This window comes from Xyrauchen texanus, chromosome 14 (assembly GCF_025860055.1).
Source record: "Xyrauchen texanus isolate HMW12.3.18 chromosome 14, RBS_HiC_50CHRs, whole genome shotgun sequence".
Lineage (NCBI taxonomy): Eukaryota > Metazoa > Chordata > Actinopteri > Cypriniformes > Catostomidae > Xyrauchen > Xyrauchen texanus.
The window spans coordinates 17,245,277-17,317,365 of record NC_068289.1 but is presented as its reverse complement, the minus strand read 5'-3'; the positions used below and the strand labels follow the sequence as shown (position 1 = coordinate 17,317,365).

The 72,089-nt window shown below is 41.3% G+C and overlaps 1 protein-coding gene across 1 annotated transcript; it reads left to right on the top strand.

Moving 5' to 3' along the window:
- The first annotated feature begins 17,817 nt into the window (after positions 1 to 17,817).
- On the top strand, positions 17,818 to 49,562 carry LOC127654901 (macrophage receptor MARCO-like). The gene is made up of 17 exons (XM_052142448.1): positions 17,818 to 17,993; positions 18,580 to 18,681; positions 19,124 to 19,248; positions 19,461 to 19,551; positions 19,710 to 19,772; positions 20,608 to 20,661; positions 20,758 to 20,856; positions 20,949 to 20,993; positions 21,208 to 21,288; positions 23,613 to 23,675; positions 36,261 to 36,356; positions 36,447 to 36,482; positions 36,574 to 36,627; positions 37,481 to 37,516; positions 37,630 to 37,665; positions 48,746 to 48,910; positions 49,051 to 49,562. The coding sequence occupies exons 1-17, from the start codon at positions 17,876 to 17,878 to the stop codon at positions 49,179 to 49,181; spliced, it is 1,395 nt and encodes a 464-aa protein (XP_051998408.1). The 5' UTR covers positions 17,818 to 17,875; the 3' UTR covers positions 49,182 to 49,562.
- The last annotated feature ends 22,527 nt before the right edge of the window (positions 49,563 to 72,089 follow it).

Sequence of the window (72,089 nt, the reverse complement as noted above, 5' to 3'; positions counted from 1 at the left end):
GCAGGAACATATTGTGGCACTTCCTTAGTGGTCATTCCAGGAACAGGTCTGACATACTGTATCCTGGGCAGCTGAAGAGCAATGTGCAGACTCCCCATTGACTGAGTGGGCTACAGTAAGAGAAGACTTGTGTCACAGATTGTAACATTGTTGACCCTATCAAGAATTTTCATAATTCACACCCTGCTGTACCCAGGATGGAATCTGAATAGGAGAGGATGGAGTACTCTCAGGCTTGAGACATCAAGCTCTCTTTGGCAGACCACTGCTCATGAAGAACAAGAAACTGCAACTATTAGCATTATCATGGCCAACAATGATGTTTGTTTTAAAGAATTTAGGACCAGAATATTTTCATTGAGAATGAGACTATATTTCAAGGAATTTAAAACATTAGAAATAGTGGTCGACCGATATATCGACTTCTTAAATTATCGCATCAGGCAAAAATTGTTCCTGTTTGGCCAATTTGTTTCTTGAGGGCGCTGAAAATGGCCTGCTTGCATGTGAAGTGCAAGAGACATGTAAACGACTTTTTTTAATTTTGTTTTTACCTGCCATTGTGTAATTACAATAATGGACCAGTGTGCAACACAGTGTCATTTAAATGGTCTACATATCCTGCATATCAGAGACACGAAAGACATGTTTGAGCTCATAATGTTAAAGTGCTCACCTGTTATATTCTCCCTCAATCTCCTCAACAGTTCTTTGTAACTTTGAACTGTCTTGCCTAATGATAAGAAGGCAAATATCAATAAAACTTCAAAAGCCATCTGCTAAAATGCACATATCTTGTTTAAACAGATTAAATAAGCCAACATCACACAACTTCAGCAGATCCAGCATCCTGTGGAACACTCATAAATCTTCCTCTGAAGCACATATTCTACCTGTCTCTCCTCAACAATTCCCTGTATCTTTTCTAATAACAAAAGGCAGTATCAATAAAACTTTGCAAATGTGCAGATATCTCATTTAAAAAGATGTAATTCACGAACCTGAATTAACCCTTACCAGCCGGAGCGTTAAAATTTGGGAACAATTATTCCCATGGTTCCTGTCTCAATATCTTCACCTATTTTATTCAGGGCGTGTCTAGGAGGAGGCTGGGGGAGGCAGTGCCTCCCCTAGGATAAGGTCTGCCTCCCCTGAGAATTTGAGAAATAATCTGTCCATCTGTTGTTTTGAGTGTAGCCCCGAATATATTTTGAATAGTTGACTGACAAATATGAAACCGGACAAAAGCCTATGTAAACCTCCGAAATCATAAGTTGCCTTATTTCATTGTGCTTTGGCTTTGCACATACTGCATACAGCCTGTAAAAATAGACATAGGCATAATCTAGCCTATAGAATAAGTTCCTTTGCTGTCGGTAGCCTATGGGCGACTCCGTTTCTTCCTCTCTGTTGAATATGCAGCAGGTAGAGGAGGAGCTTGCACAGTCTTGACATCAACTAACCTTACTTAGTGGCGAGTTAACAGCAGTTAGCAGGAAAGACAGCAAAAATTAAGCAAATGAGGCTTTGGAGATTTTTCCGAAAGAAGTCAGTGGGTAAGAATTCACATGTGTTTTTGTCCTTAAAGTCTTAAGATCATCATCTAGCTGGCTTTCACCCACAGTAGGCTAAAGCTCAAGTGTTGTAGCCTCTAACCTCCATACTTAGATTGACACAGCTTGGTTGCTCCGAGTTAACGCAGACGTCTCTCATGCCGGAGACTGCGGTTCGAGCCCCGTTTGAAGTGTACTTCTCTTGTTCAGTGTTGTTTTCGCTAAGGATAAGCATTAACATAAAATGTATGTGTGACTTGTTTTGTGATATTAGTTTGTAGGAAATATACACTTTGATTTGATTAAATGGTTTTGTAGAGTGTAGCAAAGATGAGCAACAGACTGAGGAGCAGCAGCAGCAGCTGTACCAGAATCAGGCATGGAAACTGGTAACAATTAATAAGTCACTTTACTTTAGAGAAAGTTAAAAGTGAAACATTGTTTATCTCAATGATCCTAATGAAAGGATTTTGACAGATGAATTATTCTCATAGAGATGATGAGAATTATATACAGTTCGATGCCATAGTGTGTCAATGAACTTAGACTAAAGTCATTCATGTATTGCTTTAACTTAGGATCTTATACATTATTTTGACTATTTATGTCAAAAAATATAAATTATTTATATTCAATATTTTTTTTACCTCGCTTTACTCACTATAATATAACTCTTTTGTGATGACTTTATGTTAATGTACATGAAAATTCAAGAATCATAATAGATATTAGGGCAATCCCACTGATCTGCTCTTCCCAATACATTTTCTTCAATGGTATTGGTCTACAATTTGAAATATGTAGCACTTGACGAATTAGTTGTTTGAAGCTGATTTGCAATAAGTTATGTGCTGTATCTGTTCTTTTGCATCACAGATGATTCAGGGAGGAGAGAGGATGTTGAGGATAGTGGAAGATTTAGGAACTCTAGAAACAGGCCCAGCCAGAGCAAAACTCAAAGAATACCCTCTCACCAGCTTTGGACTACAGGGAAGTGGTTGCTAGTGTGAAAATAAAATTGTCTGGGCTAAGCCCCGGATGTCCTTCAATGCTGGAAACACCTCTGCATCTGATGATAAATTACAATTTAAAAGTGGATTGTTTTGTGCATATTTTTCCATCGCTAGCAGATGAGTGAGGTCTGACACAACAAAAATCCAGTTTAAGCCCTATAGTCTAATAGGGGCCTTGTGCCTATCTCTGGGTTCCTGGCTTAGAAAAAGATATACACTAAAACAGATTGTGTGTAGTATAGCTTAATTTTGAAAAAATGACATGACTGCCGGTGTTCATCGGACAGGCCTCTATTTTTAAACAAATTTCTGTGAAACATGTTAAATAAACATTAGCTAGCAATACTATGTACATTTTTAGCAAAATATCAATAACTTTTTTGGCCAGTTTTGTTGCTTGTGGAAGATAGTGAAATCTTTTTATTTACGAAAAATATATTTGTAGTAGTGCTAGCTATTTTTTTTCTGGAAAAAAATCTGACCGTCATCGGAGAGCCTATTCTTTTTATGTAAACTTTTTTTTGGCAGTTTCTGTGAAACTTCCTAAATAAACATTAGCCAGCAATAATATGTACATTTTTAACTAAATATCAATAACCTTTTTGCCAATTTTGTAGCGAAAAAGTAATGTGTATTTTTGTGAGGCAAAGCGCAGATGCTGTTCAGACCTTTTTTTTTTTGTGACATTGTTCAGACCTGCCTAAAAACTGGCCTTCTAGTGGGATAAGTGACCTAGCTTGTTGATTTTCCCATGTAATAAAAAAATGGTAGATATCATTCTATATTTTGGCATATAGCCTTAACCCAGTGGGATAAAGCACATAACTGTTAATCAGAAGGTCGCTGGTTCAATCCCCACGGCCACCACCATTGTGTCCTTGAGCAAGGCACTTAACTCCAGGTTGCTCCGGGGGGATTGTCCCTGTAATAATTACAATGTAAGTCGCTTTGGATAAAAGCGTCTGCCAAATGCATAAATGTAAATGTAAAGTGTGAAAGGGCTGTTTGTAGTTGGACATTCTGGTTAGACTATTCAGTGTGTGGATTTTTGAAGAACACTAATTGTGTACTTTTTTCTGTTGTAGAGATGGATAGAGACTATGGCTCCCTCAAGAGGAGGCTGCTGATGAGCTTATTTTCATAGCAGAGAAGGATATGTCTTGAGGGCATGAGCACACAGGAGGAAGATCTGCTGGACCAAGAAGGACTGCAAGAAAACCGGGACTACGATGAGATGGAACCTGATCCCCAGCCAAGACCATCAACTGTGGGAGGGTTTTAAATTATAGGTAATTGCAACATCAGACTCGGAGTATACTCTCGACTTTAATGTTTATACGGGTAGTCGTGATGGGTGTGTCACTGACTTGGCCACCAAAGTAGTTGAATTGTTACTGCAGCCATTCAAAGACCAGGGCCTCAATGTTTGGTTTGACAACATTTACATGTCCCCAGCTCTTATGGTTAAGTTGTTAGAAATAGGAACTAATGCCTGTGGGACATGCAGTATCAATCGTAAACTGTTTCCTGCAGAATTTAAAGACATCAAAAGATGGGGATCGTGGGGATATGACAGATTGTGGGGATATGAGGTGGTGTAGGATTGAGGGGAATATACTTGTAATTCAGTGGAAGGACACGCATGCAGTTACATGCCTCTCCAATTTTCACAATGCGAATGGCTCAACCAAAATTACTAGGTTTGTAAAAAATTATGGTGACTGGACAAAAGAAGTAGCCCTCCAGCCCACTGCCATAAGCGATTATAACAGAAACATGGGCGGTGTTGATAGGTCAGACCAAATGATAAAATCATACGACGTCCTAGTGTTGGACAACTCTTTTTTTTCCACTTCACAGACATTGCCGTTATCAATAGTTTAATATTGTTTAAGGAATGGCAACTTGATGTAGCAGGCATGAGCGCTGGACCGTGGAGTGGAGGCGGGCCTGGACCATGGAGCAGAGGCGAGCCTGGACCGGTGAGCAAAAGACCTGAGTCTTCTCCCATCTACCAGTGATGATTGATTCAACTTCCCGCATATACTACCTGGGCAAATATCAACAGTGCAAATGGGTTGTAAGTTGCCAGGTTGAGGTCACAAAAGGGTTGAAATTTGTATGATGTGTCGATTGTGTGAGTAGAATGCGTTTCATACTAGATCTGGCAACTGGACAACCTTGGAATAATATATTGATGTGATTATTCAAAACGAGGTTTGGGCCATACAAATTACGGGAATTTCCCGGGAGAAATAACAAAACAGGAGGGGGGTGGGAGATGGGTGTGAAATACGGGAGACTCCCATGAAAAACAGGAGTGTTGACAGGTATGGCGTGAGTACAACTTCAAGGCTACGTCTGAAACCAGGAAAATGCTGCCTCCGGAGGCTGTATACAGAGGTAAGATGAAAATAAGGTGCTTTTCAAACTATTCAGAGACCAATGTCCTTAAGAGTTCCATTCATTCAAAACAGCTGTCAGTTAAGCCATTAACTGATTAGGCAGTAAGGTAGCAAGTCAGCTGCCTATATTTTTGTATGCAGCCCAAGGTAAAGCTGAGCTATGAGTAAATGTCTTATTCAACATGCACTGTATTTACAATATTTTTTGAGAAAATGTTATTGCTAATGTGGACATTCCATCCATGGTTGCTGGACTACTGTGTGTACTGCTATTTCATTCTTCCTACTATATTAACAATTTCTTGATGTGCAAATTAATTACAAAAATTTGATGACTAAACAGAAATCTGAATAAACTTATATCTACTATTTAAAATAAATATAATTGTTTTTTTTTTTTTTGTGTGATATTAAGTAAATGTAGTGCTATATAAGAGTTTATTATTATATTTGTTATTTACTATATTATATGGTGTAATATATCTGCATTGTATCAGCCAATCAGCCACCCTGCTCTCTGGATATCAGCATTGGCCATTAAAAAACCCATATTGCACTAATTAGAATACACTATATGCCCCCATGAGATCCTCCACCTCTGCTGGCTTTGCTAAGTGATCTTCAGGAACTCTGTTTCAAAACAGAGGGAGTCAAAGCAAGCTTTTTCTAAAGCTTGAATGCAGAGTGGTTAAAATGCAGAGTGGTGATAAAGGATTGTGTTGTAATGAGCAGGAGTTTCCATTTCATTCATTTGTTATAAGTGGCAACACCCCCAGTTTTTGATGGTGCTATTTGAGCTATTCAAAAATATTATTAACATGTTATATTAAGATTTTATGACATTTATTATAATTTTAATAACCAAGAACAAAGAACACAGAGAATACAAATTTCAAAATTTCTAATAGTCCATCTGCATCTTAACATGATCACAAGGGAAGTTGAGGACATATTTAATCAATGCAATCCATCGTTATTACATTGCTCAACAAGATTGTCAGAGACAACATCTAAACTTAAGACGACTGTAATTACATTATATTGTGTGAACTATGGCTTAACTTGTTAAGTTCTGTAAACTGTTACTGTGGAATCATTATCAACACTGGTATAGCAGATGGTTGTATTTGGGTTTTTGCTATAGCATATAATATTATTGATTGAGAATCACACCGTTTTACTTAACAGATAGCTGCGATCTTCCAAACTTAGTAAGTAGCTGGTCAAAAATCCCCTTACAGTACAAAACAATGCACAAAATAAGATTACAACAGTTTAAGAATAGCTAACAAAGTTGGCAAATGTAACAACTTACTGAGATCAGCTGCAGAGGACATTGGCGATTCACTGTTAATGAGTGTTACTGGCTGAATTCAATGCCCCGGTCAGTTAGCAGGCTGGTCGGTGTCTGAGTCCAAAACATTGTTGCTCCGTTCACTATTGCTTTTGCTTATGTCTTTCTTATGGTCCCTGTACACCCTTAAGTGTTTTTTCATTTGTTTATGATTTGGTCAATTGTCCATTGAAGGTGGCGTGCATCATTTCTTGCTGTATCTTCATTCTCGTAGAGTATTTTTGTTCTTTGCAATCTCTCTAGTATATCTTGGATATTTGATATTTGATCGTGTTACCTGAACACGTTTAATATCTGAAAATTTTGTGTTTTTTTATTGTTGTTAAAGAGCGAAGAAGTACTCCTTGCTGCAGATGCTGTAGCTACTGGTGTTGTTTGGGAAAACTTTACCATGGTGACGAAATATTATCCCGCCCTCCTTCCTCTGATGTAATAGGTTCCTGCGTAGAGACCAGGATGCTTTTTGGGCCAGTGTCAAACCAGGTTTTTGGCCTCAGAACACCCTTTTCTGTGATGGAAATGCATGGAACAGTTTGAGAATTTGCCCAGGAACCCGCACCCGAACCATGTCGGTGGAAAAGGGCTATCTGTGGTCTAGGACCCGGAGCCCTGGAGTGGTCGATTTATTTAAAATAACAGTTCAGTGAGGCAGTCCATAAGAGGAGTTAATGAATTATTTGCTGTGTGATTTTCTTTTTTCTTTTTTTTTTTTACTTTTGTATTTCACGAAAGAAAGAAAGTAATATGGGTTTGGAGCAACATCAGGGTAAGTAAATAATTACATAATTTAAATTTTTGGGTGAACTATCCCTTTGGTACCTCTTAAAGTTTTTACAGAGAATACCCAGAATCAAAGTTTTGATTTGAATAACTTTTTGTTTTGTTTTTTTCACAACATAATTTATTGTATTTCATAGTTTTGATGACTTTACCATTATTTCCAAATGTGAAAGCATATCAAATTAAAGAAATAATTAAATTATTTAAGAGTAAATTAATTCAAGGTATATCAGTGGTGTAACTTGGATCTTATGGGCCCCAGTGCAAAGAACCTGTCGTGCCCCCTACTTGGGGGGGCCTCAGTATTTTTTCATTGCCCATCAGGCCCGCATTTATTTTTATGGTTCTTTTTGGTCGACCTTCATGGGCCGCCTCTCACACCGGGCCAGATTACTTCTGGCCCCTCCCTGTAGTTATGCCCCTGGTCTATATGTCATGCTGTTCAGGTACAATACCGTAAACATTCATTGGGAATGTCAAAATCCTTCAGAATCCCTTCAAGTTGGATCTATTGTAAAATTACCTCAAGAAGGTTATCTTGCAGTTATTGGAGGACACCAGTTGCTTTCACTCTTCAAAGACAAGTGCAGCTCTCCATGCACAAAAGCCTCAAACACATCCTAAAATTTTTACCTCTTACCATTTTAGCATTTAAGACTATTTCTATGTCTCTTCCCCTCTATGTTCCTGTGGGCTCACTCTCTCTCTCTCTTCTCTCTTTATTTTTCCTTCTCTCTCCTGTCCTTTCCCTCTCTTCTTCATTATTAATCATGGTGTGCCATTGTGTTTAAGATGATCAGCAGGAGAAGATCTTGACAGAGGACAAGGTCAGAAAGAGAAACTGAATCCCAGCTAAGCAGAATGTATAGACACCATCAGTCTCTGTGAATACACACATTCACTTGCAAAGTCATTTTCAGTGGGTTGTGTAGAGAGAGATCAGATTTATTTGAGCTGTTTGGTCAACAGGAAGCTGCAGAGATTTTAAAGCAGAAGCAAGTGGACAATATTATGATCAGGATTGTGCGCCATTCAGAACTGGAATTTGAATGTAGTTTAAATTTCATTTAAATTCCTGAATTTGAATTTAGGGGGCAAACAGGATGCAGAATTGTTATTCAAATTTGAATTTAGCAAAATAGAATTCAAATGAAATTTAAAGAAAAACGTTTGACATTATGTGAAGTTTTTATGGTTATTTGCTTTGACCGTACTGTAACTTAGATAGAAATATGTCTAAAAATTTGTATTCTATTGGGAAATAAATAGCCATTATTTGTCAAAATGTATGTTTTTATGTTGTTACAAAGCTTATGTTGGACAAATTCTTGATTATTTTAATTGATCATCCAGTCATTCCCATTCAACATCCTGAGTGGCCTGACCAAGTTATTTAAAATTCTAATTCATTAATTGAAAGGGAGACAATTTTCAATTGTGAATTTTGCCCGACCCTGATTATGATAAAATTCTCTCCATATCCTACATTTTCTGTAATCTCACATCTCTCCATAACCATTATTTACTGCTCTACGAATGAGAAAGATGGAGAGACAATGAGAAGCAGCATAGTGTTTCCTGTGTGGATGATGAAGGTGTGTGTGCGTGACAGAATAATTTGTGTTTTATAGCTTTGATTGAAGTCTGGCCGCTGTCTGGGACAGATACTACATTCCGCTCCTGTCACAGCCAATAAAACAATGTCACATGCTCCCTTTCGCCCCGGTAACACTGACACCTGAACAACCTGATCTGAAGAGACCAAACAAAATGGTTTGCAAATGGGTCTCTTCACTTCAAAAATGGGAAAACAAAAGGAGATAGAAACTCACTCCTCTTTGGTTTTGATTTTCGGATTTTCAACCACACTCTTCCCTGATGTTTTATTTGTTTTTCAGGAGGGAAATAGGTCATTCTAATTATCTTGACAAACAGAACAGGGTATTAAGCTCTCGCTCTCTCTCTCTCTCTCTCTCTCTCTCTCTCTCTCTCTCTCTCTCTCTCTCTCTCTCTCTCTCCAATCATCCCATGAGAAGTGGAATTCTCAGGTTATTCTGAAATTAAAAGGAATCATATATGCTCATTTCAAAGGCCACTGCAAATGGCATAGGGAACAATTGTAATGTACAAGTACATATCACTTAATAGCAAGTCAGGTCAGATTGTAAAACTAGATTCTTGTGGTCCTAGAGGTCACTAGAGGACACCATTCAAAATAACCCACAGTTTGCCCTCATGTCACACTGTTTTTCTGACAGAGGAACAGAAATACAATTTTGTAACAACAAAACACAAATTAATTACCCAGCAACTTGAACTTCCTGTATAATTTAGCAAAATCAGCAATGTGCTTACAGTTATTGACCTTTATTGTTTTTACTTCCTGAATTACAGAGACAAATTCAAGAATAATCAAACTGCAAAGATCCAAATTTATCACCCATGTAAAGCAATCATTTTGTGCAATTTGCTTGAGTGTTGTGTAGGTAGCGTTTTAGGAGTACTCGTGTGGAAGACACTGTTGCTGGAACCTATAAAGTATAATGTGTATTTAGGCGTGATTGAACTTGAGCTATAATCTTCAGGGCAATTATTATTTTTCCCAGGTGTTGTGATGGTTATTTACCCAGTTCATATTTACAGACAAATACTTGCCTAATTAATAATTAAAACCTGCTGTTTTAGTTTATTGGATGTGATTTTTGTCCCTCATCCTCTCAGTTTATTTCCTGGTGATTACCTAATGCTTTATCTTGTTATGTTAGGACATACCATGTTTTCCCAATTAAATTTCAAATGTATGTCTAAAATAACACTCCAGTCTTAGAGGCAAATATATATTGTTGTGGATTTCAGTTGTCTGGAAGTACACAAAATGTTCTACTGATGATGTATGTGTTACTGAAACTGCAGTTTTATTTACCTTAAACAATAGCTTAAGCACACATTTTCTGAAATTGCAAAATTTGGAAATTATGATATTTATAACATAGCCCAACCCAAACCCCTTTGAGAGATCTAAATTATGTTTTTGCATTAATATATCATCACTTAAAAACAGTATTCAAACCCCTTGCCAATTCTTCCATTTTATTGATAAATCCTATATGTAATTTGTATTCTTTGTGATATTATATTTTCACTTCAACAATATAAGTATATATATATATATATATATATATATATATATATATATATATATATATATATATATATATATATGCAGCATATTTCACAAACATTTTCTGAAGGGTATTCACAATAGCATGCAATATAGTATAGTATAGTATAGTATAGTATAGTGTTGCTACCCCCACAGCCCCATCAGGAGACTCAAGTACCCCTAGGGGGTCCGCAGTGGTGCCGCAGGGGGTCTGCAAATTACTGTTTGATCCACCGCCGACACTCCTGATAATCACTTGCAGGCTGCGTAGGGCACCAACTCCCTAGGGGGGCAACAGAAAATTCCCTAGCTGCCCTTACTCACATGTCATATGTTATTTAAGGACCCGGTAGTAGTCTCGGAACACTGACGATCGCCACACGCTTGCATTTTTCCTCGCACGTCCCTGGCAAGAGAGGAGTATGTATTTTAGTCCATGCACATTCTGAAGTCCCTTGAACCTGCATACCAAATCTTCCACTTGCAGTAATCCTTCCTCATATTCATGCATCCCATTTTATTTTGTTATGAACTAAATGGAGCACTGAATATTGTTAAAGTTTTATGAAGTTAGCCCTGTCATGTGATACAAACTTTTTGCGTTAATGCCAATTTTCTCAACAAAGTGTTTCCAAACCAGTTTTTCGCAGCATTAGTAGAATCGACTTATAGTATTTGTGCCAGATTTAAACAGATAAATATAATGTGGACACAACATAATTTACGATAATTTATGTTTCCATCAGCTATATCGGCAAACTTATTGATGCACTACACCCTTTGTCACAAAAACCCTTGGATAGAAATGTAGTTAAACGAAAAACCATTGATAATGTAGGCACCTTATGCTTATGAGACACCAATGCTTTTTTGTGTTTCACGTTTTTACATTTCTGGGGGCAATTGAATGCCGTTGCGTTGTTGTGAGAGAAGGTAGATGAGTACAGAGCACTGCTATAGAAACCTCTGTTTATAATATTGTTTTCTTTGTTAATTTGATGCATTAATGAAAAATATGTATTATTTTTCATCATTATTTGGTTCCACTTTAGGTGTCTTTAACTGCTTTGTACTTACATAATAATAAGCATTTGATGTACACTCTAGAACACCTGTAGACCTGTAACTACTTATTCATGCGATTCTCTAATGAGCCGATCTGGTGGCAGCAGTGCAATGCATAAAATTATGCAGAAATGGGTCAGGAGCTTAAGTTAAACATCAACCATCAGAATGGGGAAAAAAAATATGATCTCAGTGATTTCGACCGTGGCATGTTTGTTTGTGCCAGACAGGCTGGTTTGATTATTTCTGTATCAGCTGATCTCCTGTGATTTTCACGCAAAACAGTCTCTAGCGTTTACTCGGAATGGTGCTAAAAAACTAAAAAACATCCAGTGAGTGGCAGTTCTCCAGATGGAAACACCTTGTTAAAAAAAAAAAGGTTTGCCAAAACTCTAGGTTTTTCGTAAGGAATAATACAGTATAGTATACAGTAGTAGAGTGTAGTGTAGTGTAGTGTAGTGTAGTGTAGTGTAGTGTAGTAGAGTACAGTAAAGTTAAGTATAGTAAAGAATGTCATACTTTGTCCATACTTTGTGTGTATTATTGGCACAGTTCTTTTGCACAAAGGTTTTCTTACCCAGATAGCACAGGCAATTCTATGAGATGTCTGTTTTAGATCTTTAATCTGGAAAGCATCACAGTCTAATTAACATCTGATATGTTTATCAGATGTTAAAAAGATCTGATTTACAAACATTTAAATTCATAAATGTTTCAAAGACACTGGCTGAATGTCTTATTGACTTCCTAGTGGAAACCTCTTATAGACGTATTGCAGATGAGCAAACAACATAAAATATGTCTTCCAGATGTAAACACAAACAGCAAATAAACATCTGAGTGATGTGCGTGTGCTATCAGGGTATATTATGTTGCAGCTTTTATAACTGGTTCATGCAAATATAGTCTCTTTTTCTCTCACAAGATTCAAGGTTTAATAAGCATTGTTGGAGTCGTAAACAAAGATTTGCATTGCAAATACATTAATCTATGCATATTTACGTAAATTCGTACACAAATAAACACTATAAAGGAATCCGGTTCAGGTTATACTTATGGTGTTTAACACAAAGAGATAATATTTTACTGTTAAGGGAAAAAGAAAGGTTCATGTCAGTTTATGGGATTTGTCTGTATAAGAGATGCTTAAATTAAATTGGTCAATTAATTTTTTGAAGCCTGTGATTGGCTATTGAATGCAGGAGACCCGGCTACCTATGGAGTTATATATGTGCCAAAATTCTGTGCATACAAAATAATATTTTAAGAGTGCAAAATTATATTTTGAGCGCAGAAAATTATTTTGCGTGCACAAGATGATATTTTGAGCACACAAATTTTTTTTGCACGCACAAAAAATTATTTTGTAGGTGCTTGAACTCAGTTTTGTAAAGCAAAGTATCTTCTTGCAAAATGTATACATTTGTGCCTGTGAGAGATCACACTCGTTCTCTCCCTTCATATGCCCTCTGCATGCGCAGAGACTGCTCGTTTGCTTTTCCAACCGTATTCCGACAGGTCCCGCCTTCTATGTCAGGATTGGCTATTAGAAACTACAAGTGCTCCACAATTGGACAGTTGAGGTAGCTATAGCAACCATGAACATCTCAGAGTAAACGTAGCAGAAGAACCAACAGGCACAATGTTCAGTACACACTAAAAATATACTGTATGCAGTTATCATTACAAAAGATATTTGCCCCATGTTTTATAGACATATCAGGAATACTGTAAGGCTTAACATTTTTCAAAATATAATAGCCTGGGATTGTGCAATGCTAAGGATTTCTTTCTATTTTTTAAACCATTTTGCAGTGAATGAATGAATGAGCGTTACATTTACATAGAGCCTTTTTTTGACACTACACTCAAAGCACTTTACACAGTGAACAGGGGACTTTCCTCAACCTCCACCAGTGTGCAGCATCCACCTGGATGATGCGACGGCAGCCATAGTGCACCAGTACACTCACCAGCTATTGGTGGAGAGGAGAGAGTGGATTGATAGTGCCAATTAATCAAATCAAATCACTTTATTGTCACTTTATTGTCACACTACCATGTACACAAGTGCAACAGTAGGTGAAATTCTTGTGTGCCGTTCCGAGCAACATAGCAGTCATGACAGTGACGAGACATATACCAATTACAGTAAACAACATACTTACACAAAACAATTTACAAATCAAATGTACACATACTTACACAACACAATAATTATATACAATGTACAGTAACTGGATGTGGATTATTAGGAAGTAATGATTGATAAGGCCCAATTGGGGGAATTTGGCCAGGACACCGGGGTTACACCCCTACTCTCAGGGCTGGGAGAGTTACTTTTCAAATGTATTCCACAACAGATTAGAGAATACATGCTGTAAAATTTAATTTGTAACGTATTCCATTAGATTGCTCAAGGTCAGTAACGTATTCTAAATACTTTGGATTACTTCTTCAGCACTGGTAGATTTTTTTAAACTTGTTTTGACTATAAAAACTCTGCTAAAAATACATACTCTGAAAAACCTTAATATTTTATGCAGTGTTGTTTCTAAAACAAGATTAATAAAATGTATCTTGTTTTAAGGATTTTTAGATATTTTAACAGGAAAACAATACAAAAATTATCATCAAGAAAATTATGTCTTACTAGAAAAAAATTTATTATGATCCAACGTAAATTTTCTTGATAAAAAAATATGATTGTGCCTGGGAAAGTGCATGTAAAATGGCTAGAAATAGCATTTTAACTTAGCGTAATGCTGAAAATTTACACAAGGTTTATTTCTATTTCTTCTGCTCCAAACTTACTTCAATGTTACTTCTCTGTCTGCTCGTATGAATGTATTCTGCCAAAATTCTGCACATGCAAAATTATATTTTAAGAGTGCAAAATTATATTTTGAGCGTGCAAAATTATATTTTGAGCGCAGAAAATTATTTTGCGTGCACAAGATGATATTTTGAGCAGTAATTTATCATCATCAGAAAGTGTTTCACCGCTGTTCAAATGCACTTTGTATTGCATCATTTATACGTATAAATGTTTTCCATCTGAAATAACTAATTTTAAATGAACAAAATGACAATAAAATGCAAAGTAATCTCATCAGTAATCAAAATACTTTTTGAATGTAACTTTATTGTAAAAAACAATTATTTAAATTGTAACTGCATTGGAATACAGTTACTCATATTTTTTATTTTAAATAAGTAATCCCGTTACATGTATTTCATTACTCCCCAACCCTGCTTACTTTTTCGAGAAGTTTTGGGGTATTTTTAATGACCACAGAGAGTCAGAACCTCGGTTTAACGTCTCATCCGAAGGACATGGCTTTTTTTTTTTTACAGTATAGTGTCCAACTCACTATAATGTGGCATTAGGATCCATGCAGTCCACATGGTGAGCACCCCCTGCTGGACTCCCTAATACCTCTTCCTGTCTTAAACAATTGAGGTACAATATACTGTACATTTAATTTACCCCAAACTATGGCAGGAGACATAATTAGCCTCTTTTCCTTTTCTTCAGTTTCTTCGATTGTGGTAGAATGCATAAACGTAAACAAAAAACAGCATACTGAACATTTCGAGATACCCCACAGCTTTTGTAAACATAAACAGCTTTTATCATTTATTATCAAGAATAGAATGTTAATTTAGGCAATATTTACAATATTCATAATATTTATAATATACAAGGCTGTCGAAAAAATAATAGAGGACACACTAAAGAAGGTGGACAAAATTACATGTTTGTTAAAGAAAATAATATTTAATATAATAATAACAAAAAGAAGTAGGTTCAGTGGTTGCTGATCCACGGTAGACTGTAATCTGGTCACTTTTATTTTAATAAACTGAGCTCTCAGAATATCCTGTGTGAAAGATAGAAGTCAAATTAAGTTATCCCAAAACTACACTATTACATTAGTCTTAAAGAATTTTACACATGGGAGAAATCAATTTAATATATTTTCAGATGAAAGTGGTAGCTAACATGTCCAAGCTAGTAGCAATGTAAGCGTAATTTGGTAATCTAGATAACCAAATACTAGCCAAGAGAACCATACTAAGATATCAAGCCATATAGTTAGCTTGCTAGTAAACCTTTTGGCAGTGTACAGACTAAAAAATATATTTTATAAAGGTTAAATAAAATCAGTTAAGTCAACAAAAGAGCTGCTTTCATGTGGTCAAAGTGTGTTACACATTTCCTTTCTTGAAAACAACCTATCGCCTTCTCCTCTTCCTCTTGTTTTTATTAGCAGTATGATCTGGGGTCTAGCCAGCCAATCAAAATGTACCACCTCATCGCTGATTGACAGAAATTCTGACACATTATAATGCTGTGACCTTGTTGAGCAAACAAGCAGGCAAAGCTATGAGCGTACGCAGAGTGGGTAGGTGGAGACAGCGAGTGTGATCTTACGTAAAAAACAGTGGAGTTATGTAAATTTAAGGATTATGTGCAAATTCACATTCAAATGAACTCAAATTGCACTTATCAAGTGCAAAATAGATTTTGTTTTTTTCAAAGTGAATTCATCTTTCAAAGAATATAAATTGCTTTACAAAACTGAGTTCAAAATATATTTTTGTGCACTCAAAATATCATCTTCCATGTGCAGAACATTTGTGTGCTCTCAAAATATAATATTGCGTGCTCAAAATATTATTTTGTGCACGCAGAAATGTGGCACACATATATAATTCCATTCCTGCCTGTGCGTGGTGCAGCGAGACATTTTGAGAAGATGTGACACCAGCTGCTGTTTATTAATAAACTAATTTCATTTTGTATTAAATATGTTCCAGTGCTGTGTTTCAGTAAAACCTCTCAAAGAACAGCGGATACCACAATACTGTATACATAAACGTTGACTAAATAATAAAGGATGTGGTATATACAGTTGTTTTTATATAGAGATACTGTATACTCCCTTAATATTGTGATTGACAGAAATATATAAACATGTTTGTCCAATATGGAACTCACAACGCACATGCAAATGAAGAGACTGCAAATAATATCTGAACATATTTACTGTAATTTATAGTGATGAGATTAAGAGCATCTGTGTAGAGAGGACTTGGGAGTGTTATATCCACAAGAGAGTGTTATATCCACACACATTTTGGTTTGTAATGCATACTGGGTCAACCAAGGTCATCGATCTTCATAAAAACACATAGATCAGCATCTGAATGGTGTGGTCATCAAACAAACAAATCAGTGAGACACAGCTCGCTGTACAGTAAACAAGGTCATTCTGTCAGTGCAGGTCAAGTGTAATCATAGAGAGGCATTTACAGCTGATCTGAGGTCAGTGACAGCACGACAGTTCTCTTCAAAACAGTCTGTCTAAACAGATGGCCTGATCACCCACACTCACACAGGGCAAGAGAAGTGGCAATTTGTCACTCTAAATGGAAGGGCAAAGGCATGCACAACTTAAGATACACAACCATGAACACACACTCATTAATGGAGGATAATTGGACATCAGTTCTGTTTCTTTGTGTTCCTGTCTGCAGTGCTTCAGTGGTGTGAGATTTAGTTGCTCTAAAACAAATGTTTGGCAGCCCTATGTTTGTTGTCCCAGCCTAAAACAGAGCAAGAGGTAGTAACACACATCGAGGGAATAGGCCCCGATGTGAAAACTGGACACGCAAACCAACAAACACTGCCACTATTGTCATAAAAGATAAAACCTTTTATGCTTTTAGAAGACATGAAATATGATGCACGTGGCATGTAAAACACCTTTACCAGTGTACTCACTAGCTTGTGTGCACATGTTGAGCACATGTCTCTTCACGGTTTGATGTCAAAAGTAGAGAATACTGCATTATTTCAAATCTCATGTAAACATGGTTTTCTTGCTTTGAGTTGATTTTTGGGAGTAATTAGCATATTGGTGTGCATGTAAATTTGCTCAGTGAGATCAATCTGGCATTGACTATTTTTATGAAACTTTTGAGTCCTTTTTTTAAGCCTTAAAGTTCTATTCAGAAGATGATGGTTAGCAATATTCATTAAAACTTCTCCTTTTGTGTTCCAAATGAGAAAGATAGACATATAGGTTTGAATCAACATAAGGGTGAGTAAATTATAACAGAAATATGGCTTTAAAAATGATGTTTTACAGTAGTAAAAATAACTGTGGCAACTATGATATCTTGGCAGAAACTTTGGTTTTGAGAATGGTTAGCTTTGAGCTGTGATTAACAGGAATGCTGTGAATGTCATTTTTTATGTTTAGTTATTCTTAGAATCAAAACGTATTCTTCTACATAATGAAACATATCAAAAAGCTCAATCTTAAGCTTATACTTGCAAGCTCTGACAAACACAACTTCCCTTATCGTTGGGAAACTTTTATCCTTACTCTTTGAGCAATTTCTTTTCATCTCCTTTGTCAGATGACTGATATTTTGATGAGCCAGCATTTGTTTTTTCCCTTTATTCTTTGGTTTTGATATTTAAACTGTTACTCTAGCTGTATACAAGCCACTGTGTGGTAGAGGGGCTGATGGAGAACGAAGTGGAGACATTTGAAGGAAATGCCACTGTTATCAGCCAGGCAAACCCTCTGTATGACATCAACATGAAGTTTCTTGAGGCTGACCGATACGAATTCCAGCACAGTGGTAAGTTCTGCATAGATTGAGATATTTTTCACAATAACATTTCACATTTTCACAGATTTAATAATGTACTTCTATGCACAACAAACCCCAACAAACCCCAATGTCTTTAATAAGAGCTAAAACTGAATTGGAAGCTTATTTTTCCCCACATGGCACAGAGAGTTTTAGAAGAAAGTAAGCAGCAGATTAAAACACAAATGATTTTTCACAAATGATGACACTGTATTTAAGCAAAAAGGCACAAGAGGCCCTACTATATTGTGAATATACTCTTTAGCCATGAGAATATGCACAATATAGCATGGGCTCAAGTGCTTTGTATTTAATTAATTTATTAAATTGTTGCTACATCATTAAAATATTATGGACATACTTTTTTCATCAAAACAATATTTCATTAAGCACATTCATTAAGTTCCATCTTTCCTATCTAGTTTCTGACATAGTAGAAAGTTGCTCTGCAAAATTACCCATATATACATATATATATATATATATATATATATATATATATATATTATATATATATATACTTTATATTACAAAACAAGTTGTTTAAAAGGGCTATAATCTGCGTGTCTTGCAGAGCTGAGGTCTGAGAAACCAGCATACAAACAGCGCTGTATTCCTGTTCTTGTGGTTTTCTTCCTCCTGCTAATTGCACTGAATTCTTTGCTGGTTTATAAAGGTGAGATGGAACAGAAATAAATACAGTGGCCCTGAAAGTATCTGGACACATAAGCCACATTTACAGATGTACAGTATGTATGTCATTACATTAGATAACAAAATATCAAGTGTCATTTAAAGAAAGATTGCACATGCACACATCTAACAAAACCAAAAGAGAAATTTGTTAGGTTTGAAATGATAAAACAATAGATACACTGTTTTGGGGAAATTTCATTCAATCATTCAAGCTATCACATAATTTCTGGTTCCTTTTCTATTGATATTCAGTCTGATTTGTGTGTAGATGTTGTAGCTCAACTGGAAAGGTTTGATGCTAGAAATGCCAATGCCATGGGTTTGATTTTCAAATGAATGAGATGAATGCATTGTTAGTAATTTTTGATAAAATGGTCTGATAAATAAATACATGTAAATTGTAAACATGTCGTGTTTTGTAGTTTTTACTCTGGAGGCTTGGGCACACTCTCACTGTTTAACTGATGATAATGCCAGCACAGAGAATCTAATATCTACAAGTCAAGCTGTCAAGCAAGGCAGCGTTAGCTCAAACCGACATGCTAAGGTACTACACACACACATATGCAAAAAAATGCTCATATTAATACATTCAAACACCCTCAGACAGATTATTGTTATAAATATACAAAATAATGTCTTAACCTAAAGGTGCAAAAAGGTTTCTGTGAGGTTTAGGGTTAGGGGATGTCAAATATCATAACTTCAATATATAAGTAATAGTAAATTGAAAGTCGCCACTGTGTGTGTGTTTTATAGCATGCGTGTCTGTCCAATCTGTGTGGGGAGGACGGAACTCTAGAGAAACTGAGAATTCAAATAAATCAGTTCAACATCAGTGCACAAAGAGGTACACACAACACACACTCACATAAAACAAACACACAAAAAGACAAATCCTTTTTGAGATAAAAGGGTAATAAAAGTAATAAAAGGGTTTTGTCAAGAGTTGGCACCATATTTTTGTCCTGCAGAATTGAAGCCACATTGTTTTTGTATATTTTATAGCCATGGTTTGCCCACCTGGTCCACCTGGCCCGCCTGGACAAATTGGACCACGAGGAGTTTCAGGTAAGTTTACATACCACATTCATTCAACACATTCACATAATTTCGATATACTTTCATTATAACACATATAGTTCTGTGCATTGCCTGTATGAAGATACATGCCCTGAAAATATTGTCACTCAATCACCCCCTCTCTCTCTCTCTTAATTTTTTCTGTCATTAATATAATGACTACTCTTTAGTGTGACATTCAAGATTAAAGAAACAAGATTTTTTAATTTGTGATACATTAGGGATTATATTCATTTAGAGATAATTTAATTTGTGAAATTTCATCTACACAATCAGAAGAAACAAATGAAGAAAAACAATAGAATATAAAAATGAAAAACAAAAATCATTTAAAAGCCAATTTTTTTTTTTAAACAAAGTTAATTAATAAACACTTTAGTATGTGAAACAAAACAAAAAACAAATGAAAGTTTATAAATAGAATTTTACAATTACAGTCCAATTTAAAATGCTGAACTGGTTTATTATTACTGTAAATTTTGTCTTTACGGTTCACCTCTGATTTCTGTAATGGCTAGTTGGGTGAAATATTGTTAATTGGTCTTGTCTATGAAACCCAGCAGCAGATTGATACAAATTCAATGACCAGGATAGGAGCCAATCACTTGTCGTCTTTTCCTTTAACAATCTGTGTTTTCAGCTCTCCCTACTGGTCAAAATTGAGATTAACCTTGAACTTAACAAAAGCTGCAATCTAACCCTTGATGTTTTAGTTTCTGTTGAGTTTTATCCCCCAAAAATTGGGGTAAATTGCAATTTTTGTTGATTTGACTTCACTGCATTGTGCAGTCAGTATTTATACTCCAGATCTGTTCTCTATCAGGAAATCCTGGTTTGCAAGGGCCACCTGGAAAAATCGGAGACACTGGGTCACCAGGTTAGTGCATGTTTGGATATAGGTGTGCTCTTGAAATACATGTGTGAGTACAGTGCTATGTGGTGAACTCTCTCTCTCTCTCGCTCTTTCTCTCAGGTAGGGCAGGTGATCCTGGAGCTGCAGGTGAAAAAGGAGAGAGAGGTGACCTGGGTGTGGCAGGGGAGAGGGGGCCAGCAGGCATCACGGGTGCACCTGGTAATAGTCCTTTCACAACTATCATTCAGCTCGAGCTTTCGGTCACAGTGCAGATGATCAATATCTCTCCCTGTCTATTTTTCTCTCTGCAGGTATTCCTGGCTTAAAGGGGGATCCAGGAGAGAGAGGAATACAAGGTATGTATTAATTGTGATTAAAGACCACCTTTAATATTATTGTCCATACCTTTCATTGAAATGATCCCAGTTCATAATTGGACACCATAATTAGAATACTTATTCTGAACAAAATTGTCTGAGTGTCTTTGTAAGAATATCTGTTCTTGCAGATTTTGCTTTGCTATAAGAGTGCTCTAATGTACCTCTATGGTCCCTTTTCTTTGCATTCAAGGCTTACCCGGTGCTGATGGCCATCCTGGATCAGACGGAAAGACTGGTATTCCAGGAGCTCATGGATCTCCTGGAATTCCAGGTACTTTGAGGCAACATAACACTAATATGTTAGCAGTGTTGTAGAGTAACTAACTACTAAAAAGTATCAACGCTACAAACTTAAATAGATTTTTCAGTAGTGTTATAGTAGTTCAGCAATTTTCACAATAGAGAAGCTTCTCCAGAAACAGGCTAAATTTCCCAACAAGTAGCAGCCTTAAAGAGAGTTTGCCAGATGTCTTCTTTTTTAATCAAAATATTTAGTTTATTGCTGGTTTTTATCACTATATATCGATTTAGTTATATAAAATGAGGTGTTTTCTAATTGTATTATTATTATTATTATTTAATGTTGTCCTCTATTAGTTTAATTCTACCCCAATTAAATATATAACTATCAGGTATTAATAATATTGTATATACTATATATTAGTTTATATTATACTATTTATACTTCTACTACTAGTCATAATAATAATAATAATTAGGTTTGCATTAGTTGAAAAGCTATGGCATTGCAAAGTTAACAAGGTCGCTGTGAAAATAGATTTGAGGCTGTACCTCGGCAACACCTTGTTCTATAGAAACAAAACGTGGTATGCTTGATGAGGACCACGGTTTGAGGGCACATGCAGAGTATCGCCACAGCCCTACCTATAAGTCAAGAATTGTGAAAAAAAAAATAATTTTGCTGTAACTTTTGAACCGTATGTCCTAAAACTATGGGGTTGTCTGTGGATTCCTTAGGTTATGCAGATTTCAGCTATATCAGTTTTCCAATATAGGCCATACTGCCTTTTCCCCATATTGAATTTTGTTAAAAAGTGCTAAATATTTTAAATGCAGTGTCAGATTTGAAAGAAAATAGGTAGGCATCATCAACATCATGTCCTGAGGATATCTGAACAGTTTAAAGACAGCACCACATATAGATAAAAAGATAACCCACACTTGTGTGCTGACTCTAAACTCTTATTAGTCTAGACTCTAGTCTCTTTGCCATGGCATTGATGAGACTGAGTGGCACAGTGATTAGAAAATGAGACTATGGTTCTAAAGGTTGTCAGTTGAAGTCCAGTAAAGAATAAAAAAAAAATTGTTGACCTGTTGACCTCTGAGTCTTCATGTTGAGTTTGATACTACGTAGGCTGCACTACATTGAATAAATCCTGCTTGAATTCAAAACTACTTAGCATTAAAATAAAGATATTCCCAGCTATTGTTTTGTACTCTCAGTTTGGAACATGTCTTTCACAGAGATGAGATGTGTTGACTGAGTGGCCCAGTGGTTAAAGTGTTGGGTTGTAAAACAAAAGGTTGTGAGATTGAATCCTGAAAAGTATGGTTTTAAAAATTGTGCTTCTGTTGACCTCTTCCTTTTGTGCTTGGTACTATGTAGGCTGGACTACATCACATAATTTATGTTGAATTAAAATCCACTTGGCTGTAACAACATTTTCTCAGCAATAATTTTGTACTCTTCACTTGGACAGTCAGTTTGACATTGCTAAGCTGTGTCAGCTGAATGGCCAAGTGGTTAAAGTACTCGAATGATTTTCAAAATTATGTTTTTGAATTCAAGTCCAGCAAAAATTGGTTTTAAAATGTTTACTACTGTTGAACTCTGAGTCTTCATGTTGTGCTTACAACAACTCCATAATTCCTGCTTCAATTCTAAACTTATTAGCTGTAACAATATTTTCTCAGCAAACATTATGTGCTTTTAAATTAGAATGTCTCTTTGGCATCAGGCAGACTTGTCGATTGTGAGGTGCAGTGGTGAGTGCTTTTAACTACTATTCCAAAGAAAATTAGTTCGACTTTACAATTTAAAAAATTGTACTTTGGTTCACCTTTGAGTCTTCATGTTGTGCATACAATAATGTAGTCCTTACTTACCTGCATATTTCCTGCTTCAGTTCAAACCATTTTGTTGTACTCTCCATTTTGAACGCAAATACTAAGCTGACTGTGGTGACCACTGTGCTTAGGTGTGCTGATTCACAGCTTGGTATGTCCCTTTGGCTGCTGTTCACCTTGTGGCAGTGTGGTGTAGTGGATTGTGCACTTAACTGTGGCACGGAAAGTCATAAATTCAATCCCGTTGTGAGGCAGCTTGTGAAGTAGTGTCGGTTTATTCTGTATGTCATATACATGACCTGTTGTACTCACTATGCAGTTTTTGCGGTTCCATTGCTTCACCCCATAATTGCTTCTTGCAGCTATATTAATAATTGTTATTATTATTATTATTCAAAACTAAATTGTTACACTTTCTGAAGTGTGAGGGCAGTTCTTTCATCCATAATCTTAAGCATTTATAAAACTGATAGATTTTTAAACTTCAAAACTCTCTTCTTTCAGGGCCTAAAGGAGACACGGGATCCAGAGGTGTCCGGGGAGAGTCTGGACCTCCAGGGCCTAGAGGTAAGAATGTTTATGTACAGAAACGGTAAGTGAATGTACTACAGATCAATACTCAGTTGTTTGGACCATAGTTTCCTTTTCTTTATGTATTGAATAAACCTTTTTTCTCTGTTAAAGTAATGCTTTCTGTATGATTGATGAACTATTTTGTAGGTTACATGTAGCCTCACATAACCAGACTGTGCAGCTTTGTAGCTTGTTTTTATGTGCCGTTTGTGGCGGTTTTATCTTAAAATATTTGATAACATAATATTAGACCAGCATGAAAAACGTCCTGGTTACATTCGTAACCTCTGTTCCCTGATGAAGGGAACGATACGGTGTGTCGATGTAGTGACACTAGGGGTCACTCTTGGGAGCCCGAGACACCTCTGATCTTTGATAAAAGGCCAATGGTAATTGGCGAGTGGTATTCGCATACCACTCCCCCAAACAGACGTTCCCTATCTGTCACTCACTCGATGTTGTGTCGATGTAGTGACACTAGGGGTCCCTATATGAAACACCACAACTAGCTGAACTGTGTTACGTGAACTGGCAGTGCGAGATGGGGAGACTACTTTGTGCCTCGTTACCAGCGCACCAGGCCGACACGTAACCTCCCTCGCTGTTATGAGCATTGAACGGCCCTTCGGGGACAAGTCAACTGCCCAAAAAATATGGACAGGCTACACATGGTCTTGCCAAGCCTTGTTGGAAGAATGTCATGTGGAGAAGTTTCTACAAACATAGTGACTGGGGCAGAGGGGTCTCTGCCCAAGAAGACGTAGTTTACCAACAAGGAAACATTTTAGTGGAAGATATACGTTGCATGGCTTCACCTATGGGGACCCAACACATGCGGAGGACCTACCCCAGTACAGGGCTTAGTTAGCACATGTACTGAGCTGGAAGCCAGTTTCTCCACAAACTCATCCGCCACAGGGCTAGGAGGAAGTAATCCAGGGATCACATTTTGTGAACACTACTGGGAGTCAACAGTGCACGTCTTCAGCTCAGGGGAGTTGAAAGGAGCTATGCACAAGCGATACACCCGGCCAGCTGTCCCGGACTTACCTGTTCATTCCTGCCAAGACACGGGACGAAATTGGCTCAACCCAGACATTGTAGAGCCTTGCAAAGGTGTTGGGTATTGCTCAGGCTGCAAATGTCTGTTAGAGAGGCGCCACTGTTCAAGGCCCAGGAGGCCGCCACACTACTGGTAGAATAAGCTAGTAGAGGCAGAATGTCTCTTTGGCATCAGGCAGACTTGTCGATTGTGAGGTGCAGTGGTGAGTGCTTTTAACTACTATTCCCGCAGAGGCAGCACTTGCTGAGCATGATATGCCATCACTATGGCATCAATGACCCAGTGGGCAATCCTCTGCTTGGAGACAGCGCTTTCCGCTGTCCACCAATGTAAGACAAGAGCTGCTTAGAGACACTAAAGCTCTGCACACGATCTAAATAGATGCGTAAAGCGTGCACCGGACACAGCAACGTCAAGGCTGGGGCTACCACATCCTGGGGCAGCACTTGCAGTTTCACCACCTGATCCCTAAATGGGGTCGTGGGAACCTTGTAGCCCGGTCGGGGCCACAAGATCATGTGAGAGTAGCCCAGACCGAACTCCAGGCACGTTTCGCTGACAGAAAACGCTTGCAGGTCTCCTACCCTCTTGATTGAAGTGAGCACAGTCAGGAGGGAAGACTTTAAAGAGAGTGCCTTAAGCTCATCTGACTCCAAGGGCTCAAAGGGCGCTCCCCATAGACCCTGAAGAACTACAGAGAGGTACCATGAGGGAATGAGGCACAGTCTGGAGGGATTCAACCTCTTGGCGCCTCTCAGCAACCTGATGATCAAGTCATGCTTCCCTAAGGACTTACCGTCATCTGTGTCTTGGTGTGCCGTTACACCTTCAAGGTAGAGGGGACAATAAGGCAATATACACCCATGGCAACTGACAAACAAGATGAGAGAATGCGTAGCAACAATAAACAAAGCGATGCCATGCATTCTCACATTAAATAAGCGTGCATCACAAGGCAAATGCCACGCGATGCACACAACAGGTGGAAAAACAAGACAGGACACCTGTGCGAGAGTTTGGCCACACACAACCAGGAAACCTCAGACCAATGTGACCGAACCTCAGCACAACGTGACCCGGTGCGTGGTGCAACGCATGTCCGTAGTCGCGAGAGACATACATAGATTATTGATGAGAGTGCAATGCACTCATGTTAATTCAGGACAAGACACCAAAACCGAAATCGAACCAGGCAGAAGGGTTAGGATCCAGACACCATGTTCCAGGCATGACCAACTGAAAACACAAGACAGACATGGGATGATAATGCCACAGTCCTGTCACTCTGTCAGTCTGGGTTTTTGTCTGATAGTGACTATGGCATTATAGTCACATGTCTGTCTTGTGTTTTCAGTTGGTCTCATGGTGACATTGTGATGATAATCAACAGTTCCCTTTACAAAAAGCTTCACTACGATGCTGCGCTGCTAAGCGCTACAGGGAACAACTCTAGCTGTGAACCGAGCTGAATAATGTGTGTAACACGTCAATGAACATTGACCGGAATTTATAGCCTCGGCTGATGTAATCATTAGATGCACCTGCGGCCATGCTATAAATGGATACGTCACCAGGTGTCGTCAGAAACTCTTTTTTCAGAGCGATTCTGTTTCTGTGTGTTTCACAAACCCTGTCAAAACTTTCTTTCCTCTGTTAGGAGTTAGAATCAGTTAGGCAGTGTGCAGTGAACGTTGTTCTCTTTTCTCTTCTGTTTAGAAAATATTCTATATATATATATATATTTCTAAAAAAGAAAGAGAAAAAAAGAGAGAATGACTGAAAGCCACAAACGGTGGGTGTTCCCCTCTTCTCGCTCTATAGCTGAAGATGACACACATCAGTTTTTGCTCTGTTTGTTTGGGGGTAAGAGCACGCTGCTCTCGCGTTGCAGCAGGGTGGGTGCGAGCACTGCAATTTGCTTTAACAGGCAGAGTGCGTCGTGCTCGCCTCGCTTGCTTCCGGGAGTCAGCACTCACGAAAAAAAAAAGATCGTTCGTGGGGCTCTTGCATGGATTTGGCTGAGGAGCAAGAGACGGGTTGATCCCTTTCTTTCACTCTCTCCCCAAACCCAGCTGGTTCTTCACATGATCTCGAAGCGCGTTCCAACGCTTCTTCGGATCATGAGGTGGATCGCGATTCTCTTCCCGCCTCCGAGCTTTCCGTCCGCGATAAAAAATCTACGGAGGGATTGCTCGATGTTGTTACTCGTGCGGTTGCCAGATTGGACTGGCCATGCGAAAAAGAGACCCCCAAACGCTCCAAATTAAGGGATAGATTTTATCTTCCAGTCTAAGAAAGGGAACGCCTCACGGGTCCCTTACCTTCTTTGATAACCTCCATGAAGAGCTTTTTCGCTCATGGAGAACCCCTAAAAAAATATATATATATATATATATATATATATATATATTTTCTTCCCGTGTTCACATACCCTCGACGTCATTATATTCAACTATCATGGGTGCTGAGGCACGGGGGTATTCAGTGATGCCGCCGGTCGAAGAGACGCTTGCGGGCTATCTCTCACCGGGCTCGGCATCGTCACTTAAGAAGCCCTCTCTCCCCTCAAAGCCTTGTAGGACAACCTCCACTTTAGTGGGACGGGCTTATCAAGCAGCAGGTCAGGCTGGTGCTGCTCTGCACACTATGCTGTTTTACAGGCGTACCAGGCTGACCTCCTGGACGACCTGAGTGTGGGTTCTGCACTTGACGAGCAAGCCTCAGACCCGCCTCGGTCCTGACTGAGGGGAGGCTCAAAAGCAAAGCGTGGCGAGTCGTGCTCCTCCTCCCAGGGATTGGGGACAGTCTCGCCGCCCTCGCCAGCCCCGAAGCAAGACCTCAGGACTATAAATTCTAGTAAGAGAAAACCCTGACGGTCTTGCGCCTAGATTAGGGGTAGCTCCCCTCGGGACGGGCGCGTGCTTCACTTCACCCCTCCCGGTACCCCTCGAAGCCCCTCCATTCCCGCCACCTCTTGGTGTTTCGGGTTGCAGAGGCTTCCGTCAAAATTGGGTGTTTTCGCTGTTCCTGCATTTTATTCAGGACGCGAAACACTCGACAACCCCTCAACAGGAAGTGTTAAAATATAATACCCATCTCAGAGATCCTGGCAGCTTGGAAACTTCTGCCTGATATATTCTTTTCTGTGGGTCTTATAAGGGCGTCAGGATAACCTCCCTCGCTGTTATGAGCATTGAACGGCCCTTCGGGGACAAGTCAACTGCCCAAAAAATATGGACAGGCTACACATGGTCTTGCCGAGCCTTGTTGGAAGAATGTCATGTGGAGAAGTTTCTACAAACATAGTGACTGGGGCAGAGGGGTCTCTGCCCAAGAAGACGTAGTTTACCAACAAGGAAACATTTTAGTGGAAGATATACGTTGCATGGCTTCACCTATGGGGACCCAACACATGCGGAGGACCTACCCCAGTACAGGGCTTAGTTAGCACATGTACTGAGCTGGAAGCCAGTTTCTCCACAAACTCATCCGCCACAGGGCTAGGAGGAAGTAATCCAGGGATCACATTTTGTGAACACTACTGGGAGTCAACAGTGCACGTCTTCAGCTCAGGGGAGTTGAAAGGAGCTATGCACAAGCGATACACCCGGCCAGCTGTCCCGGACTTACCTGTTCATTCCTGCCAAGACACGGGACGAAATTGGCTCAACCCGGACATTGTAGAGCCTTGCAAAGGTGTTGGGTATTGCCCAGGCTGCAAATGTCTGTTAGAGAGGCGCCACTGTTCAAGGCCCAGGAGGCCGCCACACTACTGGTAGAATAAGCTAGTAGCCCCGCAGAGGCAGCACTTGCTGAGCGTGATATGCCATCACTATGGCATCAATGACCCAGTGGGCAATCCTCTGCTTGGAGACAGCGCTTTCCGCTGTCCACCAATGTAAGACAAGAGCTGCTTAGAGACACTAAAGCTCTGCACACGATCTAAATAGATGCGTAAAGCGTGCACCGGACACAGCAACGTCAAGGCTGGGGCTGCCACATCCTGGGGCAGCACTTGCAGTTTCACCACCTGATCCCTAAATGGGGTCGTGGGAACCTTGTAGCCGGTCGGGGCCACAAGATCATGTGAGAGTAGCCCAGACCGAACTCCAGGCACGTTTCAGCTGACAGAAAACGCTTGCAGGTCTCCTACCCTCTTGATTGAAGTGAGCACAGTCAGGAGGGAAGACTTTAAAGAGAGTGCCTTAAGCTCATCTGACTCCAAGGGCTCAAAGGGCGCTCCCCATAGACCCTGAAGAACTACAGAGAGGTACCATGAGGGAATGAGGCACAGTCTGGAGGGATTCAACCTCTTGGCGCCTCTCAGCAACCTGATGATCAAGTCATGCTTCCCTAAGGACTTACCGTCATCTGTGTCTTGGTGTGCCGTTACACCTTCAAGGTAGAGGGGACAATAAGGCAATATACACCCATGGCAACTGACAAACAAGATGAGAGAATGCGTAGCAACAATAAACAAAGCGATGCCATGCATTCTCACATTAAATAAGCGTGCATCACAAGGCAAATGCCACGCGATGCACACAACAGGTGGAAAAAACAAGACAGGACACCTGTGCGAGAGTTTGGCCACACACAACCAGGAAACCTCAGACCAATGTGACCGAACCTCAGCACAACGTGACCCGGGTGTGTGGTGCAACGCATGTCCGTAGTCGCGAGAGACATACATAGATTATTGATGAGAGTGCAATGCACTCATGTTAATTCAGGACAAGACACCAAAACCGAAATCGAACCAGGCAGAAGGGTTAGGATCCAGACACCATGTTCCAGGCATGACCAACTGAAAACACAAGACAGACATGGGATGATAATGCCACAGTCCTGTCACTCTGTCAGTCTGGGTTTTTGTCTGATAGTGACTATGGCATTATAGTCACATGTCTGTCTTGTGTTTTCAGTTGGTCTCATGGTGACATTGTGATGATAATCAACAGTTCCCTTTACAAAAAGCTTCACTACGATGCTGCGCTGCTAAGCGCTACAGGGAACAACTCTAGCTGTGAACCGAGCTGAATAATGTGTGTAACACGTCAATGAACATTGACCGAATTTATAGCCTCGGCTGATGTAATCATTAGATGCACCTGCGGCCATGCTATAAATGGATACGTCACCAGGTGTCGTCAGAAACTCTTTTTTCAGAGCGATTCTGTTTCTGTGTGTTTCACAAACCCTGTCAAAACTTTCTTTCCTCTGTTAGGAGTTAGAATCAGTTAGGCAGTGTGCAGTGAACGTTGTTCTCTTTTCTCTTCTGTTTAGAAAATATTCTATATATATATATATATATTTCTAAAAAAGAAAGAGAAAAAAAGAGAGAATGACTGAAAGCCGCAAACGGTGGGTGTTCCCCTCTTCTCGCTCTATAGCTGAAGATGACACACATCAGTTTTTGCTCTGTTTGTTTGGGGGTAAGAGCACGCTGCTCTCGCGTTGCAGCAGGGTGGGTGCGAGCACTGCGATTTGCTTTAACAGGCAGAGTGCGTCGTGCTCGCCTCGCTTGCTTCCGGGAGTCAGCACTCACGAAAAAAAAAAGATCGTTCGTGGGGCTCTTGCATGGATTTGGCTGAGGAGCAAGAGACGGGTTGATCCCTTTCTTTCACTCTCTCCCCAAACCCAGCTGGTTCTTCACATGATCTCGAAGCGCGTTCCAACGCTTCTTCGGATCATGAGGTGGATCGCGATTCTCTTCCCGCCTCCGAGCTTTCCGTCCGCGATAAAAAATCTACGGAGGGATTGCTCGATGTTGTTACTCGTGCGGTTGCCAGATTGGACTGGCCACGCGAAAAAGAGACCCCCAAACGCTCCAAATTAAGGGATAGATTTTATCTTCCAGTCTAAGAAAGGGAACGCCTCATGGGTCCCTTACCTTCTTTGATAACCTCCATGAAGAGCTTTTTCGCTCATGGAGAACCCCTAAAAAAATATATATATATATATATATATATATATATATATATATATATATATATATATATATATATATATATATTCTTCCGTGTTCACATACCCTCGACGTCATTATATTCAACTATCATGGGTGCTGAGGCACGGGGGTATTCAGTGATGCCGCCGGTCGAAGAGACGCTTGCGGGCTATCTCTCACCGGGCTCGGCATCGTCACTTAAGAAGCCCTCTCTCCCCTCAAAGCCTTGTAGGACAACCTCCACTTTAGTGGGACGGGCTTATCAAGCAGCAGGTCAGGCTGGTGCTGCTCTGCACACTATGCTGTTTTACAGGCGTACCAGGCTGACCTCCTGGACGACCTGAGTGTGGGTTCTGCGCTTGACGAGCAAGCCTCAGACCCGCCTCGGTCCTGACTGAGGGGAGGCTCAAAAGCAAAGCGTGGCGAGTCGTGCTCCTCCTCCCAGGGATTGGGGACAGTCTCGCCGCCCTCGCCAGCCCCCGAAGCAAGACCTCAGGACTATAAATTCTAGTAAGAGAAAACCCTGACGGTCTTGCGCCTAGATTAGGGGGTAGCTCCCTCGGGACGGGCGCGTGCTTCACTTCACCCCTCCCGGTACCCCCTCGAAGCCCCTCCATTCCCGCCACCTCTTGGTGTTTCGGGTTGCAGAGGCTTCCGTCAAAATTGGGTGTTTTCGCTGTTCCTGCATTTTATTCAGGACGCGAAACACTCGACAACCCCTCAACAGGAAGTGTTAAAATATAATACCCATCTCAGAGATCCTGGCAGCTTGGAAACTTCTGCCTGATATATTCATTTCTGTGGGTCTTATAAGGGCGTCAGGATTTAATTCACTCGCCGCTTTTCTGTGTTTCAATGGCGTGTTCTCACTACCGTGAACCGGATTACTTTTTATGTAAAAAAATAAAAAACCTCAATCTCCTGGTTAAAGGGGCCATGGTATGTGTTCCCCTTCCAGAGAGAGAGTTAGGTTATTACACTAAATACTTCCCGTTTCCCATGGAGGGTGAGGGGTGGCGTCTGGCTTAGATCTTAAAGCTTGAACTACCCGTGGGTGTTCAAGTCCAAGATGATGCCTGTCAAGACAGTCGTGTCTCAAGCCCTACAACTCGTTTGGCTGGTCACCATCGATCTTATGACGCACTTCTATACTTCATTTAGAAGTTCTGCCACAACATGGAAAGTTCCTGAGGTTCACTTCCAGGGGCGAAGTCTTCCAGGGTCAGGTTCTTTCACTCAGCCTAGCCCTTTTTACCCGCACATTCACAATGCATGATGTAGCACTGGCTCCTTGCGACTCCGGGGCATCTGCATTCTGAATTATGTAGACGACTGGCTGATCCTAGCGCAGTTCCAGGAACTGGCAGTTCAGCACAGGGACATCGTCTTAGCTCATCTGTTTCTCTGGGGTTGAGGCTCAACGCCAAGAAAAGCATCCTCTCTCCCACTCAGAACACTGTCTATCGGGGCATTGTATGGAGTTCAATCACAATGCGGGCACAACTGTCTCCCGCTAGGATTGAGTCCATTCAGATCACCCTGAGCAAAGTCAGGCTAGGTCAAGGTTGCACTGTTATCAGTATCAACGATTTCCAGGTCTCGTGGCGACCGCGTCTTCTGCTCATGAGACCGTTTTTGTTGTGGCCAAAAGCCAGGGGATTTCTTCCAAGGGCCAAAACCCCTAGGCTAATAAGGGTTACGCGCCTCAGGCTTCGTTCCCTTTCTATGTGGTTCAGACCCCGGTTTTCTGCCTTGGGTCCCACTCTAGGTGCGTCTTGTTATCGCAGACTGCTAACGACAGACGCCTCCCTGACAGGCGGGGTAGCGGCCTTAAGTGGTCGTCCAGCTTAAGGGGATAGGAGGGTCGTCAGCTCGGTTGTCACTGTCTCGGGTTGATGGCTGTATTTCTGGCCCTGAAATACCTCCTCCTGAGGCTGCCATGTCTTGGTGCGGGTAGACAATACAGCGGTAGCCTCTTACATAAATCATCAAGGAGACCCACGTTCTTGTCAGCTGTATTTCTGACACGTCGGATTCTCCTTAGGGCCCAGGGTAAGCTCCTGTCACTCAGGTCAGTTATATCCCTGGATGCCCGTATACGGGAGCAGATTTACGGTCCAGACAGAAAATACCAATGGGGGAGTGAAGAACTCCACCCTAAGGTAGTAGTTGCCCAGAGTTCGCCAGCAAGGGTTTTTGCCTCTTACTGATAGCACTGCGCTGGCCGAACAGGGCTTGGTTCTCGGAGCTAATCTCTTCCCTCGACGGCTCGCCTTGGGCGATTCCGAACAGGAAGGATCTTCTATCTCAGGCACAGGGCAATATTTCATCCCTGCCCCGAATTGTGGAATCTTTCATGTTTGGCCCCTAAGGGTACCAACTGAGGGACACAGGGCTTTCTCCTGAGGTTATCGAGACCTTTTTAAATGCCGGGCTTTTTCCACTTGGAACAAGTTTGGGTGAGATCTTAGGGCAGAAGAGGACCTCTTCGCCTCTATGAATAGCGCAATGTCTCCTCTACTTCTCCCTGAAATCACCCAGCCCCCTTGGGTCTGGACGTTAAGACACATACATGACCCAGAATGCATCTGTATGCATTTCTTTCCCTGGTTTCTCTGCTCCCGGGAGTCTTGGCGATGTTCACCAGCAAGGGTCTTGCCTCCTATTAATGGCGCTGTGCTGGCCGAACAGGATACGTTTCTCGGAGCTAATTCCTCTCCTCGTCGGCTCGCCTTGGGCGATTCCGAACAGGGAGGACCTTCTCATCCTTGGCCCGAATTGTGAAACCTTTCATGTCTGGCCCCTAAGGGTACCAAATGAGGTTCACAGGGTTTTCTCTTGAGATTATTGAGACCATTTCAAGTGCTAGGGCTCCCTCCACTTGGAACTGATCTGGGTAGATTTTACAGGGCAGAAGAGGACCTCTTCGCCTCTGTTGATAGCGCAATGTCTCCTCTACTTCTCCCCGAGTCGCCCAGTCCCCCCCTGATCGTAGTAACACATACATAGCACAAATGCGCCTGCATGCGTTTCCTTCTACTAAAGTTCGTATTACAGAACCAGCTTACTGCCAGTTTGCTTCAGTTCTGGATTTTCTGTAGAAAGAACTGTCAGCGGGCACTTGCCTCGCCACTGCCAGGTTCTATGTGGCCACTGCGGTTTGCCACGGCTTGGTGGGCGGGGTGCCCTCAAAGAGGCATCCTCATTATTGCCTGGGCCTACGAGGCACGCGGTCAAGCTTTGCCAGTATGTTTTAGGGTGCACTCTACCAGAGGGCTCTCCTCCTCTAAAACCTTGGCTAGAGGTCTCCCTCTGCAGCAAGTTTGTGATGCAGCAGGTTGTCCTCTCCGCACACATTCATTCGATTTTTATAGTTTGGATGTTCTGCCACTCCGGGCTCTTATGCCCTTGAGTCGACATCTCAAGCTCATTTCTGGACAAGTTTGTGATGCGGCAGGCTGGTCCTCTCCGCTCACATTCATCAGTTTTTATGACAAGTTTGTGTTGCGATAGGGTTTTCTTCGCACACATTCATTGAACTTTATGGGTTAGATGCTTTGCTACTCCGGACTCTTATGTCCTTGAGTCGACATCTCAGCCCATGCCTAAACAAGTTTGTGATGCGGCAGGTTGTCCTCTCTGCACACATTCATTGGACTTTTTTAGTTTGGATGTTCTGCACTCCGGGCTCTTATGCCCTTGAGTCGACATCTCAGCTCATACCTAAACAAGTTTGTGATGCGGCAGGCTGGTCCTCTCCGCTCACATTCATCAGTTTTTATGACAAGTTTGTGTTGCGATAGGGTTCTCTTCGCACACATTCATCGAACTTTATGGGTTAGATGCTTTGCTACTCCAGACTCTTATGTCCTTGAGTTGACATCTCAGCCCATGCCTAAACAAGTTTGTGATGCGGCAGGCTGGTCCTCTCCGCTCACATTCATCAGTTTTTATGACAAGTTTGTGTTGCGATAGGGTTCTCTTCGCACACATTCATCAAACATTTATGGGTTAGATGCTTTGCTACTCCGGGCTCTTATGCCCTTGAGTCAACATCTCAGCTCATGCCTGAACAAGTTTGTGATGCGGCAGACTGGTCCTCTCCGCTCACATTCATCAGTTTTTATGACAAGTTTGTGTTGCGATAGGGTTCTCTTTGCACACATTCATCGAACTTTATGGGTTAGACGCTTTGCTACTCCAGGCTCTTATGTCCTTGAGTCGACATCTCAGCCCATGCCTAAACAAGTTTGTGATGCGGCAGGCTGGTCCTCTCCGCACACATTCATCAAAATTGAATGGTTTAGATGTTTATGCTACTCCGGGCTCTTATGCCCTTGAGTCGACATCTCAAGCTCATGTCTGAGACCTCTCGCGTTTTTGTGAGTACACTGCACAACCGTAGGAGTCCGGACAGCCCCAAGTGCGGCGGCATGGGTATTGCGTTCCCCGTAGCGCTTAGCAGCGCAGCATCGTAGTGAAGCTTTTTGTAAAGGGAACGTCTCGGGTTACATATGTAACCCTTGTTCCCTGAAAAAAGCGGAACGAGATGCTGCGCTGCTTTGCCGCACTGGGACGTCCCAGGACTGCTCTTCAAAAAGAAGTATCTGACGACACCTGGTGACGTATCCATTTATAGCCTGGCCGCAGGTGCATCTAATGATTACATCAGCCGAGGCAATAAATTCCGGTCAATGTTCATTGACGTGTTACACACACTATTCAGCTCGGTTCACAGCTAGAGTTGTTCCTCGTAGCGCTTAGCAGCGCAGCATCTCGTTCCACTTTTTTCAGGGAACAAAGGTTACACATGTAACCCGAGACGTTTTCATTAGAACATAATTTTGATGAAAATATGATGAGAAAAAAATTATACTGCAACAACGCAAACACTGTCAGAATGCGTAACTTGAGTAACTTGCAATTTCCTTAAACATGTGTTTATTTTAATCATATGTATCAAACATTAATCTTTAATATATTTGAAACATGTTTAAATAATTTTTAATAGTTTATAAATGTTTTTAAATATTTAAATATATAGTTAAAATTTTGTCTGTTACAGTTTGATACATGTTTTTTTTCATTCTGCACATTATTGTCAAGTAAACTTTTATTTTTGTTAACAAAAATAATATGTCCTTTTAGTCAGAGTAAAATTAATTAAAATGAATGAATATGATATGATGAAATAGTGCCTACAATATTAATAATTATACACAATAAAAATTATGACTACAATAAAATCTGTGTGGAAATTAACACTTTTCTCAAACAAAACTCTTGAAAATATCTAAAAAGTCGATGCTTACTAACTTGGAAATTATTGGCAAGTCCACTGACTACTAGTTCTTCTTCAAAAGTGCTCGTTGTATTAACACGGTACCCTGACAGTCATCCCATCTGAGGCTAAGTCTAGGGTGCATTTGACTGTATTCCATCAAGAGCTTCTTGTATTTAAGAGATCTTGTTGTTAGTTTTAATGCAGAACTTTAAATTCCAGTGTGTCTGGCTTAGTTTGTCCTGATTAATTTGCGTGCTAACCTACGGCTTGTGGGTCTTTCAGGACCTCCTGGTCCAGGAGGACCTACTGGTCTGCAAGGACCACCTGGAGAAAAAGGTTCACCTGGACCAAAGGGAGACCTTGGCCTTGGAATTCCAGGTATGAGAGCTTAGGAAACAAGCCAATAAATGTAATATATGCCATCATGTGAATTATTGACTTTCAACGGATTGTTTTCATGGCGCACAGGACAACCTGGACAAAAGGGAAATACAGGCTTGCCAGGTAAATGAATAAATAAACACAAACAAATGATGAACATGGAGTTTTTCTGACACAGTCCTCATCTGACTTTGATGAGTTGTCCCTGATGTAGGTGTCCCTGGACAAAGAGGACTGAAAGGAGACAAGGGCAGTAAAGGAGATTCAGGTAAGCTCCACATTTAAAAGACACATACAGTGGCTCCAAAAAATGTTTGATGCTCACATTACAAATGCATGAATGTCATTGCATTAGATAACAAAATAGATAACAAACTATCAAACTAAGTGACATCTCATTCTAAAGCTTTTATCAAAACTAACTTTTATGAGGAATTTTGTATTCAACTAATCAGATGATCCTAAGGTCATGTACAGTAAAGTAAGTCAGTTCAAGTTCACACAAGTGTCCTAGCAGAGAAACCACAGGTTTTTCATCACATGAACTATGGACATGTTCCACTAACATTTGACAACCACAAAGTACACAAAATACTTTTTTATCTTCATTTTGAACATTATATATATTGCTCTGTCATTTAAAACATGTGAGTCTTGTGAAATTTTTGGTTTTAAAAGAGTTCTTATTCCATCTTTGTAAAAAAAAAAAAAACACATGTTTTGAAATTTTAAATTTAAAATGCAATGCCATTCATACATTTAAAATTGTGGCTTAAGTGTCCAAATACTTTTGACAACTGTACATACTGTATGTTCCTGTAATCATGCTTTTCTTGTTATCTAGTTTATTCTTGGGATTTAGTTAAGAGATTAAACACATTTTACAGTCTGACAGTGCTTTCCTTTGTAACGGTGGCACACCCAAACTTAAATTGAAATGTATAATAAGATTAAATACATTAAGGCGCCAGACAGATTTAGCCTGTCAAAAATAAATAATTTGCCCAGGACAGCTCTAACTATCCTAAAAATCACCTGTTACAAATTAGAATGTACATTTTAAACACTTTCTCTTTCATTCTTTCTTTCTTTCTCTCTCTTCTTCACTCTCATTCCTTTAGGACTCCGTGGTTTACCAGGGCAAAAGGGAGAGCCAGGTATGTTTTGGCACATCTGTGCATGTGAATCCATAATATGTGTGCATCCACAGCATCTATTTGTTTATTTTTAACTGTTTTGTGAGTAAAATTATTTTGTGTGTTTTTAACAGGTCCTAAGGGTGACATGGGTAATGTAGGACCTACAGGTTCGTGTAATTACCTGTATAACTGATTCATCCTTGTGTTCTACTGGGTAACTGTTTCTGACATCAGACATCATGACTTCTTCTAGATCTTGGGGTTCTGGCTTTTGAGCCCTGAGATAACATTTAATTTAACATTCACACATTCAAAGTAAATACCTATACACATATTCTGCAGTATGCATAGGGCACCAACTCCCTAGGGGGGCACCATCTTACCCAAGGGGGGCACCAGAAACTTTCTCAGTGGTGATAGCAGCAGTGATGACAGCAAGCTCTTCGCTTTCGAATTACATAAATTACTTAAAGTATGACTGCGTCACTCAAGGCCAGCAAGAAGTCCTAAACTGGGACATATCCTAAACACCACACCCACCTACTACAAATAAATCAATCTGATTGACTGATGAATCTGACATGCATCTGACTGCAATATATGCAAATCGGCCTTTAAATATAACTGAAATACAAGTGTAATGCTGACCTGAATCCTGTTTGCTAACTTCGGGTGTGTGGTGAAATGATATTGCGACTAGTCCAATTTGACTCGATTGATGAGCTCGACTAGTCGGCTATTAAAAATCAGTAGTGGTGCAACCCCTAGTTATACAACACACACACAAGAATAAAAAATACATAAAAAATCTAATTTATTCCATACTGGACTATATTCAAATCACTTTAATGTTTGTGATGATGTCCTGATATGCATAAATGCATTTAAATACTAGATAAAAAAAAAAAAAAAAAAAAAGGTATTAATCATTACAACTTCTACAGATAAAATTGGATGTGTACTGTGTTTAAATGCATTATACTGTTTAAGGTTGGCATATTGAGGTATCACATTTTCACATCACGATAATTACTGAAGCTTTCTTCATGGTATACGGTAGCATCACGTAATTGAAATAAATAATCCTTGTAGTATTCTCTAGGTAGTTGCACATTTTTCGCTTCTGTTCCTGTTCCAGTTGCTATGGGCATGCTGCATGAGTCTGTGTTTGTATGTAGCTTTCTATCCTGCTTCAAATTGCTTAATCCTCTATTTTCATAGTTTAATCCTTTGCCATTTTACCGCATGCTTTTTCTTCTTTTCTACATTTTGAACTGCATGTATATTACTGCGTGCACCCGTTTTCTTTTCTTTTTTCTTTTTCTTTTTTCTGCTTGTCTACACTTCACATATCGACTGTGTGCATTTGTTTTCTCCTCTGTGTTTTACACAGATGATTGCATCACTCTCAAGGAACCACCACAACAACAGCAAACAGTTGCATCCTCTCATATTACTGCTTTGTGCATTGCATGCCACATGTTTACTATAGCTTCTTCTGTCAGCAGTGAGGGATTCACATGTGATAAATGTAAGAAATTAGTGAGGCTGATGGAGAAGGTTAATGAGGTAGAGGCACGCATCTGAACGCTAGTGGAGGTCAGTGAGAAAGAAAATCCGGTAGATACTGTTTTGGATGCGGGTAGAACAGCAAGCAACACACACTTTTGTTCTGGCTGTAGAGCCCCCACAGCAGTGCGGTTCTGTGACGTCTCGGCGACGTACTCGCTCAGCAAAGCGGCACCACTCTCTCATTCCTGTAAGGGTTTTCAATTGATTCTCCCCACTCCGTGATGCACCCACTGAGAATCATGTTGAAAGTGCCCTTGTTATAGGAGATTCTATTGTAAGGAACGTGGAAATAGAGACTCCAGCCACTATAGTTAAATGAAATTTGGGGGCTCAGGCATCTGACATCTGATAAAATTTACAAGTGCTGGCTAATGCTAAACGTAGATTTTATAAAATTGTTATACATATTGACACAAATGATGTGTCTGATCACTAGAGGTAATGTTTAAAAGGTGTGTTAACTTGCAAAAATTACGTCAGACATTGCAATATGCGCTGCCCCCTCCCTGTTCATTGTGGTGACAAGGTTTGTAGTAGATTAGTGTCACTGAATGGCTGGATATCTGAGTGATGTCCAGAGAATTGCATTGGATTAAAAGACAATTGGAGATTTTGGGGTAGACCTGAACTGCTAAAGAGAGACAGACTCTATCCCTCAAGGGATGGTGCCGCTCTCCACTCTAGTAATTTGGCTCAAAGAAGCGATAGTATTTGACTAACTGGGGCCCAGGTCAGGAAGCAGACAAACTGGCTAATCTGAATGTCTGCTAGCTGTCTTGAGACATCACACAGATCACATAAACTATAACAGATAGAGACTGTATCACCTAGACATCATTTAGAGACTGTGTCTGTTCCCAGAACTACCAAACACAAACCCCTCACAAAATAATGTAGAAAAATATTTTATCAAGGTAAAACGTGAAAAAATTAAATTAAAATAAGATAACCATCATGTAAAGGTAGGTCTGTTAAACATTAGATTTCTTTCAACCAAAGCACTAATTGTAAATTAAATTATCACAGATCATAGTTCCCCTTCTGTCGCTCTCTCCACGTTGTGTCAGAGAAGCGTCACTAGGGGTCTCTCTTGAGCGCCGATATTCACCTCTGAACTATGAAAAAAGGCCAACGAGAGTTGGCAACCAGTATTTGCATGTCCCGCCCCCGGACATATGGGTATTTAAGCGGCGCAAATACGGGAGTTCATTCAGAAAATTTTTTCGGAACCGATGGTCGTGTCTGCAACTGCTGCGTATACACACCGAGTTCCTGCTATCCCCTGCTGCATGCTGTTGGATCTTACGGCGGCTTTCTCCTGTTTGCACGGCTGTGCATTTCCTGACCCTGAGCGCTTTGATAGTGCAGAATATTAAAGATCTCTTTCTAGTTCTTTTTTCTTAAAAGAGTGATTTTATTTAAAAAGAGTCATTTCCTCTAAAAGAGCAAAACACAGCGGCGTTGAACGTCCTTTTAAGGACGCGTCTTTTTCAAGATGCCCTTCCGCCCCTGTGTTGTTCCTGGAGTAGTCTCCGCTTCCGACGGCCGCCCCCCACGTCGCTCCTTCTTCCCACGGGATTGAGGACGATGCGGCTGGCGATGGAGGCGATTCGGGGATGGCAGCTGGTGCAGCTCCGTCGGGTACGCCCCCTCGGACCACCCACGCCCCGACACGCTCGTTGACTCGCGTCCCCGCTTGAGGTGACGGCGACTCGCCAGTCTGCCTACCCTCTTGCGATGGAAGTAGACGAGTTCGCCTCAACATCGGAGGCCGTGGGATCTGACGCCGAGGACTCCTCTGGGCTGCCGCCTTCGGGCTTGCACGCCCAGGAAGAGGCCCAACGCGCAGATGTCCGATATGCTTTCCCAGGCAGCCAACAGCGTGGGCTTAGACTGGAACCCTCCATCCTCCCCACAGCCATCAAGGCTAGACAACTGGTTCCTGGGTGCTGGGTGCCGCTCACAGCCCCCCCGGTTCCATTCTTCCCGGAGGTGCATGATGAGCTGACATCTTCGTGGAGAGCACCCCTCTCCACTCGTCACACCGCCACCTGCTCATCCGCCCTCGCCACCCTCGACGGCGGAACGCGCCACGGATACATGGCGATCCCACGGTCACGCCGCTGGGGTTGATGCATATGAGACCACTTCAGCACTGGCTCCAGACTTGAGTCCCGAGACGAGCATGGCACTGCGGCACCCACAAGGTGAAAGTTACCACTGCCTGCCGCCAGAATTCAGACCCTGGACAGACTTCTGCCTTCTAAGGGCAGGAGTACCCTTGCAGCAGGTGTCCCGACGTAGTGAGCCTTCTTGCACAGGTGCTATGCAAGGTCAGGGAGGACGAGGAGCAAGTCACTCTGGTGGCCCCCTACTGGCCCAACCGGACATGGTTCTTGGATCTCACGCTCCTCATGACAGCCCCTCCCTGGTGAATTCCCCTGAGGAAGGACCTTCTTTCTCAGGGACGGGGCATCCTCTGGAATCTCCACATCTGGCCCCTGGACGGGACACGGAAGATCTAGCCGGCCTACCTTCGGCCATCATAGACACTATTAACCAAGCCAGAGCCCCTTCGACCAGGCATCTTTACGCCCTAAAATGGCGTCTGTTCACAGACTGGTGTTCTTCCCAAGCCAAAGCCCCACAGAAGTGCGCAGTTAGGTCAGTGCTCGTGTTCCTACAGGAGAGGCTGGAGAGGAGGCTGTCCCCCTCCACCCTCAAGATGTATGTCGCCGCTATCGTGGCCCACCATGTTACGGTAGACGGCAAGTCTCTTGGTAAGCACGACTTAACCATCAGGTTCCTAAAAGGTGCCCGGATGATGACTCCCTCCCGGCCTAACCTGTTCCCCTCCTGGGATCTCTCGGTCGTCCTTACAGGACTCCAGAGACCCCCCTTCGAGCCACTTGACTCAGTTGGACTCAGGGCCCTCTCTCTCTAGACCGCCCTGCTGATCGCGCTCGCTTCCATCAAGAGGGTCAGGGACCTGCATACGTTCTCTGTTAGTGACGCTTGCCTGGAGTTCGGTCCGGCAGACACTTTCGTGATCTTAAGACCGCGACCGGGCTATGTGCCCAAGGTTCCTACCACACCCTTCAGGGATCAGGTGGTGAACCTGCAAGCGCTGCCTCGGGAGGAGGCAGACCCAGCCCTTTCACTGCTGTGTCCAGTACGTGCTTTACGGATTTATCTGGACCGCACACAGAGCACTAGACGCTCTGAGCAGCTCTTCGTCTGCTTTGGGGGACAGCAGAAAGGGAATGCTGTCTCCAAGCAGAGACTCGCCCACTGGGTTGTCGACGCCATTTCCCTGGCTTATCAAACCCAGGCTGTGTCCCCCCCCTTGCGGGTCCGAGCTCACTCCACCAGGAGTGTTGCGTCCTCATGGGCACTGGCTAGGGGAACTGCCCTAGCAGACATCTGTAGAGCAGAGGGCTGGGCAACACCTAACACTTTTGCGAGATTCTATAATCTCGGTCGCCGTCTACGAGGCTGGATCTACCACCGCACCAACTTTTCCACTTAGGCCCTGAGCAGGCCTCTGATGTGTTTGCCACTAAAATTTGCCTCCCCTCCCAGGGAGGCGTGGCTTCCGCAGGGTCTTCTCCGCCCTGAATAAGGGCTAAGACCCCCTTCCCTCAATGCGTGTAAGGGCCCCAGCCGTAGTTGCTCTATGCGAGAAACATAGAGAGAAAAGAGGACAAGCCAGGCTGGCCCGTTCCCATGTTGGCGGCCATCACCTTGTTCCCCCCTCCAGGGTAACAATAAGGAGTCTGATGGCTTAAATGGGGCATTGGGGAAGGGTACGTGCAGCCTGATGCAGTTGGTCGTTTTGCATGTAGGTATACCTGCTCGCTCCTGCATCAGCAGTTCACGTACACAGCTCAGCGCATGGCACTTTATAAGTGGACCAGTAGTGTTGCTTCTTTGACACAATGTGGAGAGAGCGACAGAAGGGGAATGTCTAGGTTACGTATGTAACCTCCTTTCCCCGATGGAGGGAACGAGACGTTGTGTCTCCCCTGCAACGTCGCTGAGCCGAGCCACTGTTGTAGCCGGACCATTTCCGGCTCCTCAGAAATATCCTGAATGAACTCCCGTATTTGCGCCGCTTAAATACCTGTATGTCCGGGGGCGGGACATGCAAATACTGGTTGCCAACTCTCATTGGCCTTTTTTCATAGTTCAGAGGTGAATATCGGCGCTCAAGAGAGACCCCTAGTGTCGCTTCTCTGACACAATGTCTCATTCCCTCCATCGGGGAACGGAGGTTACATACGTAACCTAGACGTTTGGATGTGCTCTGTTTGACTAAAACCTGGCTTAAACCAGATGAATATACAGTATTAGTTTAAATAAGTTATTGTTATAAACATGAGCCTCATCTGAAGGGTCAAAGAGGAGGTGTTGATACAGTGAAGTTTTTGGTGTTACTCAGGAGGACAGGACATAAGTTTAAGTCTTTTAAACCAATAATGCTTAATGTGACCCATCAGATATAAATAAACAAATCTGTCATCTATTGCCCTTGCTACAGTCTTACTCTGGTTTCTTTGGTGAATTTGGTGAACAGATCTAGTAGTTATTTTGGATAGAGATTTAATTGTTGATGACTTCAACATTCACATAGATAATTCAAATGACACATTGAGATTAGCATTCATCGATATTCTCAACTCTCTTGAAGTCAGAAAAAATGTGACAGGACCAACTTATCGCTATAATCATATGCTATGACATATGGAGTTGATGTTGATACTATAGAATTTCTGCTGCAGAGCGATGACATCTCAAATCATTACCTCGTCAGTCAGTCTACACCATGCTATCGTTCAGGCAGAACTATTCTTCTACTAAAGATAGCTTCACTATTAGATAGCTTGTCTCATATACACAGTAAGCCAAAAAAGTCTAGAAGGCCTTGATGTAATAACAAAAAATATAAATATAGTTCACTAGCACAGTGTAATTCCCCTTCGATTAAAGAAAATTAAAGAAAAAAGCAAACTGATAGAAAATAACCATAATAATCCTAGGTGTTTTTTCACTACTGTGGCTAAATTAGTTAGGAATAAAGCCTTGACCTAACAGATACTCCATCGCAGCACAAAAGTTATGACTTTCACCACTATCACCACTGAGAAAGTTATGAATTTCTTTACTGATAATATTGAAATAATTAGAAATGTAATTGGAATTATGCAATCATCTTCACAGTACCTCAGAAAACAGTGTCACATAATTTTCCTCAAGTGCGACTTCAATCCTTCACTATCGTAGTTCAAGAAGAGCTAACTAAACTTATCCAAATATCAAAACCACAACATGTAAGTTAGATCCAATACCAACCCTGTAATCTCAGAACCTCTTCTTATTATTAACTCCTTGCTATTCTTAGGACATGTCCCAAAAATTGTAAGAAAGAAAGAAAGAAAGTCTGTTAATAGTTCCTAGAATTTCAAAATCCACAAAAGGAGGTAGATCCTTTTACTATTTGGCTCCTAAACTATAGAATTGTCTCCCTAACAATGTTCAGGATGCAAACACACTCACTCAATTTAAGTCTAGACGAAAGACTCAGTTCAGCCAGGCATACACCTAATGTATCCATCAACTCACAGTCTGCTTTAGTTAGGTCTGACGGAACCAGAACCGTTAATAACAATCTATAACTCTGGAATAAATTTAATGGAATCTACGCTAATATTATTCTATTTGTTTTCCTGTCTCAATCTCGGGATTCATATACCGAGGTTACCAGAGCAGGCCAGATCCATCTCCTTTCCTGCTTGATGTTGGACTCCACTGCTACGTGTCACTAAGTGATGATGAATAAATGTAGCTGGTGCCTGCCAGACGTTTTATTAATCTACTCACTGGAAAAGCCTATTGTGGGCTCCTGCCATATGGGAAAAGGGAGGAGAATCTGTTTCCACGTATCAGTACCTCACTGAACTATTTAAATGTGTTTTTGATCATTCACCTGATGGCAGAGAAATGGGGGAGTAACTTTGAGACATCACTCAAGGTAATCGCCGTGTGTCTGAATACGCCTTAGAGTTCAGAACAATCACTGCTCGAAGTGGTTTTAATGACACCACGTTTAAGTCAATATTTCATTGAGGTTTAAACACAGAGATCTTAACTGAGCTGGTATACGGAGATGAACAACTTTCCCTCGAGTCACTCATTAATTTATCCAGTCGTCTTTATCTTCTACTGTTGAATCATCCTTTGCCTATCGTCAAGAAAACACTGCAACCTCCTAACGAAACCATGGAACTCATGCAAGTCGGACATGCACGATTAAATAAAGTGGAAAGAGAAAGAAGACGCAGGGAACATTGTGGTTTTTACTGCGGTAAACCAGATCATGTCATTGTGAAATGTGCTCTTCACGCTTCCTCTGGCAAAACAAGGACAGCATTCCCAATGCCCGTTCAAAGCCGGTGAGTCTTTTTCAAGTTACTGTGGACTGACGTTTTACGATACCTGTTACTCTACGATACTCTGAGGGATTTCCTGTGTTAACAGCAATGATTGCAATGATAGCTGTGGATAACTTCATCGATCACAAGACTGTGAAGAAATTAAAAATACCTAGAGTCATTGTCACAACCCAGAAGTATTCAGACCATTGATGGAGGACCTATTGGAGATGGTGTCATAACTCTTCGCACTAAGCCCTCATTTTGGTCAGTGCTCGTCATGATGAACACACCTCCTTATTGGTCACCGCCTCTCTAAACCATCCTGTTATTCTGGGTTATCCTTGGTTGGAACTACATAATCCACAGCTCTCTTAGTCAGATCGACAACTCACCCAGTGGTCCTGGTTTTGTCATGTCCATTGCCTTAAACTACCCAAGTTAACTATTGGAACCACGACCATAGAAAGTCCAGAGAACCACATCACGTTTCAAATTCCAGTCGAATATCAGGATCTAGATGAGGTTTTCTACAAGGCTAAGGCTGCTGGTCTACCTCTCCATCATTCCTATGACTGTGCCATAGAGCTTCTTCTTGGAATGGCTCCCCCTCATAGTCGAGTTTACTCTCTAACAGTGTCTGAACAGAGAGTCATGGAAGAATATATATGAGAAGCCAACAGGGATATGTTTGGCCATCCACATCTCCTGCTTCTGCTAGCTTCTTCTTTGTGGAGAAGAAGGGAGGTGGATTCAGACCATGTATCGACAACTGGGGCCTCAATCAATGCACAGTGAAGTACACCGCTATCCTTTGCCCCTAGTACCTTCTGCCAATTGCGTTCTTACCAATGGTTCACCAAGCTAGATCTCCACAGTGCTTGTAACCTGTTCCGCATTCAACAAGGCGATGAGTGGGAGACCGCTTATAGTACCACCTCAGGTCATCATGAGTACTGTGTGATGCCTTATGGAATCGCTAATGCCCCCTCTGTCTTCCAGTGTCTCAACAATGATGTACTAAAGGACATGCTGTGAAAATTTGTAATAGCTGACATCGATGACATTTTTATATATTCACCATCCCTGGGGTCTCAAATTCACCATGTCTGCCAAGTCCTTAAATTTCTCTTGAAGCTCCAACTCTACATTAAAGGAGAGAAATGTGAAGTCCGCAAGCAAACTGTGTCCTTTTTGGGCTATGTCATCAGCCCCAATGGGATCTTCATGAATCTATCCAAGATCACAGCATTAACCGAATGGCCTACTCCACGAACAGTCAAAGACCTCCAAAGATTCCTAGGCTTTGCTCATTTTTATTGACGCTTCATTCGTGGTTTTAGCTTCATCGCCAACACCCTCACGTCTCTACTCTGAAGGAAATCTATTCACCTAACTTGGAAGCCCACAGCTGATCAGGCTCTGAGTCTACTAAAAGCTGCATTCACCACTGCACCCACCCTCAAGCATCCTGACCCATCTAAACCCTTCATTGTAGAGGTTGATGCTTCTGAAACTGGAGTCGGTGCTGTTCTCTCTCGGTGATTTGGAGACAAACCCAAACTTCACCCAGTTGCTTTCTTCTCCAGGAAACTTCAGCAGAACGAAACTATGACATCGGTAATCGAGAACTACTATCTGTAAAAACTAGCTCTAGAGGAGTGGCAACATTGGCTAGAAGGAGCTGAGCATCCTTTCATTGTGTACACTGACCACAAGAACCTTGAATACCTCTGTACTGCCAAGCTTTCATTGGAAAGGAGGAGGCGAGAACCGGCTTGACGATGTAAATCATATTTTAATAGTAAACTTAAAAGACAACATAAACACACACATGAAGGACATGTCCGCTAATGATCCCTCTCTCTCCCGCACGATCCTCTGCAGTCGACCTTTAACCCTCACAGAGGCATAATTAGCCTAATACGGGACCGGGTGTGTAGGATCACGACCCGGCCCCACCCTCCACCCTGCCACACATATGAATCCACACCAAGTTAGATGGTCTCTTTTCTTTGCACACTTCCAGTTTGCACTGTCCTACTGCCCAGTTTCCAAGAATGGTAAGCCTGACGCCTTGTCTAACATACATGCCTCTGAACCCAAACCCCAATGAGGAGTTAATCTTACCTACTTCCTGTGTAGTAGGCACCATCTATTGGGAGTTGAATCAAGAAATATCTCTGATACGCCCTAGTTCAGTCTTCGGCCACTCCTCCACCCTCTAGTGGATGACAGCTGTGCCTCCCCAGGTGGAACGGAGGTAGTCCTCCGGCCCCTGCAGACAGAATGCCCCACTGCGTTTTTGGTGGATGTAAGGTATATTCCCCACCCTTGGCTGTGGTTCTCCCACTCCAGGCGGTCAGCCAGGAGCCCCTCCCTGCATGCAGTCAGCGGTCTCAGACACCAACGCGTTTCAGCGTCTGATAGGTGTCTCCTCCGCCCCTGGCAGCAGTCCTGACTGCTCCAGAAGCTCCTCCCCTCGTGTTTGGTGCTTTCTCAGGCGGCCGGGCTTCTCTGTCCCCTGGTGGATGGCCGTGGCTGCTCTGCTGGGGTGGATGGTAGTGGCGAGGACTCTACTACGGTGCATCCATCCTCCTTCCCATGTTTCAGCACCAGTGTAACATATTTCAATGGAAAGCGAGAACCGGCTTGACGATATAAATAATATTTTAATGAGAAACTTAACCAAAAAGGCAAACACACACACAGGGGTCGGACAGCTATCTGTAACACTCTCTCTCTTGCACTGCCATCTCCAGTCGGCCTTATCCCTCTCAGGCTTAATCAGCCTAATTAGGGGCCGGGTGTGCGGAATAACAGCCCGGACCGCCCTCCACCCTGCCACACTGATTAAAACTGTGTGTAAAGGGAGTAATGGAAACGAGGAGGCGAGAACCGGCTTCACAATATAAATAATGTTTAATAAAGAACTTAAATCAAAAGACACAAACACACCCATATTTACCCTATTAGAAGGCAGAAAAATGGTCAACTGCATTCCTCCTTCACCCATGCTTGTGCATGTTTGTCATTTATGCCACCTACACAAAGTGTTGTGAATCTTGATTTGCTGATGGAAAAAACTACTGTGCAACCAGAAAAAATATAAACAGACTTTATGAATGCATTATAAAAATGGGCTTCATAGAAAAAAATACCTTTAATTTTAGCCACTTGAGCCACAGATACATTAATGGTGGGAATCCAACAGAGTATCTCATGTTTGCACATTTCTTGTCAGCTATTGTTCGTTTAGTGGGAACTGCCAGCCGTGGAAGATTGGAGGTGTTTTATCAGGATACCTGGGGAACAGTGTGTGATGACAGTTTTGACACTGTGGATGCTACTGTGGTGTGCAAGATGCTGGGCTACCAGAGGTCCAACCAAGTGTTCACAGCTACTTCAGGTGACATATATTTCTGTGGTTAAGAGGCTTATGGTTATGGGTGGTGCTTTGGTTAATGGTTTGGTAAATGGGCATACATACTATAGTTTACCAAGACTATTGAATTGCTCTGAGAGGGGTCTGCTGTTTATCTGCTACAGGAAATGGACGCATCTGGCTGGACGAAGTGAGATGTACCGGGAAGGAGAAGAGCATATTTGATTGTCCGCATTCTGGAATGGGAGTTAATAACTGTAACCACACAGAGGATGTGGGTGTTAGCTGTATTTAAGTCGAAAACACTTCTCACACAAAAAAAAACATACCCATAAGGTGGAACTAAATAGTATTTGGACACATAAACTGATTGACATTTATGGATTTTTTCATCGATTGACATTGTTTTGCTTGAGAAATTTGCTTGTGCTATCATTCACAACGTTGCTTCCTTTTATATTTTGTCATTTAATGCATTGAAATTCAGCCATTTTTAAGTTTGGCTTCAGTGTCCAAATAATTTTTGGAGCTTCTGTAGATGTACACATCAACTCCAAAACAAACTCACCCATTTGTATACCGTTCATACAAAAAAAATTACTCAAGACATACACATATGATTAGTAAAAATGTACAGTGATTTTATGATAAAAATGTGTTACTTTACACTCTGAAATTTGTCTTGAAATGTTGTTCTCTGTACACGAAACACTTAAACACTTTCTCATGATCATTCTCTTGCATTTTGGAGAAACTAATTGACAATTGTCATTCAGAGGGCTTCTCTGCTCCTGATCTCCTCTCCAGGGACCCACATCTGTCCTGTCCTCACTTTCTTCCTCTGTGCTTGTCTAGCTCCTCATTAGTTGAGGGACCCTGGGTAAAGGAAAGGTGGGCTTGGCGGTGAGGTCCCCTGAAAGGGGTAAGAGGCCACACTAATAAATAAATGATGCAGTAAGTGACAGAAATAATAATGAAAGGAAGTGATATGGTAGCATTTATAAAGAGCTTTAGTCCACTGGGAGAAAGATGCTCATTAGTTTATCTGGGTAACTTAAGTGCTGATGATTCATTAAAACTGAAGGACCTGTAAGCTAAATACAATAATTGATCAACATCTGAGTTCATTAAGCACAGTAAAAGAGGTATGTAACACAATAAGTTTTTTACTAATAAAAATGTTAACAGATTTTAAGACCCTTTTAAAGAGCAGTTTTCTTTCTGATGTTGACATACAGTATTTCCTGTTGAAGAAGGGAGTTGGGCTGGGACATATTGAAGGGCTTGTCTCTTTTTATAAATAGCCAATGTGCTATGAGATGTTACTTTAGTTGGTTATATACTGTAACTTTCAGAACTAAAAATTTCATGCCCAATCCAAAAATACCTATTTTATACTAAGCTGCATTAATTGAAACTAGGCTGAAAAAATATCTTGTTCTGAAATCCATGAATTACTCAAGTCATAAATCTTAAAACATATTACCCATGTTTAGCCTTCACATCTATAATGCCAATTGGGTGTTTAAAAACTGGCCCACCCAGTTACATTGAAGTAAGGAGAAAGTAGGATAGATACTATTAATCTAAAAAACAAATAACAAAGACAGTACCATCAGGAGGCAAGGCTAGGCTAGACTGAAATGTGAAACATACAGAACAATCCGACAAACTGCACACATGAGGGAACAAAAATAGAGCAGAGGTAATGGCAAACAAGTACCGCTGATCAGCTGATGAGTGGCTTGAACAAGTGTTGACATGGAAAAGGTGCCTGTGTCACCACGTGGCACCTGTGCACACACACAGAAGAGAGAGACATATGAGACAAAATGAGGATAGACTCACCAGGAACATGACAGTGTTTTAATTTAAAGTACCTGTATTGAAATACTTCTGTACTTACACTGTTAACCTTATATCTAACCATACCCCAACCCTTTTCCTCAACCTCAGTAGCAGCAAATGTGAATCTTGTGAGAATTTTGCAAGACAACATCTAATGTTAATACATAGTAGTTATTTATATAACTTATATAAATTGGGACCAATGCAAGCTTTGCAAAGAGGCTGTTATTGAAGGTTAATTGGACAATGCAAAATATACACTCACTGAGCGCTATATTAGGAGCACCTGTACATTTATTTTTTCATACGATTATCTAATCAGCTATTTGTGTGGCAGTAGTGCAATGCATAAAATCATCCAGATACAGGTCAGGAGTTTCAGTTAATGTTCACTTCAAGCATTAGAATGGGGAAAGAATTTGATCTCAGTGATTTCGACCATGGAATGATTGTTTGTGCCAGACGGGCTGGTTTGAGTATTTATGTAACTGCTGAACTCCTGGGATTTCCATGCACAACAGTCTCTAGAGGTTATTCAGAATGGTGCCAAAAACAAAAACATCCAGTGAGTGGCAGTTCTGTGGATGGAAATGACTTGTTGATGAGAGGTCAAGGGTGAATGGCCAGACTGGTTTGAGCTAACAGAAAGACTACGGTAACTCAGATAACCACTCTGTACAATTGTAGTGAACAGAATAGCATCTCAGAAAGCAAAACATGTTGAACCTTGAACTAGTTATTGATGTTATTGCTAGTTTGATTATATGTTATTTTATCATAATCTAGATCAACTGTTTTGGAGACTTCAATCTTTACACATTCAAGTAGATACTGTAGGATCTGCACTTCTATCTGAGTGACCTGACTTGCCTTAAATGTATTTTAACTGACAGCTTTGTCATTGATTTGTCAGGTGTTTTGAGTGATTATTAATGGGGGAAAAAAAACAGTTTTTGACACACAGAAACACAAGTGGACTGCTGTAACCTAACCTCAAGTCATTGAGTTTTAAAATCATGTGTCATATTGGAATTAATTTCCCAAAATACTTTTGATATAACTTTTGATTTGATTTTGATATAACATTTGTTTTATTTCAGAAAAATATTTTGTCTTGATACCAACTGAGGAAGTGGAACTGTTGAAGTTTCTGTTAGACTTTGTGTAAAAAGGCGTAGTGGCTAAAGCACAGGGCTGTTAATCAGAAGATCACTGGTTCTAACCCCATGGCACCACCATTGTGTCCATGAGCAAGGCACTTAACTCTAGGTTGCTCTGGGGGGATTGTCCCTGTAATAATTGCACTGTAAGTCGCTTTGGATAAAAGCGTCTGCCAAATGCATAAATGTAAATCTGTATGGAGTCACTACTCTTGATCAAAACTTGAAACAACATTTCCATAGCTAAGTGTTTACACCCTGTTTGCTTTCTGAAGCAATCAATCAAAAATGTTTACTCTAGGGAAACACACACACACATTGTGACTCTGTGAGTGAAAGGCAAAACTAATGTATTTTGCATAACTGAAAGGTTTTCACAAAAAAGGTCTACATAATACCTGGAGAAAGCTACATTCCCATTCATCTCAAAGCAAAGTTGCCCCCAAGGACGTAGGCAACCAGCATGCTGCATCTTTGCTCTTAAGTACCCATCTTTGCTCTTCAGACCGCCCCGTCTGGCGGTCTGAAGGAGTTGTACTAAGAACTGTCATATCCTGCCGGAGATAGGAGGCAGGTGCGAGGTGCCTACCCCCATGCAGGACGGGACTCAACTGGTGGTGGTGGTGGAGGTTGCCATGTTAGCACACTGAAACAGCAATGTGATAGATTGTGAGCAGACTAAAAAGCAGCGGCTTACATGTGATTGGCTGGGAATTACCCAGCTAATGGTGCAATAATGTACAGCTGATAGTCTTCCCGCTAGAACTACACTGCGCTTACATTTCTGGATACAGGCTGTTTTTGAGCCAATCAACTGAGCAAACTGCTTTCCTCTGATTTAAAGTATCACTATATTTTAGAAAATAATTTATGTTACTTTCAATGATTAACAATTTCTAGAGGAACAGAAAACATGGATTTTTTTTTTAATCTACCAAATTTAACATTTGATTCATTTGTTATAAACAAGGGAATGTTTCAGTGTTTACACCTGTTGCTGTGTTGCTATGATGAGAGAATGAATGAGATACAGAGATAGTGCATGTCCACATACACATTACACACACACTGCTGCACATACACATTCTGGTTGCTGGCATTTCTGTTACATCAAGTATAGAAATATTTGTTTTTGCATCGTGTTTGTATTGTTTGTTTGCTGTCTAATGTTTGTTTCATGCTGTTAATATCTTGTCTCATTCTGGTTCCCTTTTCAAGTCTGTCACTGAAAGGAGGGAGCAAGATGCTGCATATGCTTACCTCACTACTGATTTTTCAATGTGAAGCAACTGAGAGATGCGCTCTCCTCCCTTCAGTCAAAAATCCTAATGAAATGGCATTGTACTCTTGCTGATATTCCATGCAATGACATGTGGATCGGGGGTGGAGCACCAATCGCCATCTGCCAAAATTTGGCATGATCGTAAAGGGCTTCAGTGTCATGGAATGTATCAGAAATGAGGGCCCAAATCCAGGAATAATTAAAATAATTTATTTTATTTTAAGATAAAATAGATAAGATAAAATCCACCAGGGCAGACCCAGAGAATAACCTGGAAACCAATACTAGGTCAAGGCAGCTGAGTGCAGCACCAGATAATTTTCGACCACAGGGCAGACTGCTGGGCAGAGGTCAGATAGGTTAGTGGGAGCCAGTGAGTAGTGGGTGATGTCAGACTGGGCAGGGATCCCGAAGGGCTGGACAGACTGGGCAGGTACCCCAGAAAGCTAGACTGACTGGGCAAGGGCTCCAGAGGGCTAGACATACCAGGCAGGGACACCAGAGGGCTGGACAGACCAGGCAGGTGCTCCAGAGGGCTAGACAGACTGTTTGTTAGCGATGGCAGGGCAGAGGCTGAGGTCCCTGGCAGCTGCTGGGCTGAGGGTGAGGCTGGTAGGGTCATACTGGGTGGTGGCTATTGGACAGTTTGAGTTGCGACCGCAAGGAGCTGGACTGACTGGGTGACGGCCACTGGACAGGGGTCAGTTTAGGTGTCAGCTCCAAAAAACTGGACTGACTGACAAGTGGCCACTGGACAGGGGTCAGGTTGGACGACTACCGCTAGACAGGGGTCAGGTTGGACGATGGCCGGTGGGACTGGACAGGTTCATCGATGGCCACAGGTGAAGGGACATTAGTGGCCACCCAGGGGACAGCAGCAGAATCGGACCCCTCCAGGGGCACTGCAGCGGACTCTGACCCCTCATGGCGAGCTGCAGCAGACTCCGATCCCTCGTGGTGAGCTGCAGTGCACTCAGACCCCTCCAGGGGCACTGCAATGGACCTAGATGCAGGAACCCCTCTCCTCTTCCCGCAGAAGCCCATCTTTTCTTCCTCGGAGAGATAGGATGAGCGGCCACAGCGTCCAACACCAGTGAGGGAGTTACTCCTTCTCCAAGGCTTTCTCCTTCACCCATCTCTAGGACACGTGATCTGATGGGTTCATTCAGACCAGCACTAAATTGTTGAATAAGGCTGGCTTGATTGGTGTAATGACCTTCCCAACTTCATCCGTGAAGCTGACTCACTCTCTGTCTTCAAAAAATGGCAAAAAAAAAATCTTGTTGCACTTAAATCTGTTTTGAATGCTATTCTGATGCTATTAAAACTTTGTAGTATGGCACTTTTCATACAAATGTCTCCTTAAGATGATTTGCTTATGTTTTCCTCTTTTGTATGTCGCTTTGGATAAAAGCATCTGCCAAATTAATAAATGTAAATGTAAAATTATTGTAACTCAGACCCGAGGACAGCAGAAACTTCAACGAATACCTCTTCACTGACTTGTCATCCTGCCGAAGATCAAAGAGCTTCCCGGACTACTTAGCTTGACGTCTAGTGGAAGGACATGAACAAAAAGAAGAAAAAAACATTCCTGCCGGGTCTATATCTGGTGTGATCAATCTATCACAGAATGTGTCAGAAATGAGGACCCCATTGAAGGAAAGAGAAAAATAATCTTATAATAATTTATTTTATTGAACAAAAGAAAAACATAACAAACAGGAAACACAAACCTAATGAAGGAGAAAACTGGTAAGAAAAAAAAGGTACAAAACATGATAACAAACTGGTAACTGATAAACAAGATAAATCAGACAGAGGAGTAGCACACGAACACCTGTCAACAGACATCGGAACAAAACGATCCAACAAACGCAAGAGGAAAGGGAGCACAATATATACAGACAAGACACATGAGGAACAGGTGAAGACAATCAACATGACAAGGACTAAAATAGGGGTGGGGCCAGAGTTGAATCCTCCGGGCGGACCGTGCAGACCCAATCCATTTACCTCTCGACAGTTTCACGCCCTCTTGAACTAACTCTTCAAAGTTCTTTTCAACTTTCCCTGCATTCACAATCCATCCAACTCCGAGAAGACCGTACTCCAGCAGGCCAGGAGAAGGTGGCCACATTTACCATGCCTCCCTCCAGGGTGGACTTTTTGCGCTGGTCTTTTTCCTCTTTGCTTGTTGCTCCAGGGGGAATCCTGGTAAGTTTCTTTTTCTCCGCTTAGTAATATGCTTAAATTCAGCGGGTTGTCCCCTCAAATCTGAGGTCGTAAGCAGAGCCGAGTGAGCAGCTGCCAAGTTGGGATTCTCCTGCTTGGACTCGAGTCTGAGTCACTACTCCAATTTTAATGGACTTGGACTTCACAGACTTGGATGCATTTTTACTCGGACTCGAGCCTTTGGAATTCTGAATTTTTTTTCAGAGTCCATGACATTTGTGATGCAATATAATCAATTAAAAATAAATAAATAACAAAACAGAAGTTAATGAACACATCTCTGTCTGTATTAGCCATTGAAGGCATAGATGCAGTCAGTGTTGTTTCACTGTGTTTAAGCTAACACGCACACACACACACATATGCACATGCACAGGTACACTCATCCAATACAATTGAATGTTACTACAGAGAATGTATAACATCGACTACCAAGGTGTCTGGCATGCCGAAAACATAAAGACAGGTATGTATCCAGTGTAATAGAAACTAAACAAGGCAGTATCACACGACACGGGACCTGACAACTGGTAAAATTGCGTGTGGCGTTTGTGCAGCCAAGACGGTGCTCGCATTGCAGTTTCATCATGGTTAAAAATATAAAATCAAGAACTACATTGTGTCAAGTCACCCACATCATGTCCTCAAACAGCATATCGAAACAAAAATACATAAAAATAGTATTAATATTGGATGTTAAGTCTTTTATGTATAATGTATCTACACATGTAGGCTTCTGTAGTCTCTTGTGGTCCATGCAGTGTTGTCAGCTTGAACTGGTCCATAATAGCTTGATGAATTAACTGTGTAACTTTTTAAATACTCATTGGTGAAAAAGCATTATTGCTAAAGCAGACAGCAACTCTAAACAGATAAACAGCACCTATTTATTATTGATGGACTATTTTCAAAGCATTGACGAGCTGCTTAAAATATATTGTTTTACAGCATTTGTCCACCATTCACAACATTCAAACATGCACAATAAAATATTAGGATATTTTGGGCAGTGACATTTTTTCTTTATAATTTAATTATAGACTATAAAATAAATGTATTAATCGATTACATATTTTGTGTATGAAGCTAAACTTCATGTTACAAGATGAATTTAGTTGTTTATGAAATTTTTATTTTATTAATTTATTTTTTATTGTAAACCGCTGTTTAATGGCAACTGATATTTTGAAGGACAATTCTGTTATATATATGACTCAAAATTATTATTCTCCATGTTTTGTGGATAAAGAAGGGCTCAATTAAATTTTCTTTGATTGGTATTTCAAGATTTCAGACTAATTGCAGATATAAATGCAAACTAAATGCAAATATAAATTATTATTATTATTTGTATGTTCTGTAGCAGCAGCTGCAAGACAAACATGGACGCATCAGGGATCAGCATGCAGAAATGCCCTGCATTGTGCGGTTTCCCACAAATTAACTAGAAATTCATGTCCATGACAAAATGGACTAATAATGTCAGTGGCTTTTCCAGTGTTTTTGGATGTATTGTGAGATTTCTCAATGAGTACTAATTACTACTGTGCTTTGTCTGTACTATATTTTCCCATATCAGTTGGTATCAGTACAGACTATTATTTTTTTAGATAGTGATCATTTTAAATAAAGCTAAATTAAATTGAATTAACAAATTGAAAATGAAGTAGAAATAAAAACAAAATTCAAATTCAAAACATAATATCGTTGGTTATTGACTTTGGTAACAGGCTCGTTGAATGTGCCTCTACGATACCTTTCCAACGAGCCCATCCACGACATCCAGCACTCCGAGCATGAGGCTAGAAACCATCCGGAAGACCGACGATTTTGACCGGCCATATCTCTGCAACTGTTACTCGGAAAGAAACCACTCCGAAAACACCCAAAAAAATTGACGGTCGGTTCTCCCAAACCCCGGCCACCTCCAGACTTTGGCCGGAGCTCATTCAAAAGGTCTCTGCAAGATGAAAAAGATGAGGAAGTGCCATGCCGATATGCCAATGGGCAGCAAAGTAACGGTGGGCTCAATTGTGACCCGTGAGCCATGTCACACAACACCTTGTTAGCGACTGAACCTATACTCTGGGCCAGGCTCGATAAAAAAAAGTCTCCAATGACACCAGATACCCCTCTCTAGCCCAGAGGGAAGCCGATATAAGGCCTGCTCACCCATGCTGAAGTGCATCGGGTTCAAGTCCGGGCTCTGGCTGGACCACTCAAGGACATTCACAGAGTTGTCCCATAGCCACTCCTTTGTTATCTTTGCTGTGTGCTTAGGGTCAATGTCCTGTTGGAAGATGAACCTTCACCCCAGTCTGTGGTCCAGAGCACTCTGGAGCAGGTTTCGTCTCTGTACATTGCTGCATTCATCTTTCCCTCGATGTGGAGAGAGGAGAACCTTCCTGACTAAGACCCTTCTCCCTCAATCACTCAGTTTGGCCGGGCGGCCAGCTCTAGGAAGAGTCCTGGTGGTTACAAACTTCTTCCATTTATGGATGATGGAGGCCACTGTGCTCATCTGGACCTTCAATGCTGCAGAAAGTTGTCTGTACCCTTCCCCAGATCTCTGCCTTGATACAATCCTGTCTCGGAGGTCTGCATACAATTCCTTGGACTTCATGGCTTGGTTTGTGCTCTGACATGCACTGTTAACTGTAGGACCTTGTATAGACAGGTGTGTGCCTGTCCAAATCATGTCCAATCAACTGAATTTACCACAGGTGGACTCCAATCAAGTTGTAGAAACATCTCAAGGATGATCAGTGGAAACAGGATGCACCTGAGTTCAATTTTGAGTGTCATGTCAAAGGCTGTGAATACTTATGTACATGTGATTTTTTTGTTTTTTATATTTAATAAATTTGCAAAGATTTCAAACAAAATTCTTTCAAGATGTCATTATGTGGTATTGTTTGTAGAATTTTGAGGAAAATAATGAATATAATCCATTTTGGAATAAGGCTGTAACCTAACAAAATGTGGAAAGAGTGAAGCGCTGTGAATACTTTCCGGATGCACTGTACATACACAAATACGTAGTGCAAGTCTAAACAAATCCGTTATATAAAGTACAAATATACAATGTTATGTACAGTGCAAAAAAGTTAATTTTTTTTTATTTTATTTTTATTTGTATGTAGGCATAAGAGGATATATTAGATAATATAAATAGACTTAAACTGTGTATTGCTCAATGGGGCGGCTTTAACTGTTTGGAAAAAACTGTTCCTGTGCCTGACGGTTCTGGTGCTCAGAGCTCTGAAGCGTCGGCCAGAAGGCAACAGTTCAAAAAGTTAATGGGCTGGGTGAGTGGGATCCAGAGTGATTTTACCAGCCCTTTTCCTCACTCTGGAAGTGTACAGTTCTTGAAGGGGGGGCAGGGGGCAACAAATAATCCGCTCAGCAGTCTGTCCTTTGTAGTCTTCTGATGTCTGATTTCGTAGCTGCACCAAACCAGACAGTTATTGAAGTGCAGAGGACAGACTCTATGACTGCTTAGTAGAACTGTATCAACAGCGCCTGTGGCAGGTTTGAATTCCTCAACTGGCGAAGGAAGTACAACCTCTGATGGGCCTTTTTCACAATGTGGGTCTCCCACTTCAGGTCCTGTGAGATGGTAGTGCCCAGGAACCTGAATGACTCCACTGCTGCCACAGTGCTGTTTAGAATGGTGAGGGGGGGAAATGTTGGAGTGTTCCTCCTAAAGTCCACAATCATCTCCACCATTTTCAGCATGTTCAGCTCCAGAATGTTTTGACTACACCAGTGAGCCAGCCGTTCAACCTCCTTTCTGTATACAGACTCATCGTCATCTCGGATGAGGCCGATGACAGTGGTGTCATCTGCAAACTTCAGGAGCTTGACAGAGGGGTCCTTGGTGATGCAGTCATTTGTGTAGAGGGAGAAGAGAAGTCGGGAGAGCACACATCCCTGGGGGGCACCAGTGCTGATTGTACAGGTGCTGGAAGTGAATTTTCCCTGTTTCACAAGCTGCTGGCTGTCCGTCAGAAATCTGGTAATCCACTCATAAATAGACATGGGAACAGGGAGTTGGTTTAACTTATTCCGGAGAATAGCTGGGATGATGGTGTTGAAAGCCGAACTGAATTCACAAAAAAGATCCTTGCATATGTCCCCGGTCTGTCCAGATGTTGCAGGATATGATGCAATCCCATGTTGACTGCATCATCCACAGACCTGTTTGCATGATAAGCAAATTGAAGTGGATCTAGATAGGGTCCAGTGATGTCCTTCAGGTGGGCCAACACCAGTCTCTCAAATTACTTCTTGACCACAGATGTCAGGGCGACAGGTCTGTAGTCATTAAGTCCTGTGGTTTTTGGTTTCTTAGGGACAGGGATAATAACTGAGCGTTTGAAACAGCATGGGACTACACACTGCTCCAGTGATCTATTGAAGATCAGTGTGAAGATGGAGGCCGGTTGGTTAGCACAGGATCGGAGGCACGCTGGTGAGACGCCATCTGAGGCTGAAGCCTTCCTAATTTTTTGACTCTGAAAGACGCGTCACACATCATCTTCACAAATCTTGAGTGCAGGTTGAGTAGCAGGAGGAGGTGGAGGGGGGTTGCAGGAGATGTTGGTGTTTGTGTGTAGTGAAGGTCAGAGCGGGTTTGAGGTGTGAGATTGGGACTTTCAAATGTAGAGTAAAAAAATGTAGGCTAAAAGAAGCTACTCTGAGAAGCTGAAAAGCAAGTTTTCAGCTAACGACCCTGCATCAGTGTGGAGTGGCCTGAAACAACTTACTAATTACAGGACTCCTACCCCCAACCCTGTGGCGGAGCAACGACTGGCTGATGACCTGAATGTATTTTACTGCAGATTTGAAAGGCCCGATTTCACACCCCACATGCACTCGGACCTTCATTTCACACAACCATTAACACCTCCTGCAACCCCCCTCCTCCCCCCTCCTGCTACACTACCTGCACTCAAGATCTGTGAGGACGATGTGTGCCGTGTCTTTCAGAAGCAAAGGACAAGGAAGGCTCCAGGACCAGATGGCATCTCACCAGCTTGCCTTCGTTCCTGTGCTAACCAACTGGCCCCCATCTTCACTCAGATCTTCAATAGATCACTGGAGCAGTGTGAAGTCCCATGCTGCTTCAAACGCTCAGTCATTATCCCTGTCCCTAAGAAACCTAAAATCACAGGACTTAATGACTACAGACCTGTCGCCCTGACATCTGTGGTCATGAAGTCATTTGAGAGACTGGTGTTGGCCCACCTGAAGGACATCACTGGACCCTTTCTGGACCCCCTTCAATTTGCTTATCGAGCAAACAGGTCTGTGGATGATGCAGTCAACATGGGTTTGCATCATATCCTGCAACATCTGGACAGACCGGGACATACGTAGGATCCTTTTGTGGACTTCAGCTCGGCTTTCAACACAATCATACCAGATATACTCCGAATAAGTTAAACCAACTCCCTGTTCCCACCTCTACCTGTCAGTGGATTACCAGCTTTCTGACGGACAGGCAGCAGCTTGTGAGGCAGGGAAAATTCACTTCCACCACCTGTACCATCAGCACTGGTGCCCCCCAGGGATGTGTGCTCTCCCCACTACTCTTCTCCCTGTACACCAATGACTGCACCACCAAGGACCCCTCTGTCAAGCTCCTGAAGTTTGCAGACGACACCACTGTCATCGGCCTCATCCGAGATGATGATGAGTCTGCATATAGAAAGGAGGTTGAACGGCTGGCTGTCTGGTGCAGTCAATACAACCTGGAGCTGAACACGCTCAAAACAGTGGAGATGATTGTGGACTTTAGGAGGAACACCCCAACATTGTCCCCCCTCACCATTCTAAACAGCACTGTGGCAGCAGTGGAGTCATTCAGGTTCCTGGGCACTACCATCTCACAGGACCTGAAGTGGGAGACACACATCGACTCCATTCTGAAAAAGGCCCAGCAGAGGTTGTACTTCCTTCGCCAGCTGAGGAAGTTCAACCTGCCACCAGTGCTGCTGAAACAGTTCTACTCAGCATTCATTGAGTCTGTCCTCTGCACTTCAATATCTGTCTGGTTTGGTGCAGCTACGAAATCAGACATCAGAAGACTACAAAGGACAGTTCGGTCTGCTGAGAGGATTATTGGTTGCCCCCTGCCCCCCCTTCAAGAACTATACACTTCCAGAGTGAGGAAAAAGGCTGGTAAAATCACTCTGGACCCCATTCACCCAGCCCACTACCTTTTTGAACTGTTGCCTTCTGGCCGGCGCTTCAGAGCACTGAGCACCAGAACCATCAGACACAGGAACAGTTTTTTCCCTCAGGCCATCCATCTAATGAACAATTAAATTGCCCCATTGAGCAATAATTATGTGCAACACACAGTTTAATTTTAATTTTAATTTATATTATCCAACATATCCACTTCTGCCACTACTTACATTGCTCTGTACATAATATAGAGGTTTTTGTTCTTTATATAACAGATTGTATTAGATTGCACTACGTGTGTATGTGGGTATGTATGAAGGTGAGTGTATGTACGTATATGAATAATTATTTATTTTGTGTTCTTTTTGTTTTTAATTACCTATGTCTTGCTGCTGTTTTTGGTATTGTTTGTATTGGGAAGCTCCTGTCACCTAGACAAATTCCTTGTATGTGTAAGCATACTTGGCAATAAAGCTGATTCTGATTCTGATTCTGATTCCAGCTGTATTAAGGAAATGTATGATTTTGATAATAAACGTAAAGGATTGAAGGTATCATTAAATACATTTTGTTCTCTATAGACATTAACACCAATATAGACACAGCTTGGGGTTTACAGGTGGTTAGTAGGACTTTCCAGTCATATCCTGACACCAAGAGACCAGATAATGCAATATTGAATTTGCTAGAATTGTATTCTTAGTAGAAATTATTTTTAATTTAATGACCATGTAACTCGTCACTTCTCGAAAATTCACTTCTGATTGGTGCAGGACACCTTTGGAGATGCGGCCAATTTCAGTTTAAATATTTCCAAACAGGAATACACTCTCTTCTCTCTTGGCTCTTGTCTCTTCTTCTCTTCCTCTCTTCTGCCTGCACGCGCTTTCTCTGGTCGCTCCGCTGACTGCCAGGTCCATGCCATGTGAGGCCCAAGGAAGCTCGAGACTCGACGTCCCAAGGAAGCTCATCACTCTCAATGGTTCACACACCCATGAGAAGGCCTCGCTTCAAAGTTAACCTCATCATTCATATGGACAATAACTCTTCGATCATACAGAGGTCAAAACATCGACAGAACGAACTTTTGACCAAGCGCCAAGAACCAAGCAACATAAAGAATGCAAGGAAACACCACAAAGACACACAAGTACATCTCCAATATTATGCTCAAATTTCTGGTTTATTCATGAAATAATTTTGGTAATCCGATAGCAAATCGATGTAGACTCAAAGAAGGATAAATGGTTCTTAAAGTATTGTCAACAGACTCCAGATAATTCATTTTCACTGTACTGATCATTTATTTCACATTCTGTCACTCTTTTGACCAACCTGTCTCTTGTATATATGTGTTAGATTAGATTTAGGGTTAGAATTGTAATAAAGTTTGTCTGTGTTCAAAGACCAAGTGACAGTGGTATATTTTGATAAATAATCTCATCCCTGTTTTTAAAAGATTTAGCTTTAAAGCTGTACCTAAATACGTATTATATTATTTTAATATAATGAGAATAGTATCACTCCAATAAGTGAATTAATCATAATTCAGGCCAGTGAGCATGGGTGGCTCCTTTGGCAGTCATGTCTGGTGAAGGCTGATGTGAGGATGTGTCCTTCTACAGATTGTTGAGTGAGAGTCAAATGTGAAAAACCAGTTGACCTGTGAGCAGTTTGAATAGAGGCCACAAGAAGTGACTGTCAACTGAGGAAAGTAGCGCATACAGGTCCTTTTATGCCCTCAGGTAAGAGCGGGGCATACAGTTGCATTGGACACAAGCTCCTTTCTGTCAAGCCAGATTGGGTGCAAAGCAGATTAGGTATCCTATCGGTGCCATCCCTAGTTAAAGGTAGTATCAATTCTAAGGGCCCACAGGTCCAGAAGGCCCCACAAAAATTCTAAACTGTAGTTTTTAGAAGGAAAGTGGCCCAGATCAATATAAAGTCAGGGGGTCCAGAAGACCTAGCTAAAGGCCTGAACACATGACTGATATCCTGCACTATGTGTTGACTATTCGAGAGTGGAATGTAACTCACGTTTTCAATTATTTTAAATTATGTTTTCAACGGTATATTGTTTAGGGTTTCAGGTAAACCAGACCTGCAGTTCTGCACTGACAGCTGGATCATCAGATTACGTATAACAGATGCAGTCAGATGTTTGTTATCTTTGCCCCGCTCATATTTATTTTACACAAATTGCACACCACCTTTGTTTTGTGTGTGCTACTAACAGTAAAATGATCCCATTTATAAAACATTTTACTCTTACCAGACGAAGCTGAGTATTTTTTGTCAACTGTGGGTTACTCTCCCTCATCCATATTTTCATAAAATATAAAAGCTAACCATGGCCCAGGAAAGTGGCACTCCACCTGCCACATTTCAGATGACTACCAGTGCTACCATAGAGAGCTACCTAAGTGACATTAGATTCAGTGACAACGTTTTACTCTTTTTGTAAATTTCTTAGGGTTTTTTAAGTGACATTCAACGACTTAAAAGAGCATGGGTGGGCCATTTGTATCACTCAAAGTTTAGTGCACGTGCAAGAGGTGCTGCTATTCTTATTCACAGAAGTATCCCTTTCGAGTTGGAACATTTTTTGTCCGATCCTAATGGGCATTATGCTGTAATTACTGGCACACTTAAAGACGTGCCTGTCGTTATGGCAAGTATTTATGCCCCTAACTGGGATGACGACAAGTTTATATCCAATTCCTGATATTGATAGAAGACATGTTATTATAGGGGGTGACTTTATCTTCGTTCAAGGCACTGTTTTAGAGCAAACTTTGAGTGTTAACTCAGCCAAAACGTTGAATTCCTTTGCTGGACAACTAGGACTGTCTGATCCTTGGAGATCAACATTTTCAATGAATAGGGCCTACTAATTTTTCTCCCACGTTCATCACTCATACTCACGGATATATATTTTCTTATTAGACAACAGATTACTTTCAAACCTATCGAGCTGTGAATATCACAACATTGTTATTTCGGATCACGCTCCCACCTCTGTTGACATTAATCTTTCTCAGTTCATACCTTTTCCTAAGCAGTGGCGCTTCCCCTCTTTCTTTTTGGCTAGAGACGATTTAATAAAAAATTTGACTGAGCAAATAGCCCTATTTTTTTAAATCAATGATTTGCCAAGTATTAGTAGAGGGACTCTTTTGGAAACATTCAAGGCTTATTTAAGAGGTATGATAATTTCGTATTTTTCTGGTACAAATACGGCTGACAAGCTTAAGTTAGATACAATCCTGAAAGACCTACAAAGTTTAGATCGTTAGTATGCTGTTGATCCAAATAAAGATCTATATAAAGAGCACCTTTGTCTGCAAATGGAATTTGAGCTTTTGACCACTAATAAGGCTGAAGCGCAGTTGCTTAAGTCTAGGCAACATTTTTGAACTGGGTGATAAGGCAGGTATATTATTAGCTCATCAAGCTAGAGCATCAGCAGCATCAAGGCTGATTACTGGAATAAGGTCACCACAGGGAGACATTTTTCATGATCCATATAAAATTTATAGCATTTTCCTAGAGTTTTACTCTGGCCTTTACACTTCTGAACTTCCCTTATGCATTGACTGTAGGGAATCCTTGGATAAGATTACCTTTTACAACATTGATAGTGCTATTGCTAGAACCCTTGGTGAACCAATATCAGTTTCTGAGGTGGTGGAAGCTATCAAACTTTTACAGAATGGCAAGTCACTAGGCCCTGACGGATTTACTACCGAGTTTTATAAAGCGTTTTCTACATCCCTAGCACCTGCACTAGAGAACATGTTTAACGAGGCTTTTTCTAAGGGCTGCCTCCTCCCACCCTGTCGTTACCATCAATCACTCTGATTGCCAAGAAAGACAAAGACACCTTATTTTGTAGCTGTTATAGACCCATTTCATTTTTGAACGTGGATTATAACAATTTAACTAAGATTTTATCTTTGCGTCTACAACACGTGTTTCCCCAAATAATTTCGGCTGACCAAACAGGTTTTATGATTGGAAGACATTCTTTCTATAATACAAGGAAACTTTTCAATATTCTCAATATCCCTAGTTCAGATGTGCCAGAGGTGGTTTAGAGAAGGTGTTTGATAAAGTCGAATGGGGATATCTATTTCGTGTAATGGAAAGCTTTGGCTTTGATGATAGCTTTATTTCCTGGATCAAACTATTGTACGTTTCTCCACAGGCATCTGTGTTAATTAATGGTGCGTTTTCACCTCCATTTTTAATTCAGAGGGGCACTAGGCTATGTTGCCCTCTGTCACCTTTGCTTTTTACCATTGCAATTTAGCCCTAAGCTATCTGGCTTTGTGAGGATGTAAATTTTAAAAGTATCAATCTAAAGCACATAACTGGTAATCAGAAGGTTGCTGGTTCGATCCCCACAGCCACCACCATTGTGTCCTTGAGCAAGGCACTTAACTCCAGGTTGCTCCAGGGAATTGTCCCTGTAATAAGTGCACTGTAAGTCACTTTGGATAAAAGCGTCTGCCAAACGCATAAATGTAAATGTAAATTTAGTAGTATCTCACTCAGTTAAGATATGGACTCATTTTAGAAAGCACACTGGTTTGCATAGGTCCTCCACCTTCTCTCCGAATTTCAAAAACCACTGTTTTGTACCATCTAATATGGATGAGGCGTTTCGAATATGGTTTTATAAAGGCATAAAGACCATTGATGATCTCTACGAGAGTGGAGTTTTCTCCTTTCCAAGAGATTTGACCTACCTAATTCCCACTTATATCGTTTCTTTCAAGTCAGGCACTTTGTACAAAAACTATTCCCTTATTTTATGAATCGCCCCCCTGAATCTCCATTGGATGACTTCTTAGGACTCGAACCACTTTCCAAACATTGTATTTCTGATAATCTGATTCATAGTATCAATCCAGGCTCTGCAAGTCAGGCCAGGTGTGCTTGGGAGGAGTACTTGGGATATAAGTTTTCTGATGAACACTGGGAACGTATTCTTGATCTCACTCACACATCCTCTATATGTGCAAGACATGGCATGATACAGTGTAATATTCTACATAGGGTTTACTATACTAATGCTAAACTTGCTAGAATATATCCCTCTGTCAGCAATGCATGTAATAGGTACAAGCAATCACCAGCAGATCTCATTCATATGTTGTGGGAATGCTCTAAATTACTGAATTACTGGACTAAAATATTTAAAAATTTGAGGGACGCCTTTGCCATAGATCTTGATACAAATCCACTTCTGGCAATTTTCGGGATGGCAGTTGATGTCATCCTTTCAGTAACGGTTAAAAAGGCTCTAGTTATTACCACTTTACTAGCGAGACGTCTCATCCTTTTGAAGTGGAAACATGTTTCACCCCCTTCTTTTGAAACATGGCTGAAAGAAGTGTTAATTTGCATTAAATTGGAAAAAAAATCAGGCTGTCACTCACTGGTGCTTTAAGTACCTTTGATAAACTGTGGCACCCCACAGTTATTTATATTATTTATTTATTATTATTTACATTTACATTTACATTTATGCATTTGGCAGACGCTTTTATCCACAGCGACTTACAGTGTACTCCATAGGTGGCAACACCTCTAAACTCACTAGAGCGTGACCTGAGACTAAGTTGTTTCCAATTGAGCAATCAACAGATCAAATGAGGGACTAAAATATTTTTTAAAAATCTATTCTAGAACAAATCTTATAGACTGATGAAAAAATGTATAGTCCCTACCAGATGGGTTAAAAAATCTCCAAATATCTGTAAGATCAAGATTTTTACACATCCTGTGAAGCATCAGTTTTCCTCTAGGGGGCTTACACACTTTTGTTTCACTGTGATCAAGGACTGAGTCCATCAAAAGATTAAAGTCTCCTCCCAATATTATATTGGGGGTGCCATTGGCTTGTAACATCCCTTCAAGATCTAAAAAAAGCGTTAGGTGTGTAAATATTTGCCAAAATATTTGCTTATCAAGGATAAGAGAAAATGCCTCTTCTGGAATGTACTTGCTGCACTAACTGCCACAGACTTTTACAAAGGATTGCAGTTCTTGAAACAAATTTACTTACTGGACCACCAAACCAGATGGAATACACAACAGAGCTTCGTCATGGACGCCCTCAGCATACAGCAGGTGAGTCCCATTAATCTAGTGCTCCTCGACAGGCCATACTGAGTGTAGAGAAACAAGCCGATCGACTTACAAATCGATGGCACAAATAGGGAGCGAGACCAAAAAGGCACTCGAGACATCAGTTTGTCAGCATCACATATTGCTGCAGTAGCATCCTCTACCCCAGATACGGCTCTGACAAGATTGCAAACACTGGTTTCCTACCACCGCCTATACATCTTGAGAACAGATTTTAAGTATTAATGAATGAGGAATTCCCAAACGTGATGAATGTGATCGAACACAGACTGAATCAGCCAGTAGCTAACACTGATGCTAACTGCGCTCAAGGTCGAGCAGACAGCGGCATTCAGCTCAGAGAGCAGCCGGGCCCAGGACTCTGATAGTGGGTGACTCCATAATCAGAAACATTAGCAGCAGGGATACAACTACATGCTGCCTTCCACAAGCAACAACTTCGGATGTAAACAGGGAATTCAGAACATTCTGATGAAACATAAGACTGCAAATCGACTCGTCATTCATGTGGGGAAGAATGATATTCATAAAGAGCAGTCAGAACTCCTTAAGAAGGATTTCAATTAACTTTTTGAAACACTTAAAAGACTGAAAGTTCAAATATTCATCAATGGACCACTTTCAGCAAGAGGAACAAACAGGTTTTCACGGTTGCTTGGGCTTAATACATGGCTGCAAAAAACCTGCAATATAAAAGGAGTGAACTTCATTGACAACTTCAATCTTTTCTGGAGTCAGAGGCAACTGTTTCGACAGGATGGCCACCACCCAAACAAACTTGGTTCAAGAGGGCTAAAGGACAATATCTACTTCTCCCTCAATCATCCTTCTGCAGTGTGTGCCAATCCACTCAATCTGAATGGCACACACACACACCTGGACACAGTATGAATGACCACAGGACTTCACTTCAGCACCTGAATGGACATGCGGTTGACAATCACACAAGGGCAATGATAACACCACTCAGCCACAACAATTTCTGCTTACGGACACAATCTCAGCTGAGCCCTGCCCACAAAGCTCACCACAGACATACTGTGACATATTAGAACTGCTCCAAGATTCAGCACCCAAGGATGACTTTCTGGAAAACACCCAGGGAAACCAGGACAGCATATTACAGCCTCTGATAACACCAGAGCAACAGCCCCTCTCACCAGACACGTTATCCCTCTCTCCAGCATCTCCACATCTGTGCTTCTCAGAGAAAATGGAAGATCTGGTGTATGCTGGAACCAAACTATCCCACTCTTTTGCTGCAAGCCCTCAGATATCAAGCAAAAAACGGCAGGCCCCTCAACCACCAAAGCCTGCGGGCCCAGCTCGCCCTCCCCCTCCTCCTGTGAGAGCTCTTCGGCCTCTGCCACAATGCCAGGGATCACACCCTCCTCCATCTGCTCGAGGTGAACCAAAAACAACTGATACCAGCTCTCATTGATATGTGTCAGGTCCCAGCTATGATAACAGTAACTTTCTCAAATGTTTACAAAACAAGCGGGAACCCAGTGTGCCTGTATCTTTCTCTATTGCTGTTCGATTACATGATAGAAAGTCTAAGGCCTTCAAAAGCCGTACATGGCAAACCCATCTAATCTGGTGCCTATTACACGCCAAACTAAGATTCCTGTGGGGACAAAAAGTAAGACTGTTAAGTTAGCACTTTTAAACATCCGCTCACTTAAAAATAAATAACTTCTAGTCAACGACTTAATAAGCACATACAAACTGGATTTTATGTTTCTAAATGAAACTTGTCTAGAAGACAGCTGTAGTGCAACAGTCCTTAATGAAACATCCCCTCCTAACTTTACTTTTTTGAGTGTCTGCAGAGAAGGTAGGAGAGGTGGGGGTGCTCTTTTTAAAGATGTCTATCAATATAAGCAAATATCATTTGGGATTTACCCATCATTCGAATATCTGGGTAGTGTGTTAAAAGGTGCTCCACGCATTTTACTTATCATTATTTACAGGCCTCCAAAATACTCTCCAGCCTTTGCTGAGGACTTTACAGAACTGTTATCAACAATTACCTCAGAGTTTGACTGTTTTTCCATTGCTGGAGATTTTAACATTCACATAGATAATGCAGAAACCAATATGGCAAAATAAATCAAAACTGTTTTAAAAACTTTTGATCTGACTCAGCATGTACATGGACCCACACACAATCATGGACACACTCTAGATTTACTTATCAGTAAGGGTCTAAGCATTTCATCGATTGTTATTAAGGACGTAGCACTGTTTGATCATTTCTGTATTTTCTTTGATATATTGATCTCTCCTGCCATTGAAGCTAGATTTGTGTCTGTCAAGAAGAGATGCTTAAATGAGAACACTAGTGTACTATTTATGAAGGCTATATCTTTAACACCAAGTATATCTGCTGACTCTGTTGATTCTTGATTATTTTAACTCAAAAGTTAAAAGTGTAATTGATGATATTGCTCCTGTGAAAGTCAGGAAGAAGAGTGGCAGACAAAAAGCACCTTGGAGAAACTCAACAGCAGTGCAAAATATGAAAAGACAATGCAGAAAAGCAGAGCGCATGTGGCGGAAGACAAAACTTGTAGTCCATTATAACATCTACAAAGACAGCATCCATGCTTTTAGTATGGAACTAGGCAAAGCTAGACAGACTTTCTTCTCGAATATTATAAACAGCAACTTTTTGCGACTGTAGAGAGACTGACAAACGCCCCAAGCCAGATTCCCAGTGAAATGCTCTGTGAGTTTGCTTCTTTCTTCTCTGAAAAAATCAATAATATCAGAAAGGTGATCAGCACATCCTTGAGTTGTGCTGGGGTCAGACAAATCAAACCACAACCTGAGAAAGTAGTTACTATGTCTGATTTCAAGACATTGATGGCAAAATTTTGGAAGAAACCGTACAGCACCTTAAAACATCAACCTGCACCCTTGATGCACTTCACACATCTTTTTTCAAAAGTGTGTTCAACTGTTTAGAAGCAGACCTCCTAGAAGTGATAAACTCCTCACCTCTCTCTGGGAGTTTTCCAAACTCCCTGAAAACTGCAGTTGTCAAGCCCCTCTTGAAAAAGAGCAATCTGGATAAGACCATATTAAGCAACTATAGACCAGGGGTCACCAACCTTTTTGATACTGAGAGCTACTTCATGGGTACTGAGTCATACGAAGGGCTACCAGTTTGATACACTCTTCTGAAATAACAAATTTGCTTAGTTTGCCTTATACATTATTAATAATGTAAAGATTCTGATCATGTTAATGATTTCTCACAATAATTACCAACAATGACAAGGTGGGAAACAGATATCAATATTCAGCACTTTATTTCTATTTATCTCAGTAATTGTAAAATGTTCAGATGATCACTTACATTACATTTCTTAGGAAAAATGTCCCATTTTCACTAGCCACTGACAAACCTTTTAAACAAATCATGAACTATGTTGCACCATGTTTCAAAAAGTTATCAATTATGTACATTGTAATGTCTGTAATGTAGTGAAAAATCTTAAATATTTTTAAATAAATCTTGTCACATTTTGAACTAATGACCAAATCTGCTGTATTTTTAATAAAATAATAACTGTTACATGTCATGAACACACATTTTAAATTGAACAATTCTTCAATATTTTAATTAAACTTTGCCATGGCACTGACATGTTGCCACTGACATCTGGTATAATTTTCTTTGTTAGTGGGAAGACTGGCATTGCATGCTGTTTACCATTGTATTGTAATCTGGTGTGTAACTTGACACTGCAACTGTGAGTAACTCTTTCAGATGTGCATCAGTGAGGCGTGTTCTGTGTTTGTTCTTGATGAAGTTCATGTCAGAAAATGCTGATTCACATAGATAGGTAGAACCAAACAGGCTGGCAACCTTCATAGCTGCTGTACACACACACACCACTGTACTTCTCTGTGTCAACAAGGCACCAAAAGTTTGGTGCAGCCTGGTAGGCTTTGAGGTGGAGGTCATTTTGCAATGTTATGATTTCAATCTCCACCTGTCCAGCATCCAAGTTGAACGTTGTACTTAGTTGCTCAGCAAAGCTTGTTGTGTCCACATTCATGAAAGGATTGGAAATGAATGATACACATGGCTCAAGCTGATCTAGGTCACAAAACCTATTCTCAAACTCTTGCCCAAGTCTGTTTATGACTTCATAGTACTTGTCTGCAACTTTGTCAAATGTATCAGATGCAGAAGCATTGTCTTTCAGCACTGACTGCACAGAGGGAAAGTGCAGCACCTTTTTTCTCTGTAGATCCACAGAGAAAATGTTCATTTTGGCTTTAAATGCATTTAAAGCACTTATCATATTAACAA

What these genes read in the sequence shown, in the direction of transcription:
- LOC127654901 (XM_052142448.1), top strand. Translation starts at nt 17,876, where the DNA reads ATGGAGAACGAAGTGGAGACATTTGAAGGAAATGCCACTGTTATCAGC. An exon ending in CCTTGGCCTTGGAATTCCAG is followed by an intron (nt 36,357 to 36,446) that starts GTATGAGAGCTT and finishes CATGGCGCACAG; the next exon opens with GACAACCTGGACAAAAGGGA. An exon ending in AGTGTTCACAGCTACTTCAG is followed by an intron (nt 48,911 to 49,050) that starts GTGACATATATT and finishes TATCTGCTACAG; the next exon opens with GAAATGGACGCATCTGGCTG.